The sequence below is a fragment of the Corapipo altera genome, unplaced genomic scaffold (assembly GCF_003945725.1).
Source record: "Corapipo altera isolate COAL_440 unplaced genomic scaffold, ASM394572v1 126, whole genome shotgun sequence".
Taxonomy (NCBI): Eukaryota; Metazoa; Chordata; class Aves; order Passeriformes; family Pipridae; genus Corapipo; species Corapipo altera.
Window position 1 is genome coordinate 2,557,754 of NW_020884937.1, and position 69,181 is coordinate 2,626,934.

Here is a 69,181-nt window from a genome sequence, read left to right on the forward strand (position 1 = left end):
GAGGTAAGGTCCTGCGTGTGGCCCCACCCGATGTCCTCTCAAATGAGGACAAAACCGCTGATTTGGGGAAAGATCTTCCACTTCTTGAGGCTTCCCCCCTGCTTTGTGCCAGTGCAGCTGTAGGGATGCTCCCACACTGTTCCAAACTTTGCATCCCCTCCTGGTTTGAGGTTTCCACCAACCATATTATGAAATTTGTCCAATGCCAGGATCTGTCCCCCCAGTACCTGGATCTTACATCCCACCCCAAGCCCATCCAGCCTGCAAACCCGGATGGCTATGGCCCAAAAAACCACTTATTTGGGTTCTCTTTTGGGAGAAAAAAAGGGATTTCTTCACTGCTGGTGACCTGGGGGGAATGTGGGAGTGTTCTGGGCGCTGATCAGGAACTCATCCCCATCTCACCCCCTCAGAACTGCAACGAGCGCTTCCAGTACAAGTACCAGCTGCGCTCCCACATGAGCATCCACATCGGCCACAAGCAGTTCATGTGCCAGTGGTGTGGCAAGGACTTCAACATGAAGCAGTACTTCGATGAGCACATGAAAACACACACAGGTAAGAGCCCCTGACCTCACCCCAAACTCCTGTGGTCAAGAACTCTGGGGAAAGAGCGATGGGACAGTTGTAGCATCTTTGTGTGGATGGAAGGATGACCCAAGTGCTGGGTCCTGCACTTTGGCCACAACAACCCCCTGTAGCACCACAGGCTGGGGACAGAGTAGCTGGACAGGGCCAGGCAGAAAGGGACCTGGGGGTTCTAATCAACAGGAAGCTGAACAGGAGCCAGAGTGTGCCCAGGTGGCCAAAAGGGCCAATGGATCCTGGCCTGGCTCAGGAACAGTGTGGCAGCAGGACCAGTTCAGGGATTCTGCCCCTGGACTCAGTGTTGGAGTGCTGTGTCCAGCTCTGGGCCCCTCAGCTCAGGAAAGACATGGAGGGGCTGGAGGAGGTCCAGAGAAGAGCAACGAGGCTGGGGAAGGGACTGGAGCACAATTCCCATGAGGAGAGGCTGAGGGAGCTGGGGGGGGCTCAGCCTGGAGAAGAGGAGGCTCAGAGGAGACCTCCTCACTCCCTACAACTCCCTGACAGGAGGGGGGAGCCGGGGGGAGGTCGGGCTTTTCTTCCAGGAACCAGCAGTAGGACAAGAGGACATGGTATTGAGCTGTGCCAGGGGAGGTTTAGGCTGGATATTAGGAAGAAATGTTTTACAGAGAGAGTGCTCAGCCATTGAAATGGTCTGCCCAGGGAGGTGGTGGAGTCACAATCCCTAGAGGTGTTTAAGGACAGACTGGACATGGCAGCAGTGCCATGGTCTGGTTGACAGGATGGTGTTGTGTCATGGGTTGGACTTGATGATCTCAGAGGTCTTTTCCAGCCTGGTTGATTCTGTGGTGGGGGTTTTGGCCCAACCCCCAGCTTCTCACCCACATTCTCCCACCCTCAGGCGAGAAGCCCTACATCTGTGAGATCTGCGGGAAGAGCTTCACCAGCCGCCCCAACATGAAGCGGCACCGCCGGACCCACACGGGGGAGAAGCCGTATCCCTGCGACGTGTGCGGGCAGCGCTTCCGCTTCTCCAACATGCTCAAGGCCCACAAGGAGAAATGTTTCCGCGTCAGCAACCCCTTGGCCTCGGACACAGCTGCCCCCCAACCCGCCACCAGCCCCGCCCCGCTGCCCCCCGGCCCCGGCGTGTCCCCCCTGCCCCTGCCGCTGCTCCATCCTCTCCCACAGACCCTCCCTCCTCCTCCTCACCTACCGCCGCCCCCTCCCCTGTTTCCCGCGGGGAGGATAAATTCCAACAACAATTAGGTGCCCCCCACCCCGGCCATGCGCCTGCACGGACTGCTCTGCCCTTTGGGAATGCCTCCCCCCGGGGAGACAAGGCTTTGCTTGCTCTCTACCCCCCCTTCCTCCTCGTTTTGGGGTTGTTTTGGGTTTTTATTCCTTTTTCTCACCCGTCATTCTCCACGGAAAGGGGGAGCAGGAAGAGGCCCCTCCGGAGGAGCGTGGGTGTTGGGGGGGAACTGCCGTCCGTCCGTAAGGGTGTAGGTAAAAGCTGTCACTCTCCACTTCAGCTCCATCTTTGTCCTGGGATGCTGGCAGGGCTGGGAGGAGCAGGATGCCCTTATATCCGGCGTTGAGCAAATGAATTCCTGTTGGTGCATCGATATTTCTAAGCTGAAATCCAGTTAGTGGTGCTTGAATCCCTGTACTGTAAAGCTGGTCTTTCAAATCAGGCTCTTCTCCCACCAGGTTGAGAGGTGGCCACCATTGAGGAGCCCGCATATCCCCATTGGAAAGCCATCAGCATGCTCTCCTTAGCAGCCCTCACCACATCTTCCTTCCCTGTGCCAGATTTTCCTTCTCTGTAGGCAAAAGCACAAACACCCATGTTGCATCTCGGGGTGTCTGCAGCTTGCTGCCGGTTCATTTTTGGGGTGCCCTAAGTGTGCTGGGCTCCAGTGTGCCCTTTCTGCTAATCCCAGCAGGAGCTGGGTTCCTGGGGATGCTCTGGAGTTGGTGAGCTGTCCCTGGGAGAGCTCAGATGGCTTCAGGACCGGCAGGAGGGTGGCCTGGGACAGAGGAGCAGGACGCTGCCGTTCCTCGGCGGAATTGGCCTGGAATAGTGCCTTAACAATTTGAATAACCCCTGAGTGGGGGGTGAGCTCCAGGTTGGGTCCCGTTGCAAGGTCTGGAGCCAAAGCAAGACCTCCTTCAGCCTGGTGACAATGTCCCATCCTCCAGCTTGTTGCCTGCTTTGCTCTCCTAAGATTGGCCTCTCTTTGTGGGTTTGGTATCTGTTGCCCTGCCCTGGTATGGGGGGACCAGAGGGGACCAGTGAGTGCTGTGATTGTTTTGGTGATGCCCCAAACCGTTGGTTAGTTGAAGTTGCTGAAGTTGAGCTGGTCTTTGATTTCACTTAGGAATAATATGCCTGGCTTCATGGCAGAGAAGAGGAAGGCTTTGCTGTCACCTTTTTGTTGGACGCTGGTGTCCCAGCTGGGTTTCTCACTGCTTTGCTCTGCTCTAGGGTGTCACGTATGGCCAGAGTTCTATGGTCTTCTTGCCTGGGAAAGTGTCCCCTTTGGGACCAGAGAGCATCCAGCACAGGCAGAGAGGTAGGATGTGTTGCAGCTGACTCCTTGCTCCCAAGGCCAGAATTGAGGTCAAATATGGACACGGATCAGGTTACGGAGGAGATGGTGGGCAGAGCTCTTGGTAAGCAAGAAGGAAGAGAGGTCCCTGAGTGGGCTGTAGGAGCCCTGTCTGATTTGCACCTTGCTCTGGGTGAGAGCAGAGCACTGGGGATAACGAGCCACACCAGGCTATGTGAAAGGTCTTGGTGCTTCACCTCCCGGACCAAATCAGCAAAGCACTTGGGCAGTGTTGAGGCTGCCCCTGCAGAGATGGGAGGAGTCAGCCCCCTGCTCAGGGGCTCTGCTGACCAGGGACATGCAGGAGCCTGACAGGGACAGGACAGGGGAGCTTCTGCTGTTGTGCTGAGTGCTCTTTGAGGTGATGGGTCAGCCGAGTGCTGTGCCCTCCTGCTGAGTGGTGCCCACCATGCCTGACATCTCGGGAAAGCTGGCTGCTCTTGTGGATGTTGGCATTTTGGAGCAACAGATTGCTTTTGATACCCCTACTGGCTGGGATCCCATGGATCCCCCAGCACCTCACTCGGTACCAGTGAGCTCACCCCCATCTCCATCTGGTTCAAGCAAAAGGAGGTTGCCATGGCAGAGCTGCTTCTCCATATTGACCTTCTCAGTGGGTTCCAGAGGCTTCCCTGCTGTCCTCCATAACCCTGTGGCTCCTTGGAATGGTGCAAAGCCTTCTCAAACACAGACCCATGAGGAATGGGGGCACTCAGTTCTTGGGGCCGTTGGTTTTCTGAAGGGACCACGATCCAGACAGGGAGATGATTGTTTTAGAGAAGCATTCAGTGATACCTGTGCAGGTGTTGGAGTGGTCCATGCTGTCTTCTCCTCTACTGCCTCCCAGATCCCCCTTAGGCTTCCCTGTGCCTCTTTCCCCTCATGCTCAACCTTGAGATAGGGTGGGAGCACTCTGCCCTGAGGGTTTGGATGGGCTGCCTGGCTGATAGACTTCTCCCCCCCAAGTAAACACCCACGCCAACATCTACTCCCTTGTACCACTCGCCTGGAGGTGGCTTTCCCTGTTCCTGCCCCAGTTCATCCTCTCCCAGTGAGGACCTGCCCCCCTTGGACATCTCTGTGAGACGAGAGCACTTCACTGAGGGTGGAAGCCCAGCAGAGAGCCCAGTGACTGATCCCAGCCATGCCCCATCCCCTTCGAGAGCCACTTGGAGACGTCGAGATGTGACCATGCACACAGCACTTTGGAGAACCAGATCCCTGCTGCTCCCTCCCCTCTCCAAGGCCCGGGCAGTTCCCAGGAGTCCTACAAGGCCTCTGAGCCCTTTTGTCTACACCCTTACTCAGCCCCAGTGTGTCTCCATGTCTGGTTTTCATTAGAGTACTAAGAGCTCAGACGAGTCGCTCCTGCAGTGCCTCGTCCATCCCGGATCCATCCCGGATCCATCCCGGATCCATCCCGGCCAGCCCTGTTGCACCAGCTGGGCCTGGATGGGGCAGGAGGCAGAGGAGTCGGGTCCGTCGCTTTCAAGCTTTTTACGTTTTACTTTAATTTTTTTTTTTTAATTCTTTTTTTTTATTTTTACTTTAATTTTTAACTCTTGCACCTTAATCTCTCACACCCCTTCTCCGGCAAGACCGCGAGGGCGGAGAGGGGCTTGTTTTCCACGGCGCAGTTCACGGACACGCCGCAAACGCAATGTCCAGCCAATGACTCCTTGTTTTTTCTTTTTTTCCCCTCTCACCACTTCATTTGAACTTTTGGGGAGGGAGGGAGTCGTGTGGGGAGGGCCCTTTTTTTTTTGTTTTTGGTTTTATGTATCCCAGGAGCCTGGTAGCACAGACCAGTTGTCCTCACACCCCCGTGAGGCGCAGCTGGCCCTACGGACCACAGCCATAACCCCGGCGCGGTGGGACGGACGGACAGACGGACGGACGGGTGGGAATGGCTGTGACAGTGCAATAGAGATGAGCATCCGCTGCTAGACAACTCCACTGAGTGAACTCTTGGTTTGCCCGAAGCTGGGAGGGAGGGAAGGACAGACAGACAGACGCCTCTTGTTCGCACGGACGGCGAGAGCTTCCCCACACGCAGCCCTGCCCGGTGACACGGAACCACGACGGGAGTTGGGTCGGACTTGCAAAGGAAGAAAATAATAGTTAAAAAAAAAAAAAAAGGAAGAAAAAAAAAAGGCTAAAAAATAGGAATGAGAACAACCTCAGTAGCATGGAACTTGAAGGAAACGAATGAAACCCCAAGCACTTGCCTCAAAACTAGTTTCTCATGCCTGGTGTTTGGCTCTGTATTATTTTCCGGCATTCAGTATCGGTTGCCCAAACATGCCAAGTTAAAGAGTGTATTGGTGGCTCTACTAGTGTGAACAAACTAAATGAAGCACTTTATTCTGTATAGATAAGGGAAGGCGGGGAGGGGAGGGGAAGCTCGGATGCTTTTCGGAAGCGTCTTAATTAATGTTCTAGGAAATGTATTATTATTATTATTATTATTATTCTTTTTTTTTTTAATGACCATGTGTAATCAATATATGTTTATCTTTAACTCCAAGTACAGCAATTACTCTCTTTGGGATGGTGTGAGGAGGGGGAGGCTGAGGTGGTCGGATCAGTCCATCACCGCGGGGCCAGCTGAGGCGAGGCGTTGTCTACCGCAGGAACGGGCGAGTCTTGCTTCATTGAGGGCCCCGCTGGCCAATGTCCAGGAGGTCCCAAGAGGTTCATCAAAACCACCTTCCAGGGCACGGCTCAGAGCCAGCCATTCCCATCCTGAGCCGTCTTCTGCCTGGGGGTGCCGGGGCTGCTCTCTGGGCCACCCACGAGTTCAGTGAGTCACGGTAGGGTGGGCTGGTCTGGGCTGTCCCTCAAGGCCACATCCTTGGCCACGCTTTGAAACCTGCTTCTGGCCTCTCACCGAGGCACATCTCGGGGCTTGCTGAGCTCTGAAACTGGTGAGAGGTCAGAACTGGGCCTTTCCACTGCGTTCTCCCAGTCTGGAAGTGTTATGACTGTTACCAAAGAGGTTGCAAGTGGAAGGACTCAATCAATAAACAATTTGTCTTTTATAAAAGAAAACCTAAAGATCCACCACTCTCTTTGTTACCTTAATTTTGCTTTGCTTTGCCTTCTTCTATTTTTTTTTTTTTTTTTTTTTTTTTTTGTTGTTCTTTTGAAAGCCTTTTTTTCAGGTAATTTTGTGAGGAGTCGGAGACAGGCAGGATGGGCTTCCTATGGAATGTTGACCACTGCCACTGCTTCACATGTGTAGACTGTGTGTTGGGCTTGGTGGGAGGTGTGTGTGAGACAACTAGACTGTTGAGGGACCAAGAAAAAAGTAGCTTTTCAGGGAAGGGTGGTGAGGGGGTAGTGGAAAGGATTCAGGGATTATGGCCCCTAAGGGTGTTATAGGGCTGAGGGCTGAGCTTCTGGGTCCTACTTGGCTCCATGAGGTTTGTGTGAACTATGAGCTGAGGCTCTCTGAGCTCCTCTATTCGCAGTGGAGAAACCAAGGAACCCATCCAAAAGCACTCAGTGCCTTTATTAGTTTAAATTGGAGACGTGGGAACCTCACCAGCAACACCAGCACTGATATTGGGAAACTAATGGAAGAAGAGATGATTTTCCCTCACCCTTTGGATGTACCTACTCCTTTGCTGCTGCAGATACCCATGGGGACCTGTACCACTGGAGCTGTTGCATCTGAGCCTGGAAAACACCAGATAGCAGCAAGGGTTGACACCTATCTGAGTATTCCTGGTGGCATTTCTAATCTGTGATTGCCTTTGGACTGATGCAGCTTGTTTGAGAGGTGGAGGAACATCTCCAGGCCAAATTTTGCTTGGTGATGTCCAGCTTTCCCTCCTTCCTGGGGCCAACACTGGCTTGCACCTGCTGAGATTTGGTCCTGGTTGCTCAAGCAGTGGGATATTTCAAGCTCTTCTGGGTCCTTTCATACAACAGTTACTTTGCCTTTTATGGTTTCCTGCTCTGTGCCAGTGGTGGCATCTCCACAGCTTTATAATGGATGTGAACCACACGAGAGCACCAAGCTCCCATTGCCTGTGTTCCTGATGGAGGGGTGTGAGGTGAGCAACCAAGGATGGGGACCTGTTTTATTTGCAACTTCTCAAGCCTTTTATAAAGGACCACAGCATAACAACCCGTGGAAGCTCAGCAACATTCTCCTGTTGGCTTCAGAGGGCCCAGATTTCCCCCAGGAGACCCAAGAAACGTCGGCAGCAGGTGAATGTGGATTAACCCTCTCTTAGGACCCAGGGTCAACAGCTTCCCAGTCTGCATCCAGCAAGGAGAGCTGAAGCAAAGGTCATGGAATCATTAAGGTTGGATAAGACCTCCAAGGTCATGGAGTCCAACCTTTGACCAATCCCCACCGTGTCAGCCAAAGCAGAGCACAGAGTGCCACGTGTACTCATTCCTTGAACAATTCCAGGGATGGTGTGGGTGTCCAGTCCCAAGCAGGACGTAACTGCCACAGCAATAAATGACCTTAAAAATTGATATTCTACGCAGGGATTATTTTTTTTAAATTCTTCTTATTTTTTTCTTTTCTGCCACAAGCTATTTGGAAGATTGATCTTTAATTAGCTTGAGAGTTGTCCACAGGAATTTCTGCAGAGCAGGGCAGAAGGTGTTTAATTTTTTTTGCAATGCATTTTTCACACATTTGATTGTTTCAAGGGTTTTTGTTCCTTTTTTTTTTTTTCTTTAAAGCTATTTTGTGACAGCCAGTCACCTTGGATTTCTTTTTCTTGTGAAAAGACTTCATTACTGTTCTGATGTGATTGTCCTCTAAGGAGCTTATCCTGTAACTTTTTTAAATCCTTAAAATGAAACCAGGACAAGGCTCTCTCTGGTTGCTGTACTTCTCCTTCCTTCCAAACATGTTTTAGTTTCTCCATGCCTACGTTTTGAGCCAGATGAATGAGCCAGGTATGATTTGTAACACTAGAATTTTCATATCACTTTGAGGAAATTATTTTGAAAGGTTTGTGTTTGTTTTTTGGGTTTTCTTTTAATTTTTATTATTGATTATCATCCCTATTCATGGTATCATGAGATCATAGAATCATGGAATCATTAAGGTTGGAAAAGACCTTTAAGATCATCATCATCAACCCAACACCACCACCATGTTCACCATTAATCCATGTCCTGAAGTGCCATATCCAAGTATTTTTTGAACACTTCCAGGGATGGTGACTCTACCATTTCCCTGGGCAGCCTGTTCCAATGCTTTACAACCCTTTCTGTGAAATTTTTTCCCTCTGATATCCAATTTAAAGCTGGCACAACTTGAGGCTCTTTCCTCTCAGCCTGTCCCTGTAGATATCCATCTGCCTTCTAGTCCTAGGTAAGCTTCTAGTCCTTGTATCCATAGAAAAGATCTTTAAGGATACAAAGCTAAAGTTTCAGCTCTCAAATGGGGGAAAATAAGCACAATAAGAGATGGGGCTGGGTGTGCTTATCACAACTTTTGTTTGGTCTTTGGTTGCTGTGAAACTTCAGTTTCAGCTCTCCCAACATACAAACACAGGGGACTTCTTTTGAAATAGTCACATTTATTTTCAAATGAACCACTGGTCAGGTGGTGTGGGCATCAGGAGATCTTTGCTCTAGCAGATCTTTGTCCTGCTGCCAGTACAGTAGTGTTTCTATCAAAACATCATTATGGATAACTTTAAGATAAATGTGCATTTTTCACTTGTAGGAAGCTCTCTTTGAGCCAAACACATCTGCAAAGTGAAATACTCTTTTAAAAAAAAAAAGGTTTGACTATTAAAAGGAAAAGAGAAACAGCAAAAATATAAAACCTTTCCCTAAAAAAAAACAGCACTTGTCCATCCACAGGTGAGGACATTGTGATCTGGGATTGAAGATGAGGAAGGCAAAAGGCTGGAGATGAGCATACAGGGCCTCCCCTGCCCATCTCTCCCTCTCTCCCACCCTACTACTTGCACGACTCCTCCCCTCCTGCAGGCTCAGCTCCCGACCTCTCTTCACTCCGAAGTCAAAGTGGAGGCAAGGAACTAAGATTACTTGACTGTTTTCTTTTCATTGCAACTTTCAGAGCATTTCTGCTGCTCACATGCTCGTTCCTTTTAACTGTCTCATCCCAACAACCCTCATCACTCAGGAACTCATCAAATTCCACCTGGGTCTCTCCTGTACCGCTTGACTTTGACCCTTCCTTCTCCTCTCCAAGGGGGGCTCTAGCACAATGCTCACAGCTTAGGAGGGGAAATATTTTATAGACCCTTTTCCCTGGGGAATGTTAACTGAGTCCATTGAGACCTGCTTTCTGCCTGGTAAGGGAGGTGTAACAGCAGTTGAAAAGATGGGGAAAAACATGAAGAAAGAATTGAAACTTCCATTTGTCCTGCCTACTGAGACAGGAATAACACATTGCTCTGTTTTTCTCAGCCTCTCCCATCTCCTTCCAGGCTCCAGATCCTTCCTCTAATTACCTTGAGAGCATCTTTAAATTCCCACAGAGCTTCAAGATCGTTTCCCCATTTCCCATCTAAGTAAAAAAGTCCCAGTCACAGATGCAATGTCCTACACAGCATCCAGATGCCATATCCCTGATAAACATCACCTCTCTCCCCCCCATCCTTCCTTGCCCCAGACCCCCCCCCCCCACCATGGAAAAATGACAAATCCCTACATCTTTGTGAGACGCAAGACATTGAGGCGCACGGGGAGGAACGTGGCACCGGAGGCGTACTGGATCTCCCGGAGAACCCCTTCCCACTTCTTCTGCTCCTCATCATACCTGGCGAGAGACAGAGTTACAGTGAGGAAAGTGTCTCCTCTCCCTCCTTTCAGCTGCTCTCCATGGTGGCGGGAGCCCCGGTGCAGGGTGTGACACCCCACCAGTATTATTTGGCCACAGGAATCTTGGGGGGGCTGCATGGGGACTTTCAGCCCTGGTTGGTAATGCCAGGCTCGGAATGTGGATGTCAGCACCTGGTCTCACAGGGAAGAGGGTGTTTTTTTCATTAGGAAACGTTTTGATGGTACCAAGATGGAACATCATGGTGAAGGACAGCGGGTTCCTGCTGAGGGTGCTGCAGCACTGATATGAGAGACAGGAGCAGCTAATGCTGTGTGAGCAGCTGTCACTGAGTGCTTCCTGCCCTCTTCTCTGCTCACATGTAACACTATCTGCTTCCCAGCCAGGACTATCTGCTTCCCAGCCCCAGCACTGGCTGTTCCCAGGGAGAGGATGCATCGCACAGATGCTGCTCCACACCAAAGGGGAGGCTGGAACCACCTCCAGGCGAAATGTCAACTCAGCAACAAAGCCAAAGGAAGAGTTTTCCCTGGTACGTTGCTGTTTGAGGCTGGGAGAGATCACTGAGCTCCCCAGTGTGCCCTCCAGCACAGCACAGGGCAAACTCCCCACTCAGAGACCCTGCGCTGAGCCTGCAGCCTTGTGCTGGGGTCGCAACCTCCGTCTCATATTGACGGCACCCAGAAAGACAGAAACCATCTGTTCCATCACTAACATCCCTCCCATGCTGCCTTGGACAGCCCTGGGGAAGACCATCACCTCCAAACATCGTTGAGCTCCGTTGGCACCAGCTCTCCCGACTCCGTCTCCACCGTGGCGAATCCTCCGAGCAGGTAGAGCACCCCAGACAGGCTGACCAGGCTGACAGAGCTGCGCTCCTGTGGGAACTCTGTGAACGTGTCCCACCTGCCACATCAGGAGAGGGGACATGTTAGAGCAGCCTGGCTACCCCCAGCAAATCAGGAAACGACAACTGAGTTCACAGGTTAACTTGTGCAGGTCTGCGTGGGATGGGATCATACCCTGGCTGGTTTTAGGGACAGCTGTTTCCATCATCACGGTTCAACTTCATTGTGCATTGAGTACACAGCCTGTGAAGCACATTGGGCATGGACCAGAACGTCCCAGTGCTGAGAGAATGTCCCAGTGCTGCAAGAGCCACCCAAAATCAGAGAGTTTATTGCGTTGGGTGAAGCTGCCAGGAGGAAGCTACAGCCCCGCAGGGATGGCACCAGTTGGTGAAACCACTTTAAAGATGAGCCTGAGATGATCCACAGCCCAACCACAGTGACATTGGTGATGCCCAGCTCTCTGAGGAATCCTAGACTCTGGTTTGGTTTGGAGGGGACCTTAAAGATTATCTATTTCCAGCTCCCCTGCCATGACATACAGACTGGAGGAACTGGAATCAGGAGTCACAAGCAGACTCCAGGACGGCTGTGAGTTGGTCAATGTACACCTGCAGCTGCTCCTGGTGTAACCACACCCCGAGGTGTGCTCAGGACCTACTTGTTGGTGGCAATGTCATAGACTTCCACCGAGTTGGTCAAGCCAGAGTCGGTCACACCGGCGGCCACGTAGATTTTGTCCTTGTGCACGGTGGCCCCGAACAAGGAGCGGGCAGTTTTCATGGGAGCCATGTCCTTCCACTCAAACTTGGATGGGTTGTAGACACACACCTTCTTCAGGCACTTCCTGGAGAAAGGTGAGAGGGGAAAAGGAGCATCAATCGCCTGCCAAGTGGTGGGTTTTGCCCTGCAGGAGTTTTGGGGTGTCTGCTGGGAAGAACATGGGGTTTCTAGAGAGGGTTTTGCTCCACATCAGCACAAATGGAGGATACTTGGGGTGTCCATGCCTGGAGTCATCACTTATGTGTGTAACATATCCCCTCCTGCTGTGCCCACTTTGGGTGGGAGTCCTGAAAGCTCCACATGTGCTCATAACCCTGGATATGGGTCCGTGTAGCCAACAGCCCCTCAGGAGCTCACACACAGCCATCCAGACAGTGTTCCAGTGCTCCTGATCCACCCTGATGCTGTGAAATATCATCAGTAACGTCCCTGTCCCCAGACTGGTGGTGTGAGTGGAGGCACGTTCACACCTTTCAGACCACAATCCTTCCTATCTTTCCTGGATTATGGCCTGTTTGCCCTGCAAACAGTCATACTCATGCCCTGCAATGCTCCCCAAGAGAGGCTTCTCCTGCTTGAGCCTGTCTCCTGCAGGAGGGCAGGATGTGGGGCAGGCTGAATGAGGTTTTTCACTCCTGTTGCAAATACACCTCTGGATTTGACTCCTGGGACCACTCTGCTCCACAGGTCCAAGAGAGGAGACCTTTAATTTGAAGGGGTTTCTTGCTCTCCAGTGTGACTTTTTTTTTTTTTTGTGAGCAAAGAGGATCATAGATCATAAAATAGTTTAAATTGGAAGGATCTTTAAAGCTCGTCTCATTCCAACCCCCCAGCCATGGGGAGGGACACCTCCCAGCAGACCAGGTTTGCTTAAAGCACCACCCAGCCTGGCCAGGGGTTGGGCAGTACATTCCCTCTCCTGCCAGGACACTGCCATCTCCCTGATGTCCCTGTGGGGCTTGTGAAGGCCTGCAGGCACAAGGGTAAGCTGGGAGTGAAGGATCCACATCTCACACGCCCCACACAACCTCCTTAACCCATGTTGGGGAGGTACCAACTCGTGCTCTGCACTCCCACTCCTTGGGGAGGTGAATTCTTGAATTCCTCCTGCTTTTTTGACTTACTTGTCACTTCCTTTGCCTCCGATGACGTAGACAAGGTCCTTGTGTGACACCACGGCGTGGCCATAGACCGCGTAGGGGAGGGGATCAGCTTCACCCCACTTGAAGGACCTGGATCAGAGAAAGGTGGGAGGCAAAGGGATTTGTGGCTTGCTGGGTGACACTACAGCACGTGGCACTTTCACCACTCAGATGTGAGCACAGCTCCTGACTCAGCCTCAAAAATACGAGGTTTCCATAGAATCATGGAATATCCTGAGCTGGAAGGGACCCACACAGAGATTGTCAAGTCTGACTTCTGGCTCTGCACAGAACAACCCCAAAAAAACCACATAATGAGATAGAATTCAATGAGACAAGGCTCACCCAGTAAATTTTGTGGTCCTGGGAAAAAAAAAAGGAAATAAAATATGCAGAATATTTATGGTAATTATTGTTTTCTGCAGTATCCCGTCCTCTTGAGCTTTGTGGACACACAGCCCCACTTTTCCCAGGACCTCACCTCATTTACAAGCATTACCAGCTGCATGATGGAAAAAATTTAAAACCAAGTCCACCCCTAAACCATGTCCCCAAGTGACACATCTACATGTTCTTTAAATCCCTCCAGGGATGCTGACTCCACCACTGCCCTGGGCAGCCTGTTCCACTGCCTGGCCATTATTTTAGAGCAGAAATTTTCCGTAATATCGGATCTAAAGCTCCCCTGGTGCAACTTGAGGCCATTTGCTGTCATGGTGTCACTTGTTCCCTGGGAGCAGAGCCCAACCCTCACCTGGCTCCCCCCTCCTGTCAGGGAGTTGTGCAGAGCAAGAAGGTCCCTCCTGAACCTCCTTTTCTCCAGTCAAGACACCCTCAGCCCCCTCAGCTGCTCCTCATCAGACCTGTGCTCCAGACCCTTCCCCAGCTCCATTCCCTTCTCTGAACATGCTCCAGCACCTCAATCTTTCTTGTCACAAGGGACCCAAAACTGACCACAAGATTTGAGGTGCCTCAGCAGTGCCCAGCACAGAGGGACAATCACTTCCTTGGTCCTGCTGCCACACTGTTCCTGATACAGGCCAGGATGCCACTGGCCTTTTTGCCCACCTTTTGGGCACACATGGGCTCATGTTCAGCTGCTGCCAATCAAAATAATGCCAGAATAATATCAATCAAAGGATACTAGAGATAAAGTGGTGCCAATCACATCTCCACCAGCTTCAAATGGATATTCAAACCACCCCCTGAGCACTTAGCAAGGGCAGACATACCCTTTCCCAGAGCCTGCAGGGGCAGATAAATCCCCTTTTCTGTGGGAATGAAACTGGTTTCAAACCTCTGCCTAAAAAACAGAGTTAGGAGCACACATATCTAAATATAGATGAAATAAAGACTTGTTGACATCTCCTACTCCTCCTGTTGGGGCAGGCTTTGGATGTTTCTGTCTCCTGAGAGCAGAACAGGATGGTGCCTTTTAATAAAGCTCATGACCCAGTGTGGGTTAGAGCCCATTGTCCAAAAATGAGTGGATATTAAGCCTGACATCAATCAGGTTGAGCTGTTCAGTGCCACATCTGAACATTTTAAAAACTGACTTTCCCGTTCAAACCACTCCTGGTGAGATCCCAGCGAATGCCACTGAACCTTCAAGAGCAGAGGGAAAAACTCCTCCTGTACAGGTCTCACATGATCATCTACTGATATCAGTCCCTGATATCATAACATCCCCATTAGAGCTTCCATCTCCAGGAGGTTCAATCACAACAAGAGGAGCAGCTGGAGTGTGACAGCTCCAGGCCCCAGGGCACAGCTCAAGACAGTCCCAGAGGTCCCAGCATTGAGATAAAGAGTTCAAGCCCTGCCTCCAAAACCTTTTGACCCCTGGAGACCTGGAGTCATTTTTTTCAGGCAGCTGCTTCACCTTCTCCTCCAAACCCCCTCCCTCCCCGCCCGCGGGCACTCACAGCCGGTCGTAGCACAGCACAGAGTCCAAAGTCTTCTCCCCCTCCTTCAGTTCTTTCCCTCCGACCACAAAAATAGAGTTTTCTGCCTCTCCCAGGCCAAAGAGGCAGCGAGGGGAGGGCAGGGGGGGCATCCCCAGCCAGTCTGCGTCCAGATGGTCGTACTGGAAGGGAACATATGGCCATTAGTGTGTGATCACCCAGCCCCTTTGCTTAGCAAAAGCCAGGGTCCACAGGCTGAGGGCAAAGTCCATCCCCAGGGGCAGGTTGGTCACCCCATGGCACAGTGTGCCTGTGCCCTTCCACCTGGGGCAGGATGGGAGATTTGGAGCAAACTCAAGTCTTGTACCACGTGATATGGTTTTTTATGGTAAGAGACAAGCCAGCATGAACTTGTTCTGCTCTATTTACCAAAGCCTTGACTTTATAGAATCACGGAATCATCAAGGTTGGAAAAGACCTCTGAGGCCACAGAGTCCAGCCCGTGACCCATCCCCACCTTGTCCCCCAGCCCAGAGCACTGAGTGCCACATCCAGTCCTTCCTTGGACACCTCCAGGGATGGGGACTCTGCCACCTCCCTGGGCAGCACCTTCCAATGCCTGACCACCCTTTCCAGGAAGAAATTCCTCCTGATGTCCAACCTGAACCTCCTCTGGCACAGCTTGAGACCATCTCCTCTTGTCCTATCACTGGTCCACTGGGACAAGAGCCCGACCCCCACCTGGCTACAACCTCCTGTCAGGGAGTTTTAGAGAGCAACAAGGTCTGCCCTGAGCCTCCTCTTCAAACTTGGAACTTGGAACAAGGTTAGTTCATCTTTGGGTGAAAGAATTCCGTGTTGGACCTATAATGGACAGTTCCTGGGACTAAAGGAGCTGAAGCATTTCAATTTTAAAAATTTTGCCCAAACCTTTTCAGTTGTAGGGCACTCCATGGTATTCTACCCTGATATCTTCCATCTCTGCCAGGCAACAGTGTGGTGTCAACACTGTTGGCAGCACAGCTACAGTGTGTCAGAGCCATCTGATAGATGAGAGAGCTGATCCATACAGTGCTGCTGGATCAGGTCACCAGATCCTTGGACATCTGCAGATCATTGTCTCATCTCCCACCACAAAAAAAAAAAAAATATAAAAGGGCTCTCTGAGCACTGTGGTTTGATGGGAACCGTAAACTGGGGCAGAAATTTTTAATGCAGCTTGGTAGCAGAGGAGGGAGGGATGTCTTGCAGCCAATTCTGTGGGACTCTGCAAGATGAAGCTGTGATGCTGCACTGCCTGGAGTGCTGTTTGCTGTGGGCTCAGGCCAAAGAGCTTCAGCCTGATGGGTTGGCTCTAAAGCTTGGCCTCAGCTGGGTGCCTGTGGTTTTTGGTCTCCTTTGAAGCTGTAGTCCACATTTGTGTTATTTATAGTGCAAACCCGAGCAGCTCAGCCATCAGGATAGTTCCTCCTTCTTGATGGACTCAGCGTTGTTTACGAGTCATAAATCTTGGAAATGACAAAGAAAGGACACCCTTTTCCATCTGAGATGTCAATGGAATCGTTTTGCTCCTGCCAAAATCTGCAAGGCCCCTGGGATTTATCAGCATTTTTATATTTTGGTGCCTGTCCTTAAATCTAAACTATCCCTGACCTGGCAGTCCTGGCTTTAAGGGGAGGAATGTGAAACTGGGGAGGATAGAAACAGTCAGAAGGTGTAGGGAGCTGCTACACAGTGGTTCAAGGGTTTGTCTTACAGCTGCCTATCTACATTTGTCATTTCAGCTGGAAAAAAAGGCTCAAAAGACCCTTACACAGGAACCATGAGCTACATAACAACACTGATGCAATAAATGACATCTTTGCAAACTGATGGCACTCTCCAAGCCCAGGACTCTCCCAAGAACAGGTGCCACAGTGAGGTGTGGAGGGACCACTGTCCCCTTCTTGTGTGGAAGGAGCTAAAAGTGCCCCCATGATGCCCAAAGCCTCTGCCACTGAGTCAGTGGCAAATTGGGAGCTGAATGTGGAAATCCTGCTGTTGGTAGCTTAGAACCACAGAGTACTTCGGGTTGAATGGACTTCCAAAGGTCTTCATCCAGCCCCCATGTTCAAGCAGGCTCAGTTTTGGGGTTAGAGTGGGATTCACCAGGGATTTTTGCTATCAAATATGAAGTGTTTCCAAGGATGTTGCCTCACTGGAAGCGTTCAAGGCCAGGTTGGATGGGGCTTGGAGCAAACTGGTCTAGTAGAAGGTGTCCCTGCCCATGGCAGGGGGTTGGAACTGGATGATGTTTGAGGTCCCTTCCAACCCAAGCCATTCTATGATTCTGTGGAGATTCTGTGACCTCTCTGGACCCTGCTCCTGCACTGCTCCAACCCCCTTGGGAAGATTTTTCCTCACAGCAAGCTGATATTTCAGTTCCTGCACCCAGTAGCCATTGCCTCTTGTCTCACCTTTGTGCAAATCCAAGGAGAGTATGGATCACTCCTCCGTGTCTCCTCAAAATTGGGAGCTGCAGACACCAGTGAGATCTTCCCTCTCCCTTCTCCAGGATCATCACACAAGGCTCAGCCTCTTCTTCTACCTCCTGCTCTGCAGCCCTACCCATCTTGGTGGCCTCTGCTGACCCATTCCAGTACCTCAGTGTCTCCTGCATGCTGGAGAGCCCCACATTGGACACAGCAGCCAGATATGGCCTCACAAGTGTGTGACTGAAGGGAAAGAAAAAAATCCCTTCCCTTGACCTGCTTGTTTCAGCTGTGCTGAAATAACCCAGGACAAAATGGACCTTCTCTGCTCCAAGGAACTACCTCACCTGAGCAGCAACAAGGCTGGTGGAACATTAATCTTTAGGCACAGGTTTGGGCTGAATACAAAGCAGCCCATCTACCTTCTCTGCACAGGTGAGTGATGGAGTTGGCCACACCTCTGTCATCCTCCACTGCCCAGTGTGAAGGGTCGTGCCTCAAATAGCACATCCCTGGCACTCCCACAGCCTTCCCACTCCATCCTGCTTTCTAGGGATGGGGGCTCTTCCTGCTGGCTTCTTATTTCACAGGCTTCACCCTGCTCCAGCTTATTTCACAGCCTCTTGACCCTCTCCAGGTGAGGACAAGCCTGTCCCTGCACACATGATGCAGATGGACAGACCTACCCACACAACAAGGCAAGGGAGCGATCAAGGCTGGATGTCTCAGCTTGGGAACTACCCTCATTTTACCCTTTCTGCCTGGACATGTTGTTTTTTTCCCAAAAGATGTGAGCCATGGAGAAGAACAGAAGGATTTCTGGGGATGGGAGGAAGAGTAGAGGATTTCCTGGATTCTTCAGGGTCAGCAGGAAGGGTGCCTTGAGTTTGCTGTCTACAGGGAAAGTGCTCCTGGGTCACAGCCCAGGCTGGGGCTCAGGTTGCCTGTACATAGCTCAGTCCAGTCACAGCTTTGGTCACTGCTGAACTGGAACAGCCACCTTCCTTGAGGAGTATCCCAAAAGACATCACACTGTGGTTTCCCCCTCACAGGATGGAAATGGCCAAGGTGCAGAGTGAGCTGGAACAAACCCACCTTCAGGGGCAAGAGCAGCACTAGAAATGGGGCACATGTTGGCAGGCAGGGGCACACCCTGTGTGCTTGGGGTGTTTTGCTCCATGGATGTATCTGCTGCTGCTCCTGTTTTCTGGCACCTGGCAGAATCACTCTTGGGTTTTCCAGGGGTTTCATGACCAGATAATGCAAGGGATACAAAGCAGAACACAGACCTCGTGCCACTAACTTTCTACTCCATGTGCCCCATGGTAAGTAGGGTTGGACCAAACTCACTGCTCTAAACAGTGCCCTATTCAGGATTTGGATCAGGAAGGTTTGTCCCTGTTACCTGCTCCTTCAACCCTCCTTCCTCTACTACCAGAACCACCCCTCAGTGGGATCTGCCTTAAAAACACAGGGAGAGGAATCTCTAGTAAAGCAACTCAGGTGCTTCTCCTTCACTTAAAACTTTCATTCTAACATCACATGACAAGGAATATTACTGACAACACAGAAAAGCTGGTGGTGTTCCAAAGTGGTCCAAGAAACAACAGAAAGATAAAAGGTAGTACCTGTAGGAAGTAGGAACTCATGGGATCCTCCTTGCTGTCCTCGTTGTAGTACAGTCCTCCAACAATGAAGATCTGATTCTCTCTGGTCACCAGACTGACGTGGTTCTTTGGGATTTGAGTGGACAGGGAGGCAAAATAGCACTCGTTGGCATTGGGATCATAGGCCACTGCCCCACTGTCGCTCACCATGAAAATAAGGTCCTGGAGGAACATCCCAAAGCGCATGGTGTCATTTAAGATCCCAGGGAGAGCATCCTCCTCCGTGTCTTCCTCCTCATCTACTGCTCCGTTGACAACATTATCCTTTGTTTGATTTTCACTGGTTTTCTTCACTTTCTTCTTCTTCACCACAGTGAATTTGCCTTTCTGGGCATCCTTCACCATCTGCAGCTTCTTGAGGAGCTCGGGGCTGGACTTCACCACGTTGTGCTTCTCCACGTGGTCCCTGATGTAGTCGTTGGGCATGAGGCGGAAGCGGATGCTCTCGAAGACGACAGGCAGGGCCTTCTGCCGGCTCTCGCAGTCCTTGGTCCCCACCCACTTCACCACCACTTCAAAGACGGTCTCCTCTTTCTCCACGTTGAGGGAGTCGCTGGAGATGATGGCGATGAGCTCGTCGGGGGAGAGCTGGTAGAACTCCTCGTCGCGGGAGACCAGCGCGAAGCGGTCGCAGATGAAATCCCGAGCGGCCACGGCCAGCCGGGCACAGTCCAGCATCAGCCCCAGCCGGAAGATGGCCAGGCAGTTGCTGAGGCACAGCCTCTTCTGCAGGAAGGACACGCACACGGTGAAGATGGAGGGGATCTGGAACATGTTGGCCACGGAGAAGATGTCCTGCACGTTCTGCTCCGTGATCTCCAGCTCCGAGGTGTAGATGTAGTGGAGGATCTTGCCCATGACGTCCGGATCGACGTCTTCCAAGCTTATCTCCCTCTTCTTGCTCTCTTCCATGTCCGAGAGGAACATGGCTCGGAAATACGGGCTGCAGGCTGCCAGCACCAGCCGGTGGCAGGGAAACTCCTTCCCTTTGACTTTCAAGACACAGTCCAGAAACTTATTGTGGTCCAACATGTCTTTGAGCCCATCCTGGAGAAGAGTTTGCTGGTAGAGTCGCAATTCTTCCACTTGATCAAGAGGCAAACCCATGGCGAGGAGCGGCCGCTCGTCCTTTCCCCCAGTCCTTCTTTTACAGAGATATATTTATGGATATACCTGAGCCCCTGGGAAAGAAACTTGCTCAAAGCAGGGCTCTCAGCCTCCCTTGCTTCCAGACCAATGGCACACCGGGAATGTGAAGCTCTTGCTACTACTGCAGCTGTCTGTGTACTTCAGCTTCCAGGGCAGGGCTTTATATATAGACCCGGCGCTGCAGAGCTTAAGGAATCCATACTGCAGCATGTGTAAGCCGATCACCCTTTAATATGACACATAGGACGAGGAGGAAGGGAGGGGGGCCCGGGGGAACAGCTGTAATTCCAGCCCCAGTAATTCAGGAAGGGTCTGTCAGCTCGTGAGTCACCGCGGGGGGAGCGGGAGCCGTCGCTGCCGTGACACGGGCGGGGGACACGCGCGAGACCCGTCCCGCGCTTGGGGAACGGCCTCGGGGTGATCAAACACCCAAATCTGCCCTCTGGGTCACGGACGGCAGAGCTGAGACTTTCTCCTGACAGCTCTAAAGGGGTTGCTCCCAAACTGCCAAACCTTTGGCTGCGTGCTAAAAATAGGCATTGAAGTCAAAGCTGGAAAGATGCGTTAAGGGAGCGTCTTATGTGGGCTTTGTGGCATCCCCAGCTCCAGCCAGATCCCTCCCAGGGATGCTTTGCTGCACAGGTTTGTCCTTTATTCTTCTCTAGAGTCACTTTTCAGGAGTCTGGAAGGGGGTGGAAAATGGAGATAGGGCTGTTTATTTACAGCTCTGTATGGGATACGAGGCCTGTGCTGGAAGTTACCTAAAAAAACTCACTAGAGGAGGAGATTTGAGAACTGGGGGAGAGGGATGGTTCTCTTTCCCTGCAGTAGGTGGTGGAGTTCCCATTCCTGGAGGTGTTTAGGGAAAGACTGGATGTAGCACTTAGTGTCATGGTCTGGTTGACATGGTGGTGTTCAGTCACGGGTTGGACTTGACTATCTCGGAGGTCTTTTCCAACCTAAATGGTTCTGTGATTCTGTAATATGTGCATGGGCCCCACTGGCACAGTCTCTGGGCACCTTGTCATCAATAAATTCATCTTTTCCACATCTTGGTGACAGACAGAGTGTCTGAGGCAGAAGAGAAGTAAAGGAAATGCAACAAGGGGCTTCAGCTCACGGATTAACACATCTATACACAAGTACCTTCTAGTAAACTGAGGGTCTCCTGCTGAGCTCTTCTGATTCAACACGCCCATGATGAAGTCTAGAAAAACAGTAGTTCAACCTGAGCTGATGATCCAGAGCTGATGATCCAGAGCTGGGTCATCAACCTGAGCTGATGATCCAGAATGGCTGAGTTCTCCAGCAGGTCTTGTGTCCTTCTTCCGTGCCTATGGAGGTCTAGGAAGCCCCACGGGTCCCCAGATGGCCACTCCAGCTCCATCTCTTCCCATGGAGCTCACAAAGAAGCATATTATTTTTGACAGACATGGGCAAGCAGAGCAGCTCTAATTATTTATACCTATAGTAAAACTTATACATGAATCTGTTTTATCTTTCACTGTGGATCCTCCGGGCTGCCTGACACTCAGTGATGGCACAGATTTAATTAATGATTTAATTAAGCCTATGCAGAGATATTAGCCACTATTCTTGGTGTATTTAAAGCCACATAACCCCTTACCCTGGCAGGGATGTATTTATAAAAATTGCCATGATGATCATCTGCATAAGTGGGAAGAGGGAGGGAGCTATACTGGTATGAATCCCTTTTGTACTGGTGTGGTTCCAGCACCATCTGAGAGGTACCAATATAGCAGGAAAATAATCACAAGCTGTTTTCAGAGCTCACATCATAAGATCTTCTGCTGTGCTGCTCATCTGTGACGGGATCAAACACTGGGTGCCAATCTTTGAACTGGGTCGAACTTCAGAAATCCTTCTCTGCTCCCTTGACATCTGGGGCTGGACACCCCAACCCTCCCCTCTGCCCTCCCTCTGCATTAGCTCTGCTCTATCCCAAGTTTAATCCTGTGTTGTTGTGCTACCAGCTGGGATTTCCACCACTCCCCCTCCCTCTGCCTTTAATCTCCCTTGAGCCCCGGGTTGTTTTCCTTTTTGCTGTGCTGCATCCTGACTTTTGCCTCCATATTCTGTGCATCACAAGGTGCTGCTGCTAAAGTGCAGCTACAGCCCATCCCTTCCTGGAGGAGCTCTGACCCATTAGTGGGTCTCTGGCATCTCTTGGGTTCATGGTTCACCCAGGGAAAGGGCACTGTGCTGGTCCCAGACCTGCTCTGGGGTCTCCACTGGTTTCAGTGACTTTGCACAGCAGCTGAACCAGCTCCAAGGCTTGGGGAAGCAGCCCAAGCACTGTGTCCCCCAGATCTGACAAGGATACAGCCACTGATTTCCAACGATCAATGGACTAAATCAGTTATTAAGTGTGTTCCTAAGTGGGCAACAGCCCCATGGGAGCAGGTGAATGTCCTGGTGTTGGCTGAGAGTTTGTTTGCTTCCTTAGTAGCTGCTACAGTGCTGTGTTTTCTGATTTAGGATGAGAGCAATGTTGACACCCACCCTGCCATTTTGGCTCTTGCTGAGCAGTTCTCACCCTAAGTGAAGGATTTACCAGTGTCTCAATCTCTGCTAACGAGGGGTTGCACAAAAAGCTGGGAAGCAGCATGGCCAGGAGAGCTCACCTGAACTGGCCAGAGGGATATTCCATACCAAAGAATGCCATTCCCAGTACATAAAACTGTGGAAGTTACCCAGGAGGGGGCCAATTGCTGTTTGGAGACAGGCTGAGCATCAGTCAGTGGGTGGTAATTGTATTGTGCATCACTTGTTTCTCCTGGGTTCTGTTACTATTATTATTATTATCATTATCATCATCATCTTTTGTTTCGAATATTAAACTGTTCCTATCTCACACAAGGTTTACCTGTTTACCTTTTCTTTTCTTTCCAATTTTCCTCCCCATGGGGGTGAGGAGGGTGCAGGGGGAGTGAATGACAGGCCGTGTAGCACTTAATTGCCAGCTGGGATTAAACCATGACAGTGAGGATACATGGAAAGCATCCTAAGGGATGCAGCAGGATCACTCCTTCCCACACAAAATTTTAGGACAAGGAAGGTGAATGCAGGAATTGTAGTCACATCAGGCTGATCAAGAAAGCGTCCAGTGTAGGGCTGTTAATTGGGATTTGTAATTGTAGTAAATAATTGCTTTTCTTGGCTTCTTGTGTGAGTTTTGTGGGAAAAAAACCAATAACCAGACATGATGAGATGCTCTTCTTCAGGAGAGAGATGAGGAGTGGATATATCCCATGCTAGAGTGGCGTTCAGTGAGGCTGAGGGTCTCCTGTGCAAGGTTGAGCTGCCTGAGAGAGCACCAGGGTGCTCCTGGCTCACCAGACCTCCTGGGCTTGTCAGAGTAGTGACACTGAGGGGACAACTTCAGGTAAAGGAGGGCAAAACCCAAGATCTCCCCTGAACTGTGTCTAACAGTTCTGGCTGGGGTGGTGTCTAAGATTAGCTCTTTCTGGCAGCTTCAGCAGATGCAGCTGCTGGGTAAATATAGATCCTTAGTGAATGGGCTATTTTCACTCCTGGAGTATCCAAGTCAGGAGGGCAGTGCAGAGTCACCGGGTTTTGCCATGTGAGTCACCCACTTGGACACTGGGAGGTGACTCTGTCCTGCTGGGCAGCCAAGGACCTGAGCTGAGCCACCCACAACCACACAGCCCTCGGGCTCAGCACCTCAGGGTGGTGTCAGCTGTGCAAGGACAGCCATGTGGAGGAGGAGAGATTCATTTCACCCCTGAGGAAGCACATCCTGTCATAGCTGTTACAGTGGAAAAACTAAATCTGAAATAATGGAGATGCCAAGAGACATCTTCCAAAAGTTCAGCAGCAGACCTGTGTTAAAAAGGGCTGTGCCTGGCAGCTAAAGAGGCTTTAGGGATGTGAGGAGGTGCCATCATACCTACCCTTAATTCCAGCATTTTTGGTCAGGCTCACAGAAATAAACCCTATATAGCTCCTAACTAAAAACCCACATAAATGGAAATTTGATGGCCACGGGCTCAAGATATTTCACCAGTACAAAGGTGGAGCCAAAATAAAGGTGAGAGTGAATCAAGCTGCAGCCCAACCTCCAATCTGGTGATGCCACTAAGGTGGGTTTCTGTTAAAGTCAGTAATGTCTTGTGCCACAATTTTGGGTGGGAGGTGAGGACCTGCAAAGAGATCCCTGTGTCTCTCAGCTCTGATGGCCGGGGTGTCACCTGCGGTACAGCAGAAGAACAGAGATGAACAGCAGGGGCCAGAGTCGTCCAACATTTATTTTACTACATAAATAAGTGACATTTATCAGGGACTTCACAAATTACTTTGGCAGAGCTGAAAGTTGGCTAGGACCTGATCCTGCTTCATCCACAGGGAAGCCAGAACACACCAGCACCAATACCCACATTGCAAAGGGGTCCAGATTCTGCCCTCACCAAACACTGACACATCTCAGACGTAAGGCCACTGAAAGTTACTCTAAAGTGCAAGAGAGCCAGAGCTATTTTGAAGTTATTAACCCACCTTTTCCCCAAGGCACCGTGTTTCACACACTCCCGTGCTGCATCCCAAAGTCTGCTTCTCCAAGGAGACTTCCATGGGCTTTCCCCCCACCCCCAAGTCACTGCCCTTCATCCAGGGTCTTTCTCCTCCTGTGTTTCACCTGTGTGCTCACTCAGCCATGCACTCATGGGCTGGGGCTGTGCACACCAAAGGCAGCTGAGAAGAGGGGTGGGTGGCTGGAGATGAGCAGGAGTTGGCTACAGCATCTTCTGTCCCTCAGCCATGGGCAGGAATGTGAGTTCAAACCCTAGTCCATAGCATACAAAAAAAATATAGAAGGGCGATTTGGCTTGAGTCCCAGGACATGTGTCACAGTAGGATGGTTGTGGTGGCCACTCAGTCTCAGAGCCAGCAGTGGAGAGCCCTTAGGGCTTGAGCTGAGCCCTGGGCACCAAGCAGTTGTGGGCCACGTGTTGTGTTTCTTTGGCATCCTCGCTCCCAGTGTGACCTGCAGATGATGCACAATGGCTGTGAAGCAGTTTGGCTCCCACACTCATTAACTGTGCCTGGTGTTGGCACTAAATCACTTTTTTTGAGACATTTATCAGTGAAGGGACCTGTGTTGTAGAGATTGTAACACCCAGCACCGTGCACGGTTGACAGTGGTGGGCAGAGTCACCCTTCAATGTGTCCTTCCTGGTCCTCCTTCCCTTTGCTGTAAAGCCTCTACTATTTATTTACTACCTCTTGGTAGGAGTGGAGCCTGCTGAGCCCTTTCACAGCCCTCACTGCACAACCACAGGAGTTGAACCCCGCACAGTAAATCAGATCATTTCTTGTGGTGAAGGGAACACGGGATGGAGATGTTCTGCACAGAGCAGGCTCAGCACCAGCTAATCCTTTTCTCAGTGTCCTGGCCCACCCTAAAACCTCCAGCCATGGGACTTTGAGGGTTTCCTCTGGGAGACATGAGCTACATGGACATGTGGGAGCACCGAGTGCTGGTGGACCAAGAGTTGTGGGTGAAATCTCTAGGCCTGCACAATGTCAGAGGGTCAGAAAAACCATGGGATGGCTCTATCTGGCATTGAAGAAATGTCCTTGGAGCTGCCTGGGCAGCCTGGGAAGCCTGTGAAACGCCCACTGTGCCTGATAGAAAATCCTTCCTGCAGCAAGGGGGTGACCGGTGCCTTCCAGGTGACTTCTACAAGGGTGAGCTACAAGTCCGATTGTCAGGAGGGCCTGGAGAGCCCCAGCCAGGGGCTGTCCTGGCAGCAGTGGCAGGAAGGGAGACAAGGCTTTGGGATAAGCCTGCTGATGCCTCCCCTACTCCACCTTTGCCTTGTCACTCTTCTCCTCCTCCTCGATGGCCAGGATGCGCTCGCGCTCTTTGATCAGCTGCACTCCACAGTATGTGATGAACCAGATGGACAAGGTGCTGACAGGGAAACCTAGGAGAGGGAGGGAGACATGGTCACCTTGGTGTGGTTCCATGCCTGAAAAGGACAATTTTTCACCAGCGTTGATGCCTCTCAGGTGGGTCTGGGAGGTCCCACAAGTTCACAGTGGCCAATGACATTTTTCATCCCGGATCCAGCCCTGCAGCTCCGCTGAGAGAAGAGAGAAATCCCCAGGAGCAGATTTTTGATGAAGCTGTGCCTAAGCCCACCAAGGCACCAGGGACTGCAGCCAATGTGGGAACATGGCTTTGAGCCCTCTCTTATCCCCAGAACTCCTTCTGCTCCTCAAGTTCATACATGGTGTTTGACTTTCTCCCCATTCAACCTGCCCATTGCTCAACACTGGGAACTTCTGGAAGCTTTGGGGTCCCACTGATGCTGAGGATCAACCCCAGCCTTGTCCTGTACTTCATGGGGACACAGTGTCCTCCCAGGAAAACACATATTTTTGTCACTCACGTCAGTGACTGAGAACCAGGAGCTCTCCCTCCACTTAGGAAGGGTCTGACGGCATCTGCAATCACAAACCCTGTATCCACAGCAGAGGGGAGATACAGGGCTTGTTCCTGCTAAAACAGGACCTCTGAAATGAATAATGCAACCAGCAAAGGCCAGCTGGCTCAGCAGGCAGGCACTCCTGGCACACTGAGCCCAGGGCATGACATTATCCATTCCCTACGCCAGCCCCCTCCCAGGGAAGGCTGGAGGACGAGGGTTCTCAATAGCTATTTATACCCTGGGCAGCTCCAGAAGACTTCAAAATAGTGCCACCATCCACTGATTAGAAATGCACAGGTTGCAGGACGAGGATTTGTACCTGTCACCTTCAGGCTGGTGCAGGAATAGCTGCCAAAGCAAAGGGGATGAGGCAGGACAAGTAAATCCCTTTCTCCAGCAAGGGGAGCTTTTCACAGTCAGGGGCTCAGCCCAGTGGGGTGACTGTGACCTTTACATTGCTCCAAGGAGCCTAAATCAGTGCCAGGCTGTGCCAGGAGCTGTACAAGCACACCTGGAAGGCAGCTTGGACCCCAAAGTGCTCTCATGGGAGCTCAGAAACCACTGCCTGCATTTATTTCATAAGAATTAAGCACATTCAGAGCAGCCACGTAACAAGTTGGGCCACTTTGGACCCAAGAGGACTCAAAAGTCACTGTCTCCAGCTCCCCTACCAGTCCCCATTAAGACAAGGGTCCCTCAGTGGGGAAGGCTGGGAGCACCTTACCTGTCACGAGGAGTCTCTTGGTCACCAGCAGTGCAAAGTCCAGGCTGCTGAGGGCAGGGATGTTGTAGAGGACAATGGCCCAAAAATTCACTGCCCCGAAAGCCGCCCGGATGCGCCGGGACATGGCCCCTGACAGCTTGGCCTGTAGAGGGGAAAGGGGCAGAGTGTGAGGGAAAATGGGGCTGTAAGGAAAGGGAAGGCACTGGTCCAACTCCAGGTGGGATTCCAGAGGGGAGGCAAAAATCAGAGCAACCTTCAGTGCCTCTCGGATGAAGAAACGTAAGGACAAGACAAAACTTCTGCTTTGCTGCATTAGGGGCCCTGGGCTGGTGTTTCAGGGTCCCATGAGTAGGGACAAGATGTTAGACACAGTTTCATGCTAATTGTAGAATCACAGAATGGTTTGGGTTGGAAGGGACCTTAAGGATCATCTCCTTTCAGCCCCCTGCCATGGGCAGGGACACCTTCCACCAGCCCAGGTTGCTCCAAGCCCTGTCCAACCTGGCCTTGGACACTTCCAGGGATGGGGTAGCCACAGCTTCTCTGGGCAACCTGTGCCAGGGCCTCACCACCCTCCCAGCCAAGAATTTCTTCCCAATATCCCATCTAACTCTGCCCTCTGGCAGTTCAAAGCCATTCCCCCTTGTCCTGTCACTCCATGTCCTTGTCCCTCTCCAGCTCTCTTGAAGCCCCTTCAGGAATGCAATGGTTGGGTAAACCATTCCTAAAAGAAGGAGAATGCTGTGGTATACCAGGATTATTATTATTATTATTATTATTATTATTATTCCTACATGCAAATCAATCCCAGGTCCTGGTAAAGATTATTTCTTAGGAATTAAAAAAAAGCAAAAAAAAAAAAAGCTGACAACTAGTGACAGCAGCAGAGTGAAATTGTCACTGGCACATAATCCTCAGGAGCTGCTGCTGAGAGTGGAGCAGGGAAAGGGTTTATATTAGTCTTCAAAGAGCACAGTGAATCCCCAGGCCACTTAGTGCTGAGAATTGTGGTGCCACAGGGAAGGAGATTTCACTGCCTGTGAGAGCCTTAATCTGATTAGAAGTTCAACAAGGAGAGCAAACGGGAGGATTGCTCTCCACAGTTTGTATTCAGAATGGATCTTTATTTAGCCAGTTTAGGATCTCCAGACTTCGGGCTGAGCAAAACAAATAATGAACATAATTGCTTCCAGGATGGGGTTCCCTAAGTTTTTCTTTCAATGTGTCCCTGAGACACCTTGGTCTCAAACAAACAGAGACAGTCTTCAAACTGTTTGGAAAATAATTTTTTTTCTAGTACTTAAACACTTGTTTTTATCAGAAATTAGATCAAAACCACTCAGAATGCCAAGACGTTTTTCAGAACAAGAAGAAAAAATTATTTCCATGTGGAAATATAAAACCATTTCCCCACAGAATCACAGAATATGGATATTCCCCATAGAATATTCCCCATGTGTCCATGGGGAAATATTTAAGCTTTTCCCCATGGACAGACGTCAGATTTTGTGCCCGTGTGTGGTACTCTGATGCCTCATTGGAGCTGCATTCCTGCTTCTCTTGGACTTCTGTTTTCCCCCTGAAAGGTCCACCCCAACCTAAATTTCCCGGGAAGCATCACAGGGGCAGGTGGGACTTTGCTCTGGGTGGGTGACACAGAACATAAAAGGAAGGGATACAGAGCACCATCTGCCCAGCATCTGATCATAAGGATGCTCCAAGGACATCACAATCCCTGGAAAGTGTTCAAAGGACATGTGGATGTGGCACTTGAGGACAGGGTTTAGTGGTGAACATGGTGGTGCTGTGTTGATGGTTGGATTTGAGGATCTCAGAGGACTTTTCAAACCTTAATGATTCTGTGACCTCAAAGGCCACAGGAAAGAGCTTGAGGAGGCCAGGACATGGAGCTCCATGGCACCATCAGGGATTCTGCTCTTTAACCTCAGCTCAAAACGGATCTGACTCGTATAAACAAGTTTGAGTTCCCTAAATTCATGATGCTTTCCAGCACCAGAGTTTGGTCCCAGACCCACTGGCCTTCCCCCAGGCCCTTGCAGCCCAGTCCCTCACCTCCAGTTTGGCAAAGGGCCCCAGCTGGAAGAACTTCTGCACCCAGAGCTCGAAGTTGAGGCCGAAGCAGTTGACGATGGACCAGATGTAAACGACCTCGCAGGGCCCCAACCACAGGGTGGTGACAGCAAAGGTGGTGACACTGGCCAGGAGCTCCTTTGGGATGCTGTCATGGTTCTCTCCAATGTGATCATACACGTACCTGGTGGCCAAGGAAGGGGTTGGTGCTCCCTGTAGTCAGGGAGACCCCTCTGGAATCCCTTATCCCGCGCCCACCCACCGCAGGCTCCTCGCAGGCAGGTCAACCCAGAGCATCCAGTGGGAAAGGGAGGATGTTCTGCCTGAGACATTCCTGGTTTTTGCCTCATCCCAGCTGCTTGTGACTCGTGTTCCTCACAGACTTATAGATCACTGAGGACAAAATTCCCTCCTTTCCCCCGCTGGCAGGTAAAGGGTTGATAAAACTTTGGGATCTCTCAGACTTGTTGGTGCTCAGGATTTAATTGCAGAGCAGCCACTGCCTTCACAACAGGTTTGCTGGTGTGCACTCGTGGCTTAAGGGAGATGTAGATGGAGCTACAGGATATGGAAGACCTGGGCTCAATTCCCTTTTCTCCTGGCAGGATATGAACCTGACTCTTCCCCCCTTGAGGGAACTCTAAACCCACCAGACTTAAAGGGATTTCTGGGACAGGACTCTCTTATTCCCGGCTTTACAAGAAGGGGCTGTTGCACTTTGTGGCAATTAATTCAGCAGGTCTGGGGCTAAACAGACCAAATAGTGGGATTCACCCAGAAGTGGGGACAGCACAGCTTTGGCATTTGATGCTCCACTGGTACGTGATGAAAGAGAAGACCCCAAACCAGGCTAGAGGTGGTCGATCAGACACTTACTTGCACAGCCAGTCATTAATCCCTCTGTCAAAATGCCTAAAATGCAGATGATAAAAACGTGTTAAAACACACAGTGAAGATAACAAAAAACTTGCTAAAACACTCAGTCCCCTGACAAGGTACACCTTGGACCTTTCTCTCAGAAGTGTTCCATGCTCCTGCCTTGGACAGGCCCCACTACTGACGTGGTTTAACTTCTCTCCTTATTCCTGCCCAAGGATATTTCCCTGGGCTGTGCCAGGCCCTGAGTTGGAGGTTCAGTAGGGACTGTTGGCTGCAGGTGGTCTCCAGCTCACAGCCCAACTCCCCAGAAGGACAGCCCAGATGTTCTCCCCTCCATGCACGTTCTGTTCAGCTCAGAAACACTGTCCCTCTCCCTCGAGGTACGCGGGGTACTCACGTTTCTGCAAAGATGTAGAGCATGGTGATGCACTTTGGGGGCTGGGGTGGGTCCAGATGGTCCAGTCTGGCGATGGTGTTGATGACCCCAAACATGACAGCAGCTTTCACCCAGTCATACACCAAATTGGAGTAGGCCAGGCCAGCTGGAGCAAAAACGAGAGTCAAACTGTTGAAGAGCAACATGAGATGTGTCACCCTCGGGACTTCTTGGGGACATCATGTCCCATGGGAGCAGGAAGTCTGCTGCAACAAACATAACATCAAGAGGACAGTCTAATGCTGTCTTTGACCAGCAAAACTTTTAAAACTAAACTTTTTAGGAAGCTTGAACCAAAGGACAGTCTCTTCTTTCTCAGGGTATTTGCTCCCAAATTCTTAATTGGTCTTGGTGGTCTAAGAAATTCTGTACATACAGTCATTTATCACAACATTGTTCCTTCCCTCTTAGGCTTGTTAACTCATCATGAAGTCATCACAGTGATTTTATCAGTTCTGACCTCTGAGGTTTTATTGGCACCTCCATCAAAATGCCCCCTGTGGCCACAGAAGTAACACTGGTGCTACAGCAGAGCCAGGGCCAGAACCTCTGCCTTGGAGAGGTGTCTGACACTGGGAGACAAACCCTGCAGGATCAGGCACTAAAGATTGCAAATTCCTGTGCAAGCAGAAAGTAAAATGTCCCCATCCTGGTGGGATTCAGCTCTCAGCTTAAGGGCCATGCAGTGCCTTGATGCTCCCACCATGGACCAGTCAGAAGGGAGCAGCACAGTCAGAAAAGCTCAGCTCCCTCTGGAGCAACACATGCAAGGTCAGTCCACCCAGGTCTCTTAGGACACCCTAAATCCATGCCAGTGCCATTCCAGCTGCGTTAGGATTTTACCCTGCCCTCCAGCTGCCACTCTGGAGAGACATGGGGCTCCTCCAGGCCCTGCTTGTCCTCTGCCGTGTGGGTGGTGCCTCAAACGCTGCCCTCAGACATGTATTTGACCAGCTGGAATCCTCACTCCAGCTTCCAGCTGAATTCCAGCCCTGCTGCCACCAATCACCCTGGGAGTCTGGCTTTTGGAGGTCCCTAGTCCAGCCCTGCTTAGAGAACAGCCAACTTGAAATGAAGATTAGGCTGCTCTGGATATTGTCCATTTAAGGACTGAATATGAGTGTTTTGGGATAACCTGTAACACCTCTGGGCCCCTATTCCAGTGTTTGACTCCTCTATGAGCAACATTCCTTACATGCAATCAGGCTTTGCCTTGCTGCATGTTCTTTGCCATGCCCTGGTGACTTTTTGGAGGTGCTGAGTCCCCTTCCAGCCCAGAAAAAGGCAACGAGAATGTCTTGGTGCTCAGCTTCTTGAAACCCCAAACTAAACACTTCGCACTGAGAGGGTCAGACCAACACCACCAGCTCTGCAGGGCTGCCCTACCCCAGCTCTGTGCTGGAAGAAGGGGGGTTTTCATTCAGACCTGTCCAACACAGGCCTTGCCAAAGGCTCTCAGTGGGGGTGGGTGCAGGTCTGGGTCACTCACCACTGCCTTGGAGCTGAGTACAGGGGTGAACGTGCCCAGGCACGGCCACTCACCCAGGGACCAGTCCGAGAGGCGGGTCACGAACTTCAGGTCAGAAGGGAGGGTGAGGATGTAGAAGAAGTGGAAGAAGATGTCCACGGCTACGATGGCCCCCACGTGCAGGAGGGCGTTGACTCGGATGCTCTTCATCTCATCGTCTCTGCGCCTCAGCTCCCGCGTGCTCACCTGCCAGGATGGAGAAACCAGGACGGGGATGAGTCGAGGGATGGGATGGGCAGCGTGTTCCTCCGTCCAGAGGGACATTCAAGGTCCAAATGGGGACTCATTGCTCTCCTTTGAAATCACACATGGACTTCATGGCCCAAATTTCCACCGATTAAGGCAGACCCAAGGACTAGCTCAGGTGGGCACGTCCACAAGGAGCAGGACACATCCCACCCACAGCATCCCTCCTCCTGTTTCCATCACTGGGGAGTCCAGCAGAGCAGGCACAGGGTGACACACAGCAGGGACAGCTCTGGCTGTACCACTCTAGGTGGGGTGAAATCCATACCCGCCAGGGAACTCCCAGGGTTTTATGTTCTTTCTGCAGGGACATGCTCAGAAAATCAACTTCATGCTTAAGGACAGCCCCTTGCACAAGTCACTAAGAGGGAGCAAAGTGTCCGTACCCATCACATCCAAAGGACGGATTCCAGGCACGGAATCCCACCAGACAGCTCCACCACATAATTTTGGCCAGGATCATTTGGGAGGAGGAGGATGAGTGATGATCTCTGGATGTCCTGCTGTAAATGGGAAGGCAAGCTGCTCGAGGGGTCGTCCCGAATCGGTGGGACCTGATTGATGGGAATTTCACCTCTGCTGTGCCTTGTACAAACAGGGGCCGGGCTTTGCCTCCAGGAGCTGTCATATCTCTGGTCCTTGTAATATAAACATCATCAGAGGGAGCTTTCAGGATTACACCGGGCAGAGCGATGTCCTTGCTTCCCCGCACCGCCGTAAAATTGCTGCTGTATCCAAAATCCTCTTATGTTCATTACTTTCCCTTTATTCCCCGCGAGAGGTGGGAGCTCTCCCTGCATAATCCACAGGCTGCCGCACCAGCCCTGTTGTCAAATCCAGAGGATTCCTGGGAATTAAAGCCTTTGCGAGATTTTTTCTGTGTCTGTTATAAGCCAAGTGCTTTAAGGATACAAAGAGGTCCCTGGACCCTGGGCTGGAGGAGGAGCTGAGGGAGGACAGGCTGTGGCATGGAGATGTGTGGGAGGACACAGAGCCCTCCTTCCATAGAATCATAGAACCATTTAGGTTGGAAAAATCCATTAAGATCTTTGAGTCCAACCATTACCCCAGCGCTGCCAAGGCCACCACTAAACCGTGTCCCCAAGTGCCACACCTACATGTCTTCTAAATCCCTCCAGGAATGGTGACTCCACCACTTCCCTGGGCAGCTTGTTCCAATGATGGACAACTATTTCCTTGAAGAAATTTTTCCAAATCTCCCAGTTTAAACCTCCCTCGGTGCAAACTGAGGTTGTTTCCTCTCATCCTCATGTCTGTGTGTGGTGACATCACTTGGCCACCATCGCCCTGGGATCAGGGTTGTGTCCCCCCACAGTCCCAACCCTACAGAAGGGAATTTGTTCCCTTGATCTTAGTGAGGAAGATGCTTCTCATCTCAAATTGGGTTGGCCAAGCCCTGGTACAGATGAATTTCCACCTCACGTGGGGGTGCAAGAGCTCCACCGGGATGTAGGGCCAGTCGGAGCCAAAGGGACAGATCTGTTCCCTAACTGGGCCATACACCCCACCCTGGGGAAGGGTTTTGTCTGCCTCCTGCCCTAATGGCTGTTGGGCAGTTAAGAACTCACCTCTGCAATCAGCTGCAGCTCCAGCAGTGCAGGGGGGATGTAGCCAGGAGGTGGCAGTGGTGGCCAGGCCAACACAGGACCCCTGGCTGGGGCATGGGAAAGGGGTTGGGGACTTAATCCTTGGTGCCTTTGGGGTGATCATTCTAAGCAGAAGAGGGGAGAATTGCCCATTAAGTGGCTTTAGACATTCCAGTTTGGGGCTGTGCAAAGGAACAGGAACTAAAACTCCCCCTATTTCGAGCCTGGAAGGAACGGTGGGAGTTCAGGTGTTGGAGACATGAGGAGTTTGATGTTCCAAGTTACAGGTACCTGGCTGCATCCCTTAAGGGGACATCAGAGCTGACCTCATGATATTCAGGGTCAAATGTTCTAAAAAGCCTTTTAATAGATCCTGTAGCACCTGAGAGCTTTTGTTCCTTTCAACAGGCACCACGAGGTTTTTAATTCCATGTGTGAACAAATGAGAAAGGAGCAGGACTCAGATCAAGGCTCATCCTGGAGGAAACAAGCCCAGGGCAGACCCTTTTTTGGGCGACCAGTACCAGCCCCAAGTTGGAGAGAAGGTGTTGGGCTGGTGGGTCTTTGGTCCCCTCCTCACCACGGGGCTCTGGCTGCTCTCCCCTGCCCTGGGTTGGTTTTTCTTCCGAGTTCACAAATGTTTTTCCAAAATGCTTTTGCACCCAGATGTTGATTTGGGTCCAAAAATTCGGTGTAACTGTTCTTCTTCAAAAGGGACCAGAGGGGTGGTGGGAATCCTCCTCAGCAAGGGGTCCCTCCCTTGGCCAGCAGCACTGGTTTGCTTTGATGACCAAGAGGACGTTGAGATGGGAAGAAGAGAAGAGGGAGAGAGAAATCACTGCTGGTTTCCTTGATCCCTGCCTGTGGAACAGCTCCAGGTGTTGGCTGGTTCCAGCCCAGGCTTCTGCTGATGTTTCCCAGTGCTCTCTGGAGTCTGCTCATCCAAAAGCTCCCTCGGTTTTTTGTGGTACAGGCAAAGGTTTGGGGCATCAGGATATTTCATGGAGCGCAGAAGAAGCCCCTGATTGTTGAAACACGACCTTCCACCCAATCTTAGATATTTCTAGAGAAATAAGTCCATGTTTGGCCCTCACCGGGACCTCCTGGCACTGTTCAGTGGGACAGCAGGAAGGAGTTGGGGTGACAACACAAGGACACTGGGGCACCAAGCAGGTGAGGGAGGACATGGGCTGAGCCCTCCCTTTCACTGCAGCAAGGTCCTCCCTTGTGAAATGGCCAAAAACCCCAAAGAAAGGTTAAAACCCCATCAGTTTATGCCCCTCTCCACAGAAATCACAGCATTATGCACAGCCCAGACTATGGCCACAGGCTCTAGGCGACCATAAGAAGTTCTACAACCATTTTCACCTTCACTGTGAAAGTGAAGGCCAGATTTGGGTTTTTTGTGGGCATTAAACCCAAGCAAATAAATGTAGGAAGCCTCAGGAGCACTCACCTGGGCATGGAATCGGTCAAAGGTCATGACAGGCCCAAAGAAGAAGAATGGGAGGTAGAAGTTGTACTTGAGGAGGTCGAAGATGGAGTAGATGCCCTCTTTCCTCTCAGAGCTCTCGAGGGCAAAGCTCATGCAGCGCATGATGGTGAAGGTGCTCCCTCCGTAGAAAAGGACATCTTGGAGATCAAAAGCTCCCGTTACAAACCCGCTCTGGATGAGAAACCAAGAGTTACCACCAGGAACGTGGTGTCACTCCTGTGCTCCTCTGCTCTGGGGGGGACATCACTCCTGGGGCAGCACAGAACCACAGAATGGTTTGGGCTGGAAGGGACCTCAAGGATCATCTCATTCCAACCCCCTGCCATGGGCAGGGACACCTTTCATTATCCCTGTCCAACTTGGCCTTGAGCACTTCCAGGGATGGGGCAGCCACAGCTTCTCTGGGCAACCTGTGCCAGGGCCTCACTACCCACACAATAACAGATTTCTTCCTAACATCTCATCTAACCCTGACCTCTTTTAGTTTAGTTTTCATTTCAGGCAAAACCTCTAATTATGCTCTGACACCAATTGTCCCTGGAGTGAATGAGCTGGAAAGAGAAAAGTGGGGCTTGGTTTCCCAGCTGGCTCCTGCATCCCAGAGTAGTCAGGAATTGTTGGATCCTCTTGTCCATGTGGTCACCAAGCAGCTATTGGTCACGCAGGCTTTGGTCTGGGGTGGGTCCCTGTCACAGGGACACAACCTCCCCAGCCTGCACAAGGTTGATGGAGAGGGACTGAGTAGCTTGATAAAGTCCTTCCTGGGCCTCACTCTCCACCCACCAGTGAGACAAAGTCTTAACTGGGCTGTGACCTAAGAGATGGGCACTGTGGGATCAAGCATCCTGAACCCATCCCAGCCCCATGTTACAGGTGGGGAAACTGAGGCACAGGGAAGGAACATGTCCTGCCTGGCTGACAAACTGTTGCCTGGGCAGCAAGAAGGACTCAGGCATCCCGAGCTCTGGATCATGAAGCCACCAAAAGATGACACAGACCTTGTGGGATTATTCCCAAGCTCAGTGGCACAACATTCCCCTCCCTCTCAAACACTGTTGGAGCTCTGACTCCGGGAGAAATGCCAGGGTCTGGGGGTGTCCCAGGAGCCCTCTTTGGAGATAAACTGAAGGATATGCACACAAGAGGTCTGGAAATGAGGCAGACACAGGGTCAGGCCAGCACCCACCTGCCACGAGCCAAATGGCTCCACCTTGAAGGAGGCGAGACAGCAGAGCCCAGCCACGTAGCAGAGCCACTTCTGCTTGGCCAGTGCCACGGAGTAGAGGACTAGGCAGTGGGAGAGGATGATCATCAGGTAGACCAGCCCCATGCTGCCCAGCACAGCCAGGGCCCCGTAGATCATGTACATCACAGCCCGGTGCTGCGGGAGAGAGCCGTGACCAGGGTCAGCCCGGGGAAAGCACCAACCCCGCAACATCCCCCCATCCTGGAGCATCCCCCAAGCCTCCTCCACAGATCCCAGCTCACCCTGGCGCTTTCCCATCCATCCCCCCACACCCCTGGCTCACCTGTGGCACCGTCATGGAGCAGATCTTGCCGAAGAGGACGTGTCCCGAGAGCGCGAAGATGATGATGTTCCTGAACGAGGTGAACCACATCACCCACTCGAAATCAGCCACGTCCTGTGGGAGCAGCACCAGGCAACTCACACCCCTGACCCAGCCACACGACTATCACAGCCCTCTCTTCCCATTTTCCACCCACTGGCTACCAAGCATTTGAGCTCGGACACAAAACCCCGGGAGAGATGCACAGAGGTTGCTCGTCCGGACGTGCACAAAGCAGAGCATCCCCAGCCCTGCAGGGCTGGTATTTTCCTGGCTACTTTAGGGACAAAAATACAAGTCACGTGGACTTTGCAAAAGTGTGTCAGCAGCATCAAAACCAGCTCTGCTTCTCCAGTGTCCAGCACTGACCATGCTGTCTAGAAAAGGCCAAGTCCTTCCCCTGCTCACCATCTTCCTGCCGAAGTAGTGCCAGCCTGGCTTTATTCCATCCCGAAAGGCCTTTCTGTTCATGCTGTCTGCAAAGAAAACCTCAGAGTTATCAGGAGAGAAACAGCTCTGGGAAATTGGGTCTGGGTTCAGGCAAGGCACGGAGGCTTTATCGTGGTGATGAGGAACCATCAGGGCTCAAACAGCCCCTCCCAAACTGCCGTGGACAACTATCAGCAACCACAGATGTTCCTGCAGGAACTTCCAGCAAAATCTTTTTGCCAGGGCGCAACCCCTGGATGATCCCATGAAACTTTCAGGTTCAAACAAAAAATTTGGGAGGCATCCCTGTGTAGCCAGGGTGGTTGCCTGTTTGTTTGGGCACTGACTGGAGAGCTGTGACATCCCACAGCCTCTTGCCCTGAGCTGTGGAAGGGGGCACAAGGAGGCAACCAAGCAAAAATCCCTTTGGAAACGATTTACAAGCTGTTTTCCTGCAAGAATTAAAACCAGGGACCTGCTGCTTGATATTGAGAGCTGGAAAAGCAGGCACCTTACATCCATCCCCCCTCCCAGGGATGTGGTGGGAAGTGTTACCTCTGGATGCTTCGAAGATCCCGCTGCCACTGTAAACCACGGCACAGGTGACCACGAGGGCATAAAACCCCAGCTCGTAGCGTGGGAGCATCGTTTTAACCCCCATGGTGGCAGCTTATCCCTCTGGCTGCCACACGGGATCCACACCTGGGAAAAGGGAGACAGGAGAGGGAAGAAAACCAGGGGTGAGAGCTCACCAGCCCTCCTACCCCTCAAACACCCTGAATTCCTGCTGCTCCTCCACGGTTCTGCTTTGGGGGCTTCCGGGAAGGCTGGAAGCTGAGGGGAAGGAGAAGGGGGTCACACCTGGGGTGTGAACTCAGGTGTAAAGAGAGAAGTTGTTGCAAACCCCACCCAGGAGCCAGGATTTGGGGGTGGCTCAACCAGGTGTTCCTGATGAGGGGCTCTTCCCATTCTTCCCGACTTTCAGAGTTGCTCTGGGATGCCAGTTGCTCAGGATGGGTCTCCTCCAATGTGCACCCCCCTAATTCCTAGTTGCATCCTTGGAGGGGATCCAGGAGAGAGCACGGCGACAGCAGTGGTGGAGAGGATGTGATGGGATACCCCAACTCCTCTTCCCTGAGCTGCTGCTCACCTGCCGAGGTTTTGCCCAACCTCCAGCTCTCGGGGGGGCTCCAAAAGCCCCGCGGTCCCAAATTCCTCCCAGCCAGGAGCCTTAGGACGCCGCAGACACATCTGAGCCTCCCGGTGGCATCTGCAGCTCTCTGGGGGTGCCGACACCCAGCCCCGCAATTAGCCCCGGGCTAATTACTCCCGCCAAGGCTAATTAACCCCGGCGCGACGTGCCGTGCCGCTCCGCAGCCTCCCGACAGCCTGTCCGGCAGCTGCCAAAACACGGTTCAGGGCTGGAGCAGCAGGGATGCGGGATGTGGGATGCGGGGGGAGAGGAACCATCCCCGCGTGTGGGAGTCCCCTGAGAGCAGCGAAGGGATTACGGAGTAAAAAGCGACCGGGTCACTCTCTGCTTTGGCACCCGCATCTCAAAGCTTCTGCGCGATTATTATAGTAATTAAATACAAAATTCAAAATAAAATAAAAAAATGTTATCTTAGTTTTAAATGTTTGGTTTTATTCGGTCACTGAGGTTTTTAAAGGCGGGCGGGGGGGTCCTGAGCAGCGATGCGGGGTGAGCCGATCTCCCTCCCAGCGTGAAGCAAACGCGTTTCCCGGGGGAATTGGGGCTCAGCACGGAGGGAAATTGGGGCTCACCCTGGGGGGAATTGGGGCTCAGCCTGGGGGGGAATTCAGGGGTCACCCCGCGGCCGCTCCCGGTGCGGGGCCGCTGCGGGCGAGCGCTGCGGTTCCCCTGCGGCGGGAGGGCACGCACGGAGGTGCCTTTAAAAAGCTTTTTTCCCCCTTCTTTCCATGCTTTCCAAAGCTATTTTGTTTTTTTTTTAGAGGGGGAGAAAGGCCACCCCGCAAAGGAGCCGGCGGGAAGTGGCGAACGACCCTGGGGGGGGGGCTGGCGGGGGGACCCCTCGGACAAGTTTAACTCCTGATCTCTCCCAGGATGCCGAGTCAGGTGCACGGGGGGGTCCCCAGTGGTCCGAGAGGCCGCGGGGCATCATCATCATCACCATCATCATCCCCCCGCTCCCCTCCGCCTCCCCCGCACCCCGGCCGGGCGCTGGGGACAGCCAGAGGTGACAAAGAGCCCTGGAAGTGCGGGGACAGCGTGTCCCCACCCCCAGCGTGGCTCCCCCCAGCCCCGCATCGCTCCCCGCTACTGACCTTGAGCCCCGGGGCCGCGGGGGGAGGCGGGCGAGGGTCGGGGATCCAGCGTCCAGCACCGCGACAGGGGGGGCAGGAGGGGGGAAAAGGGGAACGGGGGGAACTACAGAGGGGTTTGGGGGCCGCTGACTTGCCCTACAGCATCCCTCAGCCCGGCTTGGGAGGGGGGGGGCGGGTGTATTTTTGGGCTGCCGTCCCCCCACCTTGCCCCTGGAGGAAGTTTGGCTGGGAGTGGAGCGGAGCGGGCGGGAGGTATTTTTATTTTAGAGCAGCACTGCAGAGGGGGGTGGCTCGGGAGCTGTCTGTCACGGCAGCTGCTGGAGAGGACCTGTGCTGGCTGCCAAAGCTCACCCCGAGCCAGGGGACACGGCCCGGGGCCGGCCCTGGGAGCCCCGGGGCAAGGCAGCCCCCAGGCAGGGACCCACTCCTTCCCAGGCGGGTTTTGGGTCCCCACTTTAAGGCCCTGTAAGGGTGAGAGTAGATCCCCATCACCCTGGGGGAGAGGGGAGTCAGCTCACATTGCACAGGGATGGGGAAGCTGAGGCACGGAGCCAAAAGGTGCAGTTCTTGCCTGGCTTGGAGGAGTTTAAATCCGTGCGGGGTTCAGAGGTTGCAGCATCTCCTGCTCCCAGGTAATCAGTGTCCAGACAAGAGGAAACAACCTCAAGATGGTCCAGGGCAGGTTTAGGTTGGATATTAGGAAAAATTTCTTCGCTGGGAGGGTGGTCAGGCATTGGAACAGGCTATCCAAGGATGTGGTGGGATCACCATCCCTGAAGGTGTTCCAAAAGCACACTTGGGGTTGTGGTTTAGTGGTGGGTTTGGCAGTGCTGGGTTAACAGTTGGGTTTGATGATCTCAGAGGTCTTTTCCAACCTCAAGGATTCCATGATCTCTACAAACCACCTTTGGGGTCTCCTTCTTAGCTTCCAGCATCCCCAGGAGAGGAAGGGAATACTAGAAGTAATAAGAAGGGGCTGGGTTGGGTCGTGGTCTCCACTATTTCATGATGAGCAAACACAGCTCAGCCAAGAGCAAGTCAACACAGTGTCCTCAGCTCCATCCCCCTGCCCTGAGGCCAAATCTTCCTTCCAAATCCCTGTGAGATCTGGGGAGAGCTCACACCGGGGCCAACATCCCTGATCATCTCCTGAGCTGCCTTCAGGGTCAGGGGAGAGAAACAAGGCAGAGAACCCCAGATTTTATAAATACCTCTCCAGGTTGTCTGGTTTGAGGTGAGATGATGCATTCCAGGCTCCGGAGGGGGGATCTCCAGGACGGGCAGCTCTAGGGTCAGCCCAGCTTTGCTGTAGCACTGTCTGCAAACAAAAAGGCGTCGGTTTTGACCCGGTGAGCACAGAGAGAGGCTCTCCTTGGCCACGGCTGTGTGGCCAACACTTTCAACACCTAATGAGCCGCTTAAATTTGCTGCACTCGGGGCTCGATTCGGCCCCTCACACCCCCCGGAGCCCCAGCCTGTATCCTGCATCCTGCTGCCGCAGCTCCAGCCCTGCCCGGGGACTTGGCTCCCGACCTTGGCATAATTGACTGCGTGCTTAGAGGCGAAGTAATTAAAAGATCGGTGCAGATAAGCACAGGGACACAATTCCTCACACTCCCTCTGCCTGTGGCAGGCAGGGAAGGGGTTATGGCCACATCCAGGAGCCTCAGCAGGAGGGAAAAAATCGTGTCTGTGGATGCAGAGGGACATCGGCTCCCTGCGGTGTGGGGAGATACAGGGAGGACAAGAGGAAAGGGGCACCGGGGACTGACAGATCCATGTCACCCCTCTGGCTCCCAAACGCCCTCAATCCCCATCCCAATCCATGAAAAAGAGAAAAACACTCCCCAAATTCTTTTTTTTCGGAGTGTTCGCTCTGCCGGGGGCACAACGAGCCCGTTGTGTGGCCGCGGGGATGGAGGCGGGGGGATCTCGGATTCGTGGATGTGAGGGATTCCAGGATGGCTCCCGGGTCACAGCCCCATCGCGCTGCTCTCGTTGGGCATCCACGGAGTTTCAGGCCAATGATAAATTTTCATCTTTTTTTTTTTTTTTAAACGCAAGTAACTTGTGATCTTGCTCGATCCAAAATGCAACACCAGTGAACAGCTGGGCAGAGCTTGTTTTATCAGGCTTTGAGAACTGCAGTGTTAAAAAATCATTCAGCTTTAATTTATACATATTTAAAAAAAAAAATTAACCCACCCCCCTCTTGATTTCTAATATAATGATTTATTTTTAATGTAACCAGCCTGTCTCCCTCAGCACAAGGTGACACCTCTGTGTTTTACTGCCTCAGTGTTTATGGCTTTGAGATGCTTTAAATTGTATTTTTTCAAACATTAGGTGGGTTACTGGAAGTTGTGGCACAGGACCTGAGGCCAAGCCACTCTTTAGTGTCCGAGAAAGTGAGTGGGAAGGTGGTAAAGGGGGTTCAAGGAAAAGTGGTTGGCTCTGTCCCAGTGAGGCATGGCATGAGCTGGAGATGTTAATGGGGACACCAAACAAACCCTCTGGCTGCTGGAACAGATCTTTGGATGGGAAGGAGAGAGGGTTTTAATCATAAAATGCTAGAATGGTTTGGGTTGGAAGGAATATTTAAGTTCCTGTAGCTCCAATCCCTCCTGCCATGGGCATGGACACCTTCCACTGGCCTTGGACACTTCCAGGGATGGGGCAGCCACAGCTTCTCTGGGCAACTTGTGCCAGCACCTCCCCACCCTCACAGGGAAGAATTTCTTCCTAATATCTCACCTAATCCTGCCTTCTTTCAGTTTAAAGCCATTTTGTCCCATCACTCTACATCCTTGTCAAAAATCTCCCTCATGCTCTCTCAATCCAACATGGATTGTTCTCTACTGCCTTAGGTTGTTCCATGGGGTTCCTCACACAAACATGTCACTGGGAATGTGTCAATCCCACCAGGACCTCAGTAGGCACTTTCCTGCCAGCAGGATGGCTCAGGAGAAAGGAATGTGTCCCCCACCCACCCATCCAAGGTCCCTCTCAGGACCCCTCCCAGTGCCCCCAGAATGGCTCTGCCCATCCCTCATGGCCCACATCAACTCCATCAGTGGTCCCAGGACCTTCTGCCACCCCAGGGAAGGACTCTAAAGGAGGCTCCCACCACCTCCTCCCACCCAGCACCAGGTCAAACGTGACTGCCTTCAGCTCCTCTCCTCACAATCCCCTCCCATTCCCAAAAAAATGTCCCAATTAGGTCAATGCCAGGCTGGAGTGACCCCCCCATCCCTTGCTGCCACAGTGCATCCCACAGACCACTCTTCTCCCTGACAAATGAGCTGCTCTGAGCCCAGGGCTGTGGATGGTTTGGGAGCTGTAAGTGGACACTCCAGGGACTTAGGTGGCATTTGTGGAGTGAGGCCACCCTGTCCCATGGGAGCAGCCTGGGAGCTGGACTGGGAGGGGAGAGGATGGAGGAAGAAACCCAATACCCCTCTTGGCTCAGCCATGGCTTAATTTAGAGCACAGGGGCTCTGCTCTTTTTCCATTTAAAGCTGAACCTCATTCCTTTTGTCCTGCATGGGATGAGAGCCCTGTGGCTTGCAGGGCAGTAGCAGCTGCTTGCTGGGGCTGTAGAGGGGCTGGCAAAGCATTTTCCAGCTCTGTTCCCCTTTGCTACCAGCTTCCTCCCCATTTCACCCATGTGAGGGACTGAAATCTGTCTCCTCCTCACACCTCTGTCCTGCTCTGGAGCCTTAGGAACAAGCCATCCCCAGCCCAGAGCTCTAAACTGGAGCTGTTACAGTGGGATCAGTTTTGTCCCACCAGCTGCCCCTTATCCAAGTGGATCCCAGGGCAGGGAGAGCTCTCCTGTGTCAATACATCTATATTTAACCACCCTGATGAAACTTAATTCACGTTACATTCACTTTGGAGAGCTCTTCACAGGTAAACACCTGGCACAGGCCCAGAGGAAAACGATGACAATTCATCAAAGATCATTTATTCCCAGGGGTTCAGCTGTTCTTTAAAATGGGATGCATCCATCAGGCACTTCATAGCTGATTTATGGGAATGCTCTGCCCAGCTCTAGGGCAGGATAAAACCTCCAAGTGCTTGGAGGACTCGTATTTGGAGTTAAAAGGTGGCCAGATCCTAACAAGGAGTGTCCACAGCCAAATATTTGCAGCAAAATTAAGCTTAACTGTATCCACCAGTCCGTGCCAGAGGTGTCACCTCGAGCCTGTCACCACCTTCAGCTACAGTGAGAGACTGAAAAAACTCAGAGCTTTTCAAAAAGCTGCCTGTGACACAACTTTTCACTGGATGAAGGTCGTCCCAGTGAGGAAAAGCTGAGGACTCACAATGCTTTTATCCAAGAGAGGGTTAACAATGGCTGGCTGAGAACTGAAGCCAGAGAAATCCAAATGAGAATGGAAGCACGGGATTTTAACGGGAGGAAAAAGAAACACTCAAACTTCCAAGGAAAGCAGGGGGTTGTGGGGGGTTTCATATCAAGTCCAGCTACATCCCTAAAAGAACTGTAGCTCAAAGAGCACATCCAGTGTGCCAGAGGGATCCCAGGATTGAGGACCAGCACCAGGAGGTTTTCCAGGCAGGGAAAAGAATATTTTCATTGATTTTGTTTTCTGAGTGACAGGTTGGGATACATGGGGCTGCTGCTCCTTCCAAAGTCTGCCAGGGTTTCTTATATTCAGCAACAAAATGACATGTGCTGCAAAGAAAATTGGTCTCATACCTTGAAGGCTGTGAACCAGCTGCTGCAAGAGTCAACACGGGGAGAATTCAAAGGCAGGCCACTCTGTGGAAGTGCAGAGGGAATTTATTTCAAAATGAAGGTGAAAAGTGAGAAGCCCTGGACAAGCTGGCCTGTGTTCAGACCCCCCCACTATGTGATGGGAGATAGATTGCACATTTCCATGAGAAACAGCTACTTACAGGTCCAGGCTCTCTAAATAAACTGGTTTAATTCCTTCTCAAAGTTCTGTGTGTGTGTGTGCACAGAAAAAAAAAAAAAGGGAAAATGGTTCTGTGCAACCCCAAACAAGCATATGTTTAAAGAAATGAGTGTTGTAGCACTTGAAAAAAAGGTCTGCAGCGTGTGCTGGCAAGCCATATGTGTTCTGTAGCATCCCAGTTCCTTCCCTGTGCTCCGTGGGCTGATTCAGAGCCATTGTACTGGAGATTTGGTTTGATTCCCACTGCTTCACTGGGACAGGAGACAAGGAAGGAAGGCAGATTGCTCTGCTCCACTGCTGGGAAACTATTATGGATTCACACTCCTGTGTAAGCGAAATCAGAATCTCCAGCTGCCTGGATTTAGCACAGCACAGTCTCCACAGCCCTGCCCCGGCTCAGGCAGCTTTTCAAGGGGATCTGCCCACTCCTGCAGGTCCTTAAAATATCTGCCAGAGGTGGGATGATTTCTTCCCCTCCACATAATCATCAGGATGGAGCTGAACAGGAACAAAGCACAGCTCAGTTGGATGAAACTGTGTCTATCTCTCTCTCTCTCAACCCAGGATTTATTCCTCAAGTTGTCCAGGGATGATCACAGGTTTATCCTCTGATGCAACTGGCAGGGTGAGGAAGGAAAACGTGGCAATGAAGTGTTTTGGTCCTGCTTTTTGCAAGAGAGGCACCTGACAGCTTTGCTGAGCTATAGGACAGTGCTGGGGGAGCAGGGCAGGGCTGGGAAGTACAGAGAGTAACTGCCAGGAGCTGAGTTTATCCTCAGCTCCGTGACTTCCTCCATCAGGGACTCCATGAACTGTCTGAAAAGAGACATCTTTGAATCTAAGCAGGAAAAAAAGGCAGGGACAACAAACCTGGAGTAACTCCTGCTCTGCACTTTTTCACTCTGCACAAGGGGAGTCAGGATGAGATCCCTGTGCTGGGGAAGGGAGCACAGGGAGTGGGAGTTTTTCTCCATGAAAATCCACTTGGCCCTGGTGGCGTTGTCTGGGTTTAAAGCCTCACAAACTTCAGGCTCAGAGAAAGAGGCTGACAAAGCAAAGCAGAAAAAGAAGAGCTTTCAAGACTTTCAGCTGAGAAACAAAAGCAGCACTATACAAAAATGACTGGCTCTCCATTTGCCTGGAATCCCCAAGGCTGCTCTCCCTGGCAGGATGCATGTTAATGCCTTATTAGCTTGCACTCCGTGTTCTCACTGTGCTGCAGGAGAGAAGGACAGAGCTGGCAGGGCTGGCAGCACCTCCAAAAGTCCCAGCACTGCTGCAGTGAGGACCTGCCTGTGTTTTGTGGCATTTCTTCCCAGAGAGAACAAGATCTGCCTGATGGATGAATGCAGAGACCTAGAAATAGGGAATTCATAACCTGGATGGTGAATTTGGTGAGGAATGGGCTGAGTTTAAGGTAGGTCTGACTCTTTGCAGAGGTGATCTGCACAGTGTAGCTTTTCAGTGGAAACTCCACTGAGTTTCAGAAACCTCTTCAAGCAAAGAAACAGGCTGGAATGGTGAGTGGAGCCACCCCAAAATTCACTTGCAGACATTCACAGGCCAGGCTAACCCTGTCCCTCAGCACTGAAGTGCTGCAGAAAGGCTGAGACAGACAGGTATCAGTGTGCTGATAAAAACAGAACTCAGTTTGTTCCAAGGAAGGGGGCTGGCCTAACTTTTGTACAGCAAATTCCTTCCTGAGCTGATAAAGGCCCATTGAATATTGAGCCCTCTCAGGCAACACTGTGTTGAAACCAGAGAGGTTTTGCCCAAAATCCCACTGAGGATTTGCAGCTTTCTAAGTGCACCAACTCCAGCCTGTGCAGCCCTGCTTGCCAACTCACAGACAGAATCTGCTGACACATGAAACCTCCACTTTTTGTATTTCATCTCTGTTTCTCATCCTCTCCTGTAAATGCTGAAGATCTGAGGCTGCAAAACTACACTGCCACTGCTCCAGTTCCCGGGCATGATGCCTGGGCTCTCTCCCTGCTCTGCAGCCCAAAGAACTTGGGATATCTCCCTTAACTCTTCTCCTGTTTCTGCTGCTCAATGGCCTTTAAAAAGATTTGCTTCACTTGCTCCATTGTGTCTTGATACAGTTTAAAATCTTCCTCTTTCTTTCTCACAGTTGATTCCAAAGCAGCCTGCAGAGCTTTGTTGTCATCCAGCTGGGTCACAAGCCTAGGAGGAAACAAAGGGAAAACTTTCCTGTGAGCTGTGGAGCTGCAAAGCAAATCAAAACAGCTCTTCTGTTTTGGGGAAGAGACTCTTCAACACGAGATCTCTGGTGATTTTGTGACAGGCATGAGAAAGAGCAGAGTTAACACCTGTTCCCTCCCATTCTGAGGTGGGAAAGGGTAAACACGGCTCGGAGAGAGGGAAAACTCACCTCATGCTCTGCTCGTCTCCCTGTGATTCCAGGGGCAGCTGGGACAGGGGGAATGCAGGGACCTCCTTCCTGTCACTCACATTTAAAGGGAGTCTTGAGTGACCCACAGACTGGACTGTAGAATTAATCACAAAATAGAGCTTTAGTAAAACAAGCAATTGTTTTTAATGAGTAAATCTCAAGAAACAGTGAATAAATACTAAGGAATTCATTAAATTCTACGTATATCCATGATAATACTGTAAATATATAGGACAGACTTTTATTTTAGTCTCCTTTCAGCAAAATAAAAACATGGTGAATTTGCATTTCAGGGCTAAATGCAGTAATACAGGTGCCTACATATGTAGAGGGGAGAACAACTAATCCATAATATTAAAGTGAGAGGGAAATAATTAATCCATAATATTTAAGTGACCAAAAGAATAAGTGACAAGGAACAGCTGAAAAGGATTATTTTGATGTTAACCTTGTAATTGTGTTTCAGATGCTGACAACTGTTGCTTCCTGAGTGTCTGTGACAACGTTTGCACGTGGCACATTTTGAAACAGCTTTTGTAAAGCACTTTGACCCTCAGCATAAACACAACTTAAATGTACTTCAATGTGTGCTTCAAACTAAGGTTCTAAATTTATTTAGGATTGTCCACCCCAAAGATGCAGCTCCTGTCGTTTCAAGGGGACACAGAAACTTTTTTCAGGGTTATAGAGAAAATATAATTCAAAAAATATAATTCAAAATTTACTACTGGGACTGGAGAAGCCAAAACACTGTGATTCTACTGTGCATTGCAACTGCTGTTTTGTGCTTGTGTTGCTGTTTTGGTGCACTGCTGTATCACTTTTCCAAATTCATATCCCTCAGAACATCAAATCTCTTCAAATAAGTAAGTTTGGTATTAGAACACTTAATGTGGAATATCTAAAAGGAGCTGGTTGGAGACTCCTGAGCTCTGACAAAAACAAAGGAGAAGAAAAGGCTGTGCTGTGTAACCAAGAAATGCTTTTGATCTTGGGGCTGTGTTTTACAGGGCTGAGGAAAACCTGCTGTTACTTACCTGTCCTCCTCTGGGATAATTCTTTGATAATTTGGAATTTGGATAAGACAGGTAAAAAAAAAACAAACATGGAAAATGAAAAGCCTGAATAATTTTAAAACACAACTGGGTTGTTTCTACCTACTTAGCATCATTATCTACTTCCCTTGAACTGGAGAGACTAGAAACATTAGATTAGCAATTAGATCAGCTCTCTCTAATTTGGCACTTTCAGAAAGAAAAGAAACTGTGATGTTAATTAGCAGGTTTTCTAGTCTCTATTTTATATTCAAGCTTTTAATTTCTTCTTATTTCCTCAACTCTCTGCCATGAAAGCATTCAGATAACCCCCATGCTCTGCTGAAGAGGTGAATTACAGACTTGCAGACTCAGGTTTTTGTACAAACTCCAGAAAGTTTTGGCACATCACAAGGGGCTGAGCTCTCATCAAAGCAGGGTAGTGAAGCAGATTGTTACCTACTCATCTTATGGATTTAGAGAGGATTTCTTCTTATTAGTCTTACTGCCAATCCTTTTCTACTTTTGCTTTTAGTCCTTAAGCAGAGAAGATTAATGAACTAAATATTCAGTGAGAGAGAATCTGTCACACTGCTAAGAGCTGCTGCTTCCTCTGGCTGTGAAATGCCAACTACCAGAGGTGAATTACCTTATTACAGCACAACAACTTGACCAAAATGGCTCAGGACCTCAAAGTTTATCCCTTTATCTCTTGGAGCTTGCAAGGAAAAATCTACATGGAGCACATGTATGACAACAGAACAACACATCAACCCTTCACCAGGTTGTACAAAAGTCTGAACACTCAAAAACTCAGTTAAATTCTCCAAAAGACAGCACCAAAATGCTCCTATGCTGTTTAATCAGGGAAAAGTGTATCACTGAGAGCTGTATTCCCACAAATCTCTCCTAAACACACCCTGATTTCTTCCTCTGGGCATCTGTAGAGCTCCAAAGCCTCTCACCTCCAAATCCTCCTGGGAATCACAAAGGGCAACCCATGATATGACTTCTGTGAGGCCCAGCACTGCTCTCTTACCAAGAGGAATGTCCTGGATCCAAGAGGCCACAGCACTTTTAGACCCTTGGTTTCTATGGGTATCTAAGTTTTTCTGCTCTCAGGCTCTCAGTTAACACAGGTAAGGCAACTCTAAAAAATTAGTGCTCACAGGAAAACACCTGAGAATGAGTCAGTGTGGCCTGGAGCCTTTTCTAAGGGCACAACAATCCTGCTCTAAGGAATGTTTTACAGAGAGGAGGTGATTTGAAGCACTTACTCAGTCCCCATTCAGGATAAAGGTTGTGGTCCCTCTGGTCACCCTAACTCAGCCTGACACCACCCCAACATTTGCCCAATTGAAATTCCCCTTCCTGCTGTTCATCTCCTGGCATTTAAAGCCTTTTTTACTTCACCAAAATGGACATTAAAAGGCAAACCACTGGAAAAGTTTCCTTAAGAATATGTGCCATTTTATTGGTTTAGACACTTTACAGAATCAGAGTCCTTAAGCAATAAAAGGACCTGATCAGGGAAATAAAAATTTTAACATCCACCATGAATTCTTCTCCTTTAACTATGCCAGTGAGGCTTTCATATTTATAGCAGGAGATTATCACGTTCACGGGATAATAAATTACACCAGATCTAATTACTTCATCACCAGCACTAGTTTTTCATGGGCACTGACAGGCCTTAAATTGGGATGCGTCCTTTAATCCTGCTCTTAACCTTCAGCTGGATCCATCAGGCAGAAGAGCAAAGAGAGCACAGAAGTGGCTGTGGGGGCAACACAGAGCAGGAGCAAGTCTTTGGTCTGGAGACTGTCACCCCACGTTGCAAAAATCCTGTTCCCACTCCAATCTGTTGCAAAACCCCTCCTGAATTAAGAGGGGCCGGGATTTTCCCTCCTGTGTTGCTCCACTGGATCTGGGCAGGTCCCGGGCACCACGTGCAAGGTCAGGCCCTTGTCTGGGTTTGACAGATGGAGCCCAAATGTTGTTGCTGTCTGCTAACACAGAGGTGAAATGGGGGGCAGAGTTGTGGCTGAGTGTTCCACCTCACCTGTTCTGCTCCTCAGGGGTGGTTTCTGTCCTGTTGTGTTTTTCCCTGGATCCGTTTGCAGCTTTTCAAGCTCCTGTTCCAAAACGACACTTTGCCGCTGCTGTTCCTGAAGCCTCTTCTCAGCTTCCCAGACTTTATTGCTGCTTTCCTCCACCCTGACAGGCAAAAAAAAAAAAAAAAAAAGAGGGAGTTCAGCTTATTTATGTCAACTCTTTGTCAAATCAGTCCTGTTGCTGAATCCTGCTTCATGCTGCAAAGCTCCCAACAGAGGGAAAAGAGTTTTCCATGCATCCAAAGGCAGAAATCCCAGTGAAATTGTTTCATATGACATCTTCCAAACATGCAAAACAGAATTAACTGATGTGTGCAGTTAGAAATAATGGATTTGTAATTGGAAGTTGCTTAGATCTTGTAGATCCCTTAACTTGTGTGAGTTCACCACTGGGATGAGCGGGAAAGCTGCGGATCGCTGAGGAGGGATCTTTCAGTACAGGAATAACAAACAGCATTTTTTTAAGCACTCTGGGAAAATCTGGAAGGAAAACAGTTTATAGAAGCACTGTGCAGCATTTAACTGGTTTGTGTCAGTTATCTGCAGGGAAGAAAAGGAACTTGATGTTGCTTTTAATAAACTTGGCCGTGGAAGGGAGTGAGTGGAAAAGAAACGGATGGTTCACTCTGCAGAGCAGCACAGGGGAGCAAACTGCCTCTATCCACCCCACACATGTTAGAAAATTAACTACAGGAATCTAATGTGCACCCACAGACACAGTCACTGGTGCATCTCGTGGGGCAGTGACTGATAGCAAGTGCTTTAAAGGAGTTTAAAGCCGGAGAGAAACACAAATTGCCTCACTGCAACGTGCAGAAGAAAAGAACTCCCTTCCTGAGCCCACAGGGGATGCTGATTACTCTCTGAACCAAGAGATTTGATTAGTTTATTTCACTCCCAGCTGACATAACTAAAAAGAAAAAAAAATAAATATTACAACTATAATAAAATTATATCACTGTCTTAAAAATCCAGCTCCGGGCAGGAGTCGACCTCCTGTGGCAGTGAATTCCCAGGCTGGGGACGTGCCACGAGATGTTTTATTTCTCTCAGTGGCTCTGAATTCATCAAACTTTCATCTGACCAGGTGCTCCTATAGCATCCACATTAGACAAAAAGAGGAGGAAAAATGACAAGATTACTTGTTTTTTTAATTACATATTTTGCCAACATGAATAACTTAAGCCCAAACGCTGTAGAAAAATCCCACTTTTCACCCTCCCCTGTGCCCTTCTCCTGATTTCAGTATTATCCGTGTTACCTGAGCTTTGTTACACTCCAAAAAGGAAGGGAAAAGGAGGAATGTCTGATTTATTTGGTTTTTTTATATATATATTGATGTTGAAATCTGACTGGGTGCTATATTATCCAAGAGTTATTGCACAAAGTCTCACAAAATTTATGTTACCTGCTTGATAAATGTGTGATAACTGTGGAGCTGCTGAATCATCAGTCTGTGGTGCATATTACTGTGCATTTCATCAGCTCTCTTCTTCCTTATCCCACAGTGGTGCTGGCCCCATCTCACCCATCACACCTTCATCCTTATATCTGATTGCAAAGCTCTGTTAAAGTCACTGGGCTTGCAAACATGAAAAAGATTTTCCTACTATGTATTTGCAGGATTTAGCCCTCAAAAGCATCTTTTCCAAGGTTCTTAAAAAATATATGTGGATTTTCTTCTGTGATTAATCACACAGGGTAAAAGTTAGACAAGTGAGAATGATAACCATTGTCAAATAAAGCAAGTGAGCAAACTGTGCTTATTGTATTAACAAACACACAGACAAAAATATGCTTCCTATTTTAGAATACAGATTTGGGAATCAAAATAACACACATTCCCTAACTGGGGGGGCAAAAAAAAAATAGCAGTAGCTGAAAGGTGTCCAAAGAGAAAAGACCTTGCTTCCCTTGTCCACCTAAAACATAGCTGGCTTTTAATATCATCTTACATCAAACTAAATAATAGAAAATGAAATTTCAAACAAAAATCAATGCTTTGTTTCAGTTAAACCAGAAGAAATTAATTTAGGAAAGTGTACAGTGAAACTTAAAAAGAATGGGAGAAGCTTTGGAACATAAGTCAGATTATAACTATAATTACAGTATTTACTACTGATGAATAATGTTGCTGCCTAAATAATTCCATGAATGTATAAATACAGGAATGCTAGTTTTGTCTTCGTGCAGCAAGCTTGAAGATGGCTCTGTTTTTTTCTGCCCTTTGTTCTAAAAGGATAATAAAAGAAATGAATCATCAGCCAGGCAGGGAAAATTGAGCAGGAAAAAAAAAAATGTAAAAGCCCCTATTTAAGGAAAGGATCTCACTGTACCCATGTGCTGTGCTGCATGTTAGAGACTCTGAGTGTTCCCAAATCACAGGATCCCACAAAGGACAGGCAGGATCAGGCTCTACCTTTTCTGCAGCACAATCATCAGTGCCAGGAGCCCGTCCCTGTCCACCTCAGCAGCCTGGCACAGAGCCCTGTGCTCCGTGGTCTGTGTCTGCAGCACCTTCCCCTCTGGAATGTCAGTGCCAGGGACCCTGAAAGCAGCACAAGCACAGAGAGGCTGTTTCCCATTCCAGAAATGAAAGAAAAGAAACAAAGGCAGGATTTGAAAACCATATCCAAATACACTTGTCTGAAAGTTCAGCCAGAAGGCAGAGCCAGGTTCGCTACCCCCCACCTTCCCCCAGCATCAATGTCTGGACTATAATAAATAGAACAGAAATATTTGGAAATAAAGCCCCTGTGAGTTTCATTAGAAAGGGGTTTCCAGGATGCTTCCCCTTCCCATCACCCCCAAACCCCAAACTTCCACCTCTGATCAATTCATTATCCCTGACTCTCCTCCCACTGCTCCTGCCAAAGAGGATTCTATTTCCAAAGTGCTACACTCAGCTGTTAAATACCCTGCTATTGATTTTCTCCCTCTGAAAGGCTTCAGGCAGCACTACTACAATGGCTGTTCTTGTGCCCAACATGTGATGAAAGGAAGGGGCAGTTTTCCCATGTATCCCATTATTATGCACTTCATTACTTCTCTGACCTCTCTGCACTCAGGAGTATCTCCTTCAGAACAAAAAAAAAACAAGAGAAATCTTGGTGGTTGGGAGTAAAAATGGGGAAAAAATGAATTTATGTGGTGTCAAACCAGCAATCAATTAAAAAATTAAGATAGCAAGAAGATGTTAAAGCCTGTGCCAGAGCTCTTGGGCAGCATCAGGCAGGAAGGATGGTAAAAGGAGCTATTTCTTCCAGAAACAAGGCAGAAAAGGACAAGGCTTTCCAGCAGCTTGTGGAGTGTGGTGGGACACTGCTCTTGCTGAAGATGAAGTTCATATCCTTACCCTCCAGGTGAGATGTCATCCCTAAGAAGGGAAGGCCTCGTGGCTGCTGATTCCACAAGCATGTGGCCCATGCTGGACACTGTGCTGAGGGGAGAAAAGCTTTGTCAGGCAGTATTCCAAGAACTCCTGTCATTTCCCAGTGTCTGTGGTTATTCCTGCCTTGTAGGGAAGAGCACTCCCAGCTCACACCTTCACCCAGGTGACTGTGTTCCTCTGATTGTGTTTTTATGTCACATACTTCCACAACCAGATGAACTCCTGTTCTGCAACAAGGTCCACAACTTGCATTTCCAAATGCCCTTTAAAAATATACTTTTCTGAACACTTCTGCTCTGTGAAAACCCTCATGAAGATGTGTCAGAGTGAACTGATCACACTGGAGTATCACTTCCACTCTGGATGAGTTTTATACCCAATGATATGTGTGTTTGGGACATCAAATTTTGGTGTGTGCTTGTTTTCTCAGTATGAGCTCAGCTGCCTAAAGGCAAGCCCCTGTAGGCTTAGCCCAGGTTTCCTTGTCTTTAGGCTGCAGCTAACAAGAGGATAAAGCCTTAATATTGAGGAACAGGCAGAGCTGCCTCCTAGGCCAGGAGTGGTTAATCCTAAAATCAAATTGATAATGACAGACTTGGCCCAGTCTAAAAATGCAGATTTTTTACTTCACCATCTCTGAGGGGCTTCAGCTCCTATTTATAGCATTTTTCATTTCATCTTTCCTGATAGGAAAAGATGATTCACTCCAGTAAAACAGAATAGAGAGTTCATCAGCATATTAAAGTTAATGGAAGGAGTGAGCCTTGCTGACCAAGTTATTAAGAGCTCTCACAGCTTTCAGGATCATTCATTGCCCACCTGACACGTCAGCTCTTTCCATGGCAGGGCCTTTAGCCACGTCCACAGGCAATAATTTATGCACTGCACTTAGTGGCTTCTGCAAAGCCATTACCCAACCTCCTTTTCCTGCTTACCATCAGCAAAGATATGAAGTTAAAAAAAAAAAAAAAAAAAGGGGGATAAAATATAGGTTTGCTCCATCAGAGCACAACAACTTCTGCACAGTTAGAAGTGGGAGGATAAATGTTGAATGGTACAACAATGGAGATGCAGAAACTTTCAAATTAAGGATGTTTAAATAGAATTTTTCTTGGATTTTATGATAATATTCCATTAGACTCAGGGATACAGCTGACAATTTTAAAGCCAAATTCAGGGTCTAAAATAACGTGACAGAGACAAAATCAGCTGCAACTTGATGAAAAATTTCCTCTGTCCCCCTAAGACCAGTCTCAAATCCTCATTGTCAATTAGACCATGAACTCTTTAGCAACAAACCCAGCACTTTAATAGGAAAGGATATAACTTGTTTGATATCTTTACACAGCCAGAGTGACCCAGAGTTACATCAGTGTAAACAAAAATCAGATTTATTGCTGTTTTAAGATTAGTGTAATTTACACAGTCCTCAACCAAGCTTTAAAAAGGGGGTTTGTTGAGAACAAATGATGTGGTGTGTTTTCAACATTGCTGCATGTAAATTCTACTCAAAGTGTATTTATTGATTTAAATAGTGCACCAGTGATTTAGTGCTTACCTAAAATGGCATTTTGTTTTAATTCACCACTCTGCTCACAGAAGTCTCCTCATTAGAAACCCTGTTTCTCATAAGAGAAAAAGACTCCCAGGCACTTAAGCTGACCACATAAACATTATCTGAGCTGGAGAGAAGGAATTAGCTGCACTACCATCATGCCAAATCTAGTAATGTCTGCAAGTCTGTATATCCTTCTCTGTTCCAGGACAAAAGTCCAAGAGATAATGTGATTAGAGATTCCCATATACTGTAAACAGGCTGCTACAGCTGCTGGCACAAAGCACTTGTGGTTTCATAAAACTGCCTGGGAAAACCAGGCTGCTGAATTACTCCCAACAAATTTAAACGTTGACATTTGGGGTCTTCTTACCGGGCAGAGTCAGTCCTTGCAACCTCACTGCTGCCTGGTGCCAGAGGTGCCTCAGAGTGCTCAGAAGGTGGTGTATCAGCAGCTCCTGAACCCTCCCCTTGATGGGCAGATTCCTTCTGTTAATGTTGGAGCAGGTTATAAAACCAATTACACAGTTCAAAGGCAAATAGCTGCATCAATGCCTAATCAGCAGCCTATAATTATTGCTAAAAGCATGCCAGAGCTTTTGATTTACAGGACCTCCTCAGAAGCTTTTCTTTCATTTCTATCCATTGCAGGATGAAAACAGAGCAAGAGTCAGTAAAGAGAAGTGCAGTTTCCCATGAAATCAGGGTGCACAGTGGCACTGGAGAACCCACAGTGTGGCACCACCACTGCCAGCACAGCTGGTTTGTGTCCCTAACCCAGGTTTTATCCTGTGTTCAATGTTCCAGCCCCCATTACTGAGGTATTTGGCAGATTCACAATCTCACCATAAAACCCTACGAGTGTTTTAGATCACTGGGAATAGGATGCCTAAGTATTAATAAAACCTGACTGCAGGATCAGCAGCCTGCTGATGTTGGTTTAACATATTTGTTTGCTTCCTTCTTTCAGCAGCCAAGGATTGTGAACACTGAGAGCTCCCCACTGGAGCCCCAGCCCTTGCTGTCAGCCAAGTGACAGTCTTGACATGGAGCCACTTGTGGATGGGATTGATATTTCTGTGTTTTCTTGTTCCTTAAACAGCTTGAAGAAAAGTTATGTACTAACAGGAAAGAAACTGAGGAGTTACAAAAGAGGATTCCTGCTTTATTATTCCACCAGGAGAGACTGTCAGTAGGACTGTCTCGAGGTAGCACCTCAGACAACAAGGATCTAGATCTAAAATGATGACACAGGGTGCTTTTCTGGTTCATTTGTTCTCCTACCTGAAGTGTGAGTTTCCCAATCGCCTCTTCCATCTTTTTAACCTTTGCCACCAGCTCCCTGAGATGCTCTATGAGGCAGCTTTGTTCCTCAGTCTCATTGTTCAACATCTGCCCTATTTTCCAAGACTCCTTGTTCTCATCCTCCTTCTGGCTCAGGTCCTTTAAGATCTCCTGCATTTGCTTCTGCTGGCTCTGATAAAATAGAAACAACAAGTGAAATCTTCATTTTGTACACCATGATTATTTACATCATCCAAACAAATCTCCATTTAGGAATGGTAGGACAAGCTCTTGCCCTGCCAAACCCATTCCTTGGTGGGAGCACACTGGTTTCACCAGTGCTGCTCTAGGAGTTTGATTTGTTGTGTTGACCTGAGCAGCTGAGAGATTCAATTTGCAGCTCATTGATTCAGTAGCAGCTTTGCTACTCAGTGTAACAGAAAACAGAGCAAGCCTTGGACAAAGAAGATGAATTAATTTTTCATAAACTGGATGAAAGTCAAGATTTCAATGTGCTTTTTGTGAAATTAGCCCATGATCAGACTGTGTGACAGTGACATTAAAAGATGAGGGTACTATGAGGTGACAGCCATGAGTTCAGGCTGCTTCACCAGTGAGTTTTGGAGGTTTTCTTTCACACTGACAAATCTAATACCTGTCAGACAGTTTGTTCTGTCAGGCCAACAAACTGCAAGGAAAGTACATCCTTGATATAAGGGATAAAACAGATTAACCATCCCTTCCCAAATAAATTTGCATCTTTCTGCAATAATTTTAGTGAGAATGCTCAGACCTGGCAAAAATGACAACTGTTATTTGGCTCTTCTAACCTGCTGCTCAGCACCCAAGCTCCTCACAGTGCCTGGTGTGAGAAGGGTGAATTCCTTCTCAGTTATAAACATGTCTTAGCTAAAACCTGTGCACAGAAGCAAGGAAATCCAAGTGGTTTGATACTGGTGAGGAGCTGGATCAGGAAACACAGAACTAACCCTGCTAAGAACTGCCATATTCTCTAATATATTTTTTTTTTTACTATTTTAATTGGGGAAGGCTATTTAGAACCATGGTAGAACTAAAGAACCCTGGAATACCATGACAGCAGTCATTTATTTCTTTTTCAGTACCTTGAGTCTGCTGAAACTCTTGGTTTTGAAGGGGTCAAACCCCCTCAGCTTCAGCTGCTGCAAGTGAATGTGCACATGGTTTAAAATTCATGGTTCAGCTTGTATGTTTTGGGCTGTTTAACACAATAAATGAAAGCTGTGTTACAAAGAAAGGAAATCTTGCAAAACTGCAGGCATTCTAAAGAAAAAAACAATCTACCAGTGGAGCTGAGAGTAGAATAGACAATACAGTCCATCTCCATGGGTCAGGAATGAAGTTCTTCCTCTACCTACAAGACAAATCCTATTTCAATCCTTCTGCAAAATGTTTCTTCCAATCCTCACAGCTTTGAGCCACTTGACTGCAACTGTCACACCTGGTGCTGTCTTGCAGCCTTTACATGACCTGACCCAAAATGCAGAAGGGCTTTAGCTGACTAGGAAACCTCTGGCTGTCACAGTTGGATTCATCAGGCTCCTGTATCCCCCAAGGTTGTCTGTGTCATTGAATGACATCATGTTTCACCACTTACAGAAAGAGGGCTGGGACCAACAGATAAAGTCAGACCATACCAGCAAGGCATCTATGAGCTCATCGTCGTGTTTTCCTTTCTCCAGCAAGGTTACAACCTGTGCCTTCAGGATTTTCAGTTCACCACACAGGATTTTGTTCCTGGCTTTTGATGCATCGAGTTTTTTGTTCACTTCCTCGTGGCTGTTTTGGAGAGCGCGGTGTTCCCCGACCAGTTTCTGCAGGGATGCAAACACACCACAGGACATGACAGTTGTAACCCATCACCAGGCCTCAGCTGCTTTGGGGAGCAGAAAGAATCACACATTATCTGGTAGAATCTTAAAGAAATCTAAAAAATGGGACTGGAATATTGTATCACCCCTAAGGAAGTAGGAATTGTAAACGCTGCTGCTGCTCGCCAGCATCAAAAAGGGTCTGTCTGCTCAGGAATCTGAGTGGATTAGGTTGATTCTCAACTTTATTCTGTTCAAATGGAGAAGCCCAGAGCCACACAGATGGAGGAAGTGTGAGGGAGATCACAGAATCAACCAGGTTGGAAAAGACCCCTGAGATCATGAACCATGACCCAACTCATGACCCAACACCACCCTGTCACCCAGCCCATGGCACTGATGCCACACCCAGGCTCTGCTTAAACACTTCCAGGAACGGTGACTCCGCCCCCTCCCTGGGCAGCCCATTCAAATGGCTGAGTACTCTCTCTGGAAAACATTTCTTCCCAATATCCAACCTAAACCTCCCCTGGCACAGCTTGAGGCCGAGCCCTCTTGTCCTACTGCTGGTTCCTGGGAGAAGAGATCAACCCCCCCTCAGCTCCCCCCTCCTGTCAGGGAGTTTTAGAGAGTGATGAGGTCTCCCCTGAGCCTCCTCCTGTCCAGGCTCAACAACCCCAGCTCCGTCAGCCTCTCCTCAGAGGACTTGTGCTCCAGTCCCTTCCCCAGCCTCGTTGCTCTTCCCTGGACCTGCTCCAGCCCCTCAATGTCCTTCCTGAGCTGAGGGCCCAGAACTGGACACAGCACTCCAAGGGGTGGCCTCACCAGTGCCGAGTCTGGGGGCAGAATCACTTCCCTGCTCCTGCTGCCAAACTGTTCCTGATCCAGGCCAGGATCCATTGGCCTTCTTGGCCACCTGGGCACACCTGAGCTCATGTTCAGCTTCCTGTTGATTTGAAACCCCAGGTCCCTCTCCTCCTGATCGCTCTCCAGCCACTCTGTGGTGCTGCAGGGGGTTGTTGTGGCCAAAGTGCAGGACCTGGCACTTGGCCTTGTTAAACATCAGACCATTGCATTCAGCCCATTTATCCAGCCTGTCCAGGTCCCTCTGCAGAGCCCTCCTGCCCTCCAGCAGATGGAAACTCCCCCCCAGCTTGGTGTCATCTGCAAATTTGCTGATGGTGGACTCAATCCCCTCATCCAGATCATCAATAAACAGGACTGGGCCCAGCAGTGATCCCTGGAGACACCACTAGTGACCAGATCCCAACTGGATGCAGCACCATTCCCCACCAGTTAAGAACTGGCCATCAGCCAGTTCCTAACCCAGCAGAGAGTGCCCCTGTCCAGGCTGTGGCTGCAGCTTTTCCAGGAGTGTGCCATGGGAGATGGTGTCCAGGGCTTTGCTGAAATCCAGGTAGACACATCCACAGCCTTCCCCTCATCCACCAGGAGGGTCACCTGGTCATAAAAGGAGATCAGGGTGGTCAGGCAGGACCTGCCCCTCCTAAATACATTCTGGTTGGGTCTGCTCCCCTGACCATCCCGTAGGTGCCGTGTGATGTTTGTTTTTAACACTGCATGAGGAATGCACACCTGGCCAAGGGCCAGAAGGACACTCTGGGATTTGGATGTAGCTCTAGCAGGGCTTGTCTGTGGAGTGTGGCAGAACTTCCTGCAGCAGATCAGGTGGGTTTGGGAGATGGTCTCTGGGTAGGGTGTAACACACCCTGTAAGGCAAATTATTACACAGTACACCCCCAAACAGGACTCTGTTGGTTCACAGGTTTTTACCTCCAAAGCTTCTTTCTTTTCTTTCTCCAAGTTGCGAAGCTTCAGGAAGTGCTTCTCCTGGGCTGACAACTTCCTTGGATCCTCAAGGGCCAGGAATTCCTCATCAATGTCCATCACTGATCTTCTGGTCTTGTTTTGACCCAACTTACTCTCCAGCTCTCGAACCTAGGGGACAATAATGGTCCAGGGGTTTGTCAGGAGCACAGTGGTCCAGTACCAAAGGGACACAATCAAAGACAGCTCAGAGTATAACTTCATATTAATTCCTGATATTATTAACTACCATAGAGCAGTGTCTGGTCTTTCAAATTTAAATTCAGCTGCTAATAAAACATGCAGATTTTAGGGCATCTGTGCAGGAAGGAGATATGACACCAGACCTCTGGTTGACTCGGGACACGTGGGAGACCTGTGGATTTTTGGAGCCACATGTGCAGGCCAGGCAGACACTCCAGAGCATCTGAAATGTGTGTAGGCAAGTGAACTCAGCCTCTGCTTGTCACCTACTCACTGCAGACTCCTTTTATAGTCAGCAGAAGGAATTGGGTACTGCCACAGCTCAGTTCCTCTGCCTGTTCTGGAGGTGTGATCCAAGATAAGATGGACCTGCCTCACTTTTGATCCAGTGACTGTATTTACAAGATCCCCACTGACTACAAAAGGGGCCTGAAGAGACTGTCTCAGAAAGAAGTCTCTGCATTAGAGCAGAGAACAGTATGTACAGTCTTCAGATGAACCCCAGGCAGGGGGTAGAACAAAAGGAAATGTGATTTGATCAAGGGAAAGCAGAGGTTAACAACCCCAGTCAACCAGAGTGCAGAAATCACAGTTTGATGGCATATAATTAAATAGCAGAAAAGTAGGAAAATTATGTATCAAATTGCCTGAGAGAAGTTTTATTTAGATGCAGACAAAGCTGCCTCCCTGTCTCCAGCTGACATTTCAGCCCTTCAGAAGATTCAGGAGTTAAAGATTTTACTGAAGCTCCCTAAGGAACAACTTGAAAATCTTATCTGGCCTCAATTCTTCCCATCTGACTTTAGGCACTGAACAAAGGTGTCTAAGTCAGAGCACAGACACTGACAGGGCTCCTTCTGTTCTCAGTGGAGGGAGGCACCTTCAAAACACCCTGGGATATTTTAGCTCAGCTGCCACAGCTCTCCAGGGTCACTCAACTCACTCCTTTCACACAGATGTGAAAGATTCCCAGTTAAATACCCAAGCTTGCACGGTTGCAATAGAGTAATTATTGTAGATTTTAAAAATTAATGAAGAATTAACAGTACCTTTACCTTAAATTGAGGTGATATCCATATTTAGAAAGAGAATTCCAGCTTCCAGCTGAGGTGGCACCACCCAGGGTCTTCACTCACCTTGTTTTGGAGAACGAGGATCTGCTGGGCCCGTCCACGCCAGCTGCCAGAATTGGCCAAGAGACTTTGAATATTCACATCTTCCCCAATTTCATTTGCCAAGAGCTGTGAAAAAGGGGATTAACACCAACAATGAGGTTTGAATAGAAGTGTTGGGGCTCTCTCTAGCAGTAAACACAAGCATTACCAACAGTTTTCAATATACGCCGTTATTTTTTATATAATGAATATTTAACCATAATTAAATAAGGCATTTATTTGCCTAAATTTGTCTAAATACACACCCTTGCCATCAGGAATTGAGCCAAACTCCCTTGCACAATTCTGACACAGCTAAACTTAGTATGGAGAGCATTTAAATTATTTATAAAAAGGTCAGCAGAGTTCTATTTTTAGGACCATACTCTCTACTCTGATCTGCATTGCAGGTCTCTTACACAAACTAAGGAAACCAGGGGAAACAGAGCACATAGAAACACTTAAATCCATCCTGAATCAAAGAGGGAAAGGTTATTCTGGATGTCACTCCAACAAACTGTTTAAACACGTGCTTTATTTCCAGCAGTTTTTAATCCCATTGATTTCCATGGGACCGAAACATGTATTAAAACCAAATACATAATTAAATGATAATTTAAATGCATCCTGAAACGGTACCTTTTGGGTCATCTTCAGTTCCTGTCTGGAGGATTGGAGCTGGTTCCGATATTCCATGGCTTTAAAGTTGGCTGTGTTTAATTTTTCTTGCAGTGCTTTCACCTCTGGACTTTCAGCCTGTGAAGAGAAGAATGTACTCAGTAAGAACAGAATCCTCAGGGGAAAAAACTGAAGTGATTAAGAACCACATATTTATCAGGATCACAGAATCTGTCCTTCCAGACCCATTTCCTCCCTGATTTTTGGGGTGTTCGGGAAGTATAAACCAAACATGGTCACAAAACTGGTGACAGGGACACATCCTTGTCCTAAGGAAAGGACTGCACTGAGTATCAGCTTCTGATTTCCTCTCTTCAGTCACAATTCATACCAAGTTTTCTTCCAGCATCTTCAGAGTTGATTCCTTGATTCCACCACCACCAAGGGAATGTATTTTTTCTACAGCTGCCTGTAGCTGGAAAAAAACCCCAAACATTGTTATTGTACAATGGATACAGTGAAGAGCATCCCTCTGTGGGGTGTTAATAAGTAAAAAATTAAAATATAGATGTTTATTAACTCTATAAAAAATAATTAATTTCCCCCTGTTTTTAAACACAGTCAGTAGGAAAGAATTTTTTTCCCCTGAAATGCTTCCCAAAGAGTCATGGGTTATTTTATTGTGGAATAACTTCAACAAGTGTCTCTGACTTGGTGAGTTGGGATCAGATTTCAAGCATAGAGATTCCTGGGGCATTTTATTACCATAGGTACATAAAATTAGTATTTATATACATAAATGTAAATCCTGCCCAGACCAGGATATTTCATAAAAAGCACATATTCTACTCACCAGAGGAATATAAAAGGAGAAATGACTACCTGATGCCCTACAGCTGAGATTTAATGGTATTAAGGCTCTTTTTCTTTAGCTGATAGCTCTAAGGTAGCATTTTTTAGCCCATGAAGAATAAAGAATATGTCCCCTATTGCTCGTCACAGCAAAGGAAGGCAGACATACAGCCCCTCCTGCCCTGAATCAAGCCCTGTGCTGAGCTTCCAAAGACTTCTTACTGGATGGGAGCACAGGAATTTGGAGCTGGAAAGGCCAGGAAGTGTTGCTTTAAAAGGGTTGGGACTTCATTCTTTGAGGTGGGTGGAAAAATCTCAATTATTTGCCTGAACAACAGAACAGCTTTTTCATTAAAGCGGCATCTGGGGAAACACAGAGCTCTAAAATCACCCCTTCTTGTGGGTTAGGGCCACCCTTTCTTTCCAGCTCATAAACTCTTGTAGCCAATGGACTGAGAATGAGGAATTTCATCTGGATTTGGCAGCTTTTGGTCCAAATTCTATGGAAGTTTTCTGCAAACGTCCCTCTGCAGCCTTTGCTTACATGCACCACCCCTTGCCAAGTGATTGCTCAATAGCCACACCTTCCATTCTGTTTGGGGGGAACATAATCATGTTAAAACACTCAGTTTTCATGCAAGCAAAGAGCTAAAAATACGTAAAATAACAGTGTTTTCTATCTATCACTCAACATTTTTGATAAATACCTCCCACTGTCCAATATTGCTTTAATTTTACTTATCTTTTATATTTTCACATAGTTCTCCTGAACAAGTAAAACCCACAAACTCAGCCAGTCACCATTAATTTAGAGAAGAGACATCCCAAATTAGGTGGAGAAAATAAAAACCATGGACTAGAGCACAGTTTCAGTAGGGTTCACATTGTGGTTCACCTCACATGAGGCACATTATTGTATTTAGTTTTTATTTTGATTTTCCTGGTGTCTGGGGACAGATTTGTTCGTATATAAAATGTCCATCTCTGCTTTGATAAATAACTATTGTTTCTTGAAAATGTTCTTTTTTCTTTGAGTTATAATCCCTTTCCTGAAATATCTGTGGTCCTTTCTTTTTGGGTCAAAATCTGAGATTATTTTATATATATTATATATATTCTATATCTGAGAATATTTTAAATTTCTGTTTGAATAATGGTCATCACACCCCTGCAGTAGTGCATTAGAACCAAGTTGGTTTTCCTTTAAATTATTCATGACTTGCTCCACTCCTTGTGGGATTTTGTAGGTCCCAACCTACACTTGATGCTTCTCTGCCAACCTGCCAACTGTTTGACAAGACCCCCCTGACCAGAACACTCTGGATTTATGCAGGAGTTCTCCAAAATGTAATTTAATCTATGACTTCTTGATCTCTCAGGTAACTGGGGTAAAATCCAGATAGATGCATGACTTATGATAATAAGTGACTGTGAAAGATGGAGTCAAAATGCATCTGTCAGCATGATAAACATTATTGATCCACTTAACAGATGTCTTCTAAGAAAGCAAAGTTCATAAAAAAACATTGAAAATTATCAAAAAATTCACCAATATTGTGTAAGGAAGAGGACAAAGTCAAGGACAAAGTAAAGATTGACATCAAGGCATCCAATTTTCATTTCAGCAGTCACTTGAGTAAAATTATTCCTGTGAAAGGTTGGCACATATAAAAAAATCATAGTAAACCAGAAAAATCAATCTGCCTGAGTGAAGATTTGCTGTCTTACATGATCTAGTTTGTTGATGTCTCAGTTCTATAAATACTTGTGCCAGAAAACAGCTTTATTTATGTGGATGAATGAAGCTTAGAAGAATAGAGTACAAATTCCTGACTGGTATTAATGAGGTGGGAATCTAAGACATACTGGGGTGAAATTTGCTCTTCCTCACACACAAAAAAATAATCAGAAAAACCTCTGTGCTTCAAATACAAATGAACATTTCTAATTGCTGTTTAACAAATCTTTGGGTCATCATAATTTAGGGATATCCTTTCCTAGCCCCTCCTTCAGAGGAGCAAACAGCTGAGGGCACACCCCCCCTCTCTCCTATCATGGACAGAAACGGGCAGAACCCAAAGTAAACACGGATATAAGAGCAAATTCCACATGTAAACACGAGTCAAACCCATTTTCTGTCCCAAACACTGGATTTCTATGCTTTAGGATGCAAAAAGAGAACAAGGAAAACGCCTCACTTCTCTCTCCAGCTCCTTGACTTTGTGATTCAGCTGCTTCACTTTGGCTCTTTCGCTCTCGGCCTCAGCAGTTATCTCACGGTTCTTTTTGGCCAATTCCACTATTTTAGTGGCTGCAACATCTCCAGCTAACCCTGAAGTCCCTGAAAAGGACACATAAAAGCAGAGGTCATATCTTACAGGCAAGATTCAGAATAGATGATGCTTTTGTTCTCTGCCCAGCGCACAATGTACTTTTATTGTCCAATCCATTCCTCCCAGAGCTGTGCCAGGCACTCAAATGAACAAGAGAGGGAAGAGACATCAGTGATTCCAGCTGAAATGCTTGGGCCTTTCATTCAGCATCACACCAGGGCCAGCAAAGCCACATTTCACACTTCAGCAACAGCCACAGCATCCCAAGGCCACAGCAGTGGCTGTAGCAACATCACCCCCTAGAAAGGGTGGAGGTGTTTTCTGCTCACTGCTGGGAAGGGCAGTCATGAACAGGATTTTTTTGGAATATCACAGAAGAAGACAACACTCTCCTTTGCCTGGTTGTTTATTACAGGAGGAGTTGCTGAAACAGAGGTGTGAACATTTTCTAGACATCTGTCCCCAAAGGTCAGGCACAATATTACAGCTGGGTCCTGGAGAACGTCCAGGAAATTTTATTGTGCCTATTTATATGTCCCCTGTGATTATCCCTGGAGCCTGACTGTATTATTCCTTTAATTGCTCTCTTAAACACACACGTCATTCTCTCCCTCCTCACAGAGGCTTTGGGATCAGTGTCACAAATAAAGCAAACCCCAGCACTGGCTGTTTAGTGCCACTTGGCTTTCACATCACACAGGTGAAGGAAAGCTCTTGTGCAAGTGCAAAATCAATATAATTGCAAACAATGTCCACAGGAACCTCCAGCTCAGCAATGACTGTGAGCCTGCAATGACAAATCCTTGGTGGGGCCTGTGAGGGCTGAACCTGGCTGCTGCCATTCCTTTTAACTCTTTCATCCTCCTTCAGTGCTCTGAAGAAATGACTTTTCTGCCCAAGAAATGGGGTGAGATGAAGGACAGATCACTCTTTAGTGAATTCTGAGTGCCATGTAACTACAGAGACATCAAAGGGGCTACACAGAATATTGCTGAGAACAGAATATCACTACTAAAAACTTTGTAAAGAGCATGAATTTAGTTTTTTAAAAGCATTTATTTTAAAAGCATTTGAAATGCTTTTAAAAAAGCATTTAAAAGCATTTCCACCGTTCTTACTCCTTCATGTGATTTGTGCTCCTCCTCTCATGTAGGAGCTACTTTTACCTTAGTTTTGATGGCAAATAATGGCTGTTTAGGACCACAGTGAGTAGTAAACTTACCAAAGCCAGGCTGGGGCTTCATTGTGATGGTCTCCAAATTCATTGCACACATTTAATCAAAGCTTTTCATTCCCAAGCAACATGGGGGAGCCCCTTGCAACAGTGCAAATAAGGTTGGCATTAGTCAGTCAGAGAAGCTGCAACAGCATATCTGGCTCCTGGTCCTGACCAGGAATAGCTTATCATCCATCCTAAGGACAAACTACAGGGAGTTTTTAAGAAATAAGATGTAATTTAATGTTGTGTAGCTCTGTTTGTTGCTGGTTTCCCCCTTCTCAAGCAGCCTGGTCATCACTACTGTCCTGACCAACAGTGGCACCCAGTGGAGGAGGTGCAGCCTGCACAGTTCAGTTTTCCAAGGACACTCAAGCCACTTATAAGCAGGATTTTGAACCATGCATGTGCCCTGTTCAGGCGCAAAAAAAAAAAAAGGAGCCTGAATAGGGAATTTAACTCTACGCAGCAGAGAAAGCTGTGACACAGCTCTTTGACATCAACAGAAAGTTTTCCAAAATATGATTTCTACAAAACATCACCTTTTTGGGCCAATAACAAGTTTGCAGATCTGTGGGGAACAGAGATCACTGTGTACCCTAAAAGAGCACCATATTTCTTTTAAGGGACATTTTGCTGCCATCAGCATCCAACAGAGGTGGTAAGAATATGAAGTTACTGTCTTTACCAGCCAAAGCCAACCTGTCCTCCTGGACTTTCTTCTGGAGTTGCTTTATTTCAAAATCTTTCTCTGTCACCAGTTTGTACAATCTGCAGTTCTCATCTCGGACCTCTCGAAGCTGATCCTGCAGCTGCTCGTTCCCAGCCTCGAGAAACCTGGGAAAAAAGAAGCCATAATGGCAAATCTCACTGTGATGTGCTTCAAATACTCCCAAAAATAAAGCAATGAACTGACTGTATGACAGATGAGCTGAGCTTATCAGAAGTGAGTTTACTGAATTAAGCAGAATATCCTAAAACTTACACAAGAACACAAGCTGATGATCTGATCTATCCAGTTAACTCCTTCTTAAAAAGTTCTGCACTTTCTTGTGTAGTCTGGGGCAAAACATCACAGAGCAGGTACATTTTCAGTGCTCTTGAGGTTACCAAACAGTGTCATCTCAGTCTCACTCACCTGGTTCTTCAGAGGGAATCAGGCAGCTCAGCATTCAGCATGTGGGACATTCAGGCTTTATTTTCTATGCTTAACAAAGCCAACAGAATCCAACAGAGCATCGACTACAAAAGCTGCTCCTGGGGTCCTTTCTTTAATAATGAATGTTTTAGAGGAATTCATAAAAGACCAATTTCCTGTGTCCTCACCTGATTCTCTTGGAACCCCACCAGCACAGACTGGCATCAGTTTGTATTGTTAATGGTGCTTTTTGGAATTCATTTGGAAACACAGAACATCACAAAAGCCTCTGAATGGGAAGAAACAGCCTTGCTTCTCCTATTCTTCAGTACAGCTGGCAACATTTAAGGGGTTCATCTCTCCAAGACATCCAGAGAATTAATAACTTTAAATCTCTTTGCTGCCCTTATGTGATGGGTCCTCCAAATATAAAATCTAGGAGCTGTGGCCTCAGGGGCTCAGTTCCACTGTGGGAATTCAGGATTATCAAATCTCCCTGACACAGGGTCCTTGAGAAAACCTGGGACTCAATTCAGTTACCCCCACACAGGTGCCATTTGGGCTCCCCACTTGCTCCAGCTGCTGCAGGAATCTATGATTCCCATGTGGAAATCCCCAATGCTCTGCAGCATCTCAGGTATCATCAGACATCTAAATCAGCTGCATGAATTGACCCCTAGATTTTAATTATTTACAGTGTAACCCTGAACCTCTATAGTTTGGAGATCTGATTTGGATAAAGCTCAGTTGTTACAGTAGGTATGTGCAGACACAGCCACAGCCAGGCAAGATATCTCAATAATCACCTCAATCTTTTCTATTCCAAAGTTTTAGCAAGCCTTTTGCACCCACTGGACTCGAGAGCTTTCAAATGCACCCTCCAAATGCACTTGTTGGAATAAATGACCCCTTAAAGCACTGCCATAAACAGCACAGTCAGTCCAGGAGAGGATTCACAATCCGTAATTAAGAGATGCACTTCTGTTTCAAAGCTTCAAATCAAAGGGAGATCAAAGGCAGCTGTTTACAAAGGAGAAGAAAGCAGGCAGCAATGTGAGCTGAGAAATGGCACAACTAAGTTATTCCCACATGTACCACTCACAGAAGCCAGCAACAGAACTCAGATCCAATTAGAGACACGGGGACAAAGGGATTTTTAACAGTTATGGGATTAACATGAAAGGAAAGTTCTAAGCTCTTAACACACCTGATCAGGGATGTCCTCCTCAGAGCTGGCTTCCAAGTCTTGAGGAAAAGCACAGAAATCCCAACTGCACTGAGCTGGAGTCTCCTCTGAGAAACTTCCCACTCCATCCCAGAGTGACCCTACATGTTACAGAGGGGGCAGCAGATTCCACCCAAGTGCCTCAGCTGCAGAAAATCAGCCAAAAGAAACAGGCTGCAAAAGGTGACCCTTTTCACTTAGTTCAAGGAAACAGAGGCAGGTGAAGCTTGTGAGCAGGAATTCAGGTGATTTCCCAACTTGTGTGCACCATTTAGGCAAAAAAAAAAAAAAAAATTACCCTGAATAAGGAATTTAACTTTTGTTAAACT

At 48.8% G+C, this 69,181-nt stretch overlaps 4 protein-coding genes across 7 annotated transcripts in view; 1 reads left to right on the forward strand and 3 right to left on the reverse strand.

The window, feature by feature from the left end:
• The window catches only part of ZBTB47 (zinc finger and BTB domain containing 47), a 22,864-nt gene extending 16,652 nt beyond the window's left edge, over positions 1–6,212 (forward strand). For all 3 annotated transcript variants that reach the window (XM_027660630.1, XM_027660631.1, XM_027660629.1), the window contains exons 4-6: positions 1–3; positions 414–558; positions 1,448–6,212. The exon at positions 1–3 is cut by the window's left edge and continues 113 nt beyond it. In XM_027660630.1, coding sequence (XP_027516431.1) covers positions 1–3; positions 414–558; positions 1,448–1,815 — 516 coding nt within the window. In that variant the 3' untranslated portion in view covers positions 1,816–6,212. The remainder of the gene's footprint in view (positions 4–413; positions 559–1,447) is intronic.
• A 2,484-nt stretch (positions 6,213–8,696) lies between these two features.
• Positions 8,697–20,013, reverse strand: KLHL40 (kelch like family member 40). The gene is made up of 6 exons (XM_027660552.1): positions 18,728–20,013; positions 14,650–14,810; positions 12,707–12,814; positions 11,461–11,646; positions 10,711–10,857; positions 8,697–9,930 (listed from the first exon to the last, which is right to left on the reverse strand). Exons 1-6 carry the CDS (start codon positions 19,871–19,873, stop codon positions 9,819–9,821), a joined length of 1,860 nt encoding a protein of 619 aa, XP_027516353.1. The 5' UTR covers positions 19,874–20,013; the 3' UTR covers positions 8,697–9,818.
• Positions 20,014–24,185: 4,172 nt separating this feature from the next.
• On the reverse strand, positions 24,186–38,082 carry HHATL (hedgehog acyltransferase like). 2 transcript variants are annotated; one of them, XM_027660553.1, is made up of 11 exons: positions 37,947–38,082; positions 37,371–37,438; positions 36,924–37,037; positions 36,581–36,775; positions 35,356–35,565; positions 32,061–32,232; positions 30,480–30,624; positions 30,080–30,115; positions 29,186–29,387; positions 27,113–27,254; positions 24,186–25,881 (listed from the first exon to the last, which is right to left on the reverse strand). In XM_027660553.1, exons 1-11 carry the CDS (start codon positions 38,050–38,052, stop codon positions 25,757–25,759), a joined length of 1,515 nt encoding a protein of 504 aa, XP_027516354.1. In that variant the 5' UTR covers positions 38,053–38,082; the 3' UTR covers positions 24,186–25,756. The 2 variants fall into 2 exon arrangements, with proteins under 2 accessions (XP_027516354.1, XP_027516355.1); XM_027660554.1 differs by having other exon boundaries at positions 37,371–37,434; positions 37,947–38,049.
• Positions 38,083–46,506: 8,424 nt separating this feature from the next.
• The window catches only part of CCDC13 (coiled-coil domain containing 13), a 26,644-nt gene continuing 3,969 nt past the window's right edge, over positions 46,507–69,181 (reverse strand). The window contains exons 3-16 of the mRNA XM_027660555.1: positions 67,178–67,326; positions 65,139–65,281; positions 62,480–62,563; positions 62,110–62,226; positions 61,453–61,557; positions 60,080–60,244; positions 58,112–58,288; positions 56,436–56,627; positions 55,525–55,640; positions 53,561–53,644; positions 52,625–52,753; positions 50,149–50,308; positions 47,037–47,146; positions 46,507–46,828 (exon numbers count right to left, since the gene is read on the reverse strand). Of these exons, the coding sequence (XP_027516356.1) occupies positions 46,669–46,828; positions 47,037–47,146; positions 50,149–50,308; positions 52,625–52,753; positions 53,561–53,644; positions 55,525–55,640; positions 56,436–56,627; positions 58,112–58,288; positions 60,080–60,244; positions 61,453–61,557; positions 62,110–62,226; positions 62,480–62,563; positions 65,139–65,281; positions 67,178–67,326 (1,891 nt within the window). The 3' untranslated portion in view covers positions 46,507–46,668. The remainder of the gene's footprint in view (positions 46,829–47,036; positions 47,147–50,148; positions 50,309–52,624; positions 52,754–53,560; positions 53,645–55,524; positions 55,641–56,435; positions 56,628–58,111; positions 58,289–60,079; positions 60,245–61,452; positions 61,558–62,109; positions 62,227–62,479; positions 62,564–65,138; positions 65,282–67,177; positions 67,327–69,181) is intronic.

Bases quoted from the DNA above. Each gene is read 5' to 3' on its own strand.
- KLHL40 (XM_027660552.1), bottom strand. From the start codon at position 19,873: ATGGGTTTGCCTCTTGATCAAGTGGAAGAATTGCGACTCTACCAGCAA. The intron at 14,811-18,727 runs GTACTACCTTTT...GTTCCCTTCCAG, and splicing joins TGAGTTCCTACTTCCTACAG to TACGACCATCTGGACGCAGA. The intron at 11,647-12,706 runs GTAAGTCAAAAA...ACCTTTCTCCAG, and splicing joins GGAGGCAAAGGAAGTGACAA to GAAGTGCCTGAAGAAGGTGT.
- HHATL (XM_027660553.1), bottom strand. From the start codon at position 38,052: ATGGGGGTTAAAACGATGCTCCCACGCTACGAGCTGGGGTTTTATGCC. The intron at 30,625-32,060 runs GTGAGTGGCCGT...TTTTTGCTCCAG, and splicing joins CCTCTCGGACTGGTCCCTGG to CTGGCCTGGCCTACTCCAAT. The intron at 29,388-30,079 runs GTAAGTGTCTGA...CTTGGCCACCAG, and splicing joins ATTAATGACTGGCTGTGCAA to GTACGTGTATGATCACATTG.